This window comes from Phodopus roborovskii, unplaced genomic scaffold, assembly GCF_943737965.1.
Source record: "Phodopus roborovskii unplaced genomic scaffold, PHOROB, whole genome shotgun sequence".
Taxonomy (NCBI): Eukaryota; Metazoa; Chordata; class Mammalia; order Rodentia; family Cricetidae; genus Phodopus; species Phodopus roborovskii.
Window position 1 is genome coordinate 6,346,741 of NW_026126636.1, and position 62,351 is coordinate 6,409,091.

Genomic DNA, 62,351 nt, shown 5'->3' on the forward strand with positions numbered 1-62,351 from the left:
TCTATCCAGATACAATGCGCCACCCACGTCTTCCTTTCCTAGACTTCAGAGGAGCCCTAGCACACCCTCCCCCACATTTGATTTTGTTGTTTTTCTTTTTTGGAGACAGGGTTTCACTATGTAGTCCTGGCTGTTCCAGAACTCTCTATGTAAACCAGGCTGGCCTCAGACTCTTAGAGATCCACCTCCCTCTGCCTCCCAAGTGCTGAGATTAAATGCATGCACCATAATATCCAGCCTTGATTTAAATTTTTTTTAAAAAATTCTAAACATAGCTGGGCATTGGTGGCACATGCCTTCAATCTCAGCACTAGGGAAGCAGAGGAAGGAGGATCTCTGAGTTCAAGACCAGCCTGGTCTACAGAGCAAATTAGTTCCAGGACAGGCTAAAAGCAATACAGAGAAACCCTGTCTCGAAAAACCCAAAAAACAAAATAAAACAAAAATTCTAAACATATAGAAAAGTTGAAAGAATATTCTAGAGCCTGCCATATGCCCAATATCTGGATTCTCCTGTGAAAATCTTGCTCTTACTCATCTCACAGCTGAGCCATCCATTTATCTGTCAAACCTTGATTTTTTGTTTTTCAAGACAATTTCTCTGTGTAGCCCTGGATGTTCTAGAATTCATTCTGTAGCCCAGGCTGGCCTGGAACTCACAGAGATCCACCTGCCTCTGCCCCCAGAGTGCTGGGATTAAAGGTGTGAGCCACTATTACCTGGTCCAACCTTATTTTTTTTTTTTTCTTTTTGAGGCAGGGCCCCTTGTGGCCCAGGCTTGCCCCATATTTGCTGTGTATTGTATGTAGCAGAGGCTAGCCTCATGCTCCTGACCTTCCACTCCCCATGTTCTGGGATCATAAGCATGGGCCAACATGTCCACTATGCCCTGTCTTCTTCACCACGGGAGCCTTATCAGGGTTCTCAACTCAGGGTGAGCCCTTTTGGATATTCCCCCCAACAGCAGTCTCAGGAGCAGGGAATGTGGGTCTGGGGAGAGACCATTCATCCATCTGTCTTTCCATCATTTATCCATCCCCACCACGCCCTCATCTGTTCACATGAATTATTCAGCATAGGCCCAGCATTAGGTGACTGGCCTGGGAGGAGGGCGGATAAGCGGGGCCAGCCCTTTCCAGAAGGTTTCCAAAAGGTTAGGGTGTTGTGTGCAAGCCAGATAACTAATGGCAATATAAATCAATTAGCTGCTCACTGGCTCTTCAGGTTCAGGGGGTCAGGGGGCAGACACATGTCCAGGAGAAGCAGGGAAGAGGGGTGGAGAGGGGAACTTCCCCTCCAGGACCCTTGGGAGACCCAGGCATGGGTGGGGCTGGGGCAGGGTTGGATGGAGGCTGCTGTGGGTGCAGAAGCCAGATGCTGGGTCCCTGGGGGCCCTACCTGTTCCGAGGGGAGCCTGAGCAGGAAGCGAAAGTGTTTCTAGAGAGGAAGCCAGCACGCAGGGGCAGGGGAAGAGGCGGAGCTGGGGGGCATCTGATATCACCTTCCTCTCCCTTTCCGGGGATCAGCTGAAGGGCTCCCCTTTTGGAGGCGTGGACCTCTGGCAGGCCAAGAGCCCATGTGAAAAGTCACCAGATAACCCTCCCCCCCACCCCCCCATCACTCTTGAGATCCTGGAGCCAAAGATGGAGTCTTTATACCCCTCCCCAGATGCTGCAGACACCACTAAAAGAAGCGGAGACCACACAGCTCATGGTTAGTTGCGTTGTTTTGGTTTTTAATCTGTTTCCAATAAACAAGGTCTCCTGCTCATCCCCACTGGCTGGCAAGTGGGTCCCTAGGAAAGGGAGGCCAGCACCCACTTTGTCTGTTGGAGGCAGAGAGTTGGGAGCCTTCAGGCTGGGGACCCCCTGGGTGAAGTTCTATTTCACCATGGAAGTTCAGCCCCCACGTGGGCCAGGTTAATTGGTTTCGCCACAGACCCCCTGAGAACGATGGAGAAATGCCTTGTTCTGGCAGTTAGGAGCAGTTAGAAGTTAGGGGAGGCTGCATCTTGCCTTGGGTGGTTAGAGGCTATGGCTGTTAACAGATGGGCTGTGAAGGCCTCAGCCCTCAGTATATTAGAACTTTCTGAGACTGAGTTGGGGGACCCTGGTTTCAAGAAAGCAGTTAAGAGAATGAAGGATCTACTGCGTCCCGGTGCTGGCTGGGGCTCCGCTGCCCCGCTGCCCCGCTGCCCCGCTGCCCTGCTCGGGAGGTGGCGGTCACTGTCACTGCTGCCCCTCTCGCTCTTTGGTCCTGGCCGCCTCCTTGGCGGGAGGTGGGGACTTCTTCGGGGAAGTGGTAGTGCTGGGGTTGGGGGCCTGTGACCCTGACTGGGCATCTATGCTGGCATGCTCCCTCCGGACAAGGCCTTCCAGCTCCTTCTGCAGGGGGCAAAGGTCACAGAAGTCAGAGGTTACCATAGATCCTCATGGGGCTGGGCTCAGCATGGGCTGGGGTGGCCCAGCTCCTCACCTTCCATCCGAGGAGCTCAGCCAGGGCCAGGCAGCCTTGGTCACAGTCACCTAGCCAGGCCACATCCCTGCAGAGTGAGCAGCAGTTAGAGAATGGGCTGAGGCCTGGTTGGTCTTCTGTCTTCTCTCCCGCCTCAGCCTGCCCTTCCCAAGCTTTCCACCCCCCCCCCCCCAGGCCCAGAACTTACCTGTAAGCCTTCTTGGAGTCAAAATCCATACCGCCGCCCAAGCCCATCATCATGCCTAGAAAGGGGTCTGTCTGTGGGGAGAGGACAGCTAAGAGCAAGGTCCCTGCAGCCACCAGACCTGGCTTACGTTCTATTGAGACCGGGTTCTCTGTGTAGCCCTGATTGTCCTGGAACTCGCTCTGCAGACCTGGCTGGCTTCGAACTCACAGAGACCCGCCTGCCTCTGCCTCCTGAGTGCTGAGAGTAAAGGTGTGCGCCACCGCCGCCCTGGCTTAGTTTTATTTCTTAAGTGCATGTAGTATGCGTGTGTCTCTGTTTGTGTGTGGGTGGTCAAAGAGGACAGAAGAGGGCATTAGGAGCCGTAGCTACAGGCCGTTGTGACCTCCTGACCTGGGTGCTGGGAACTACACCTGGGTCTCTGGGAGAACAGAAAGTGTTCCTAACCACTGAGCCATCTCTCCAGTCCAAAAACATTATTATCTTTTTTTTTTTTTTTTTTTTTTTTTTTTTTTTTTCTGGCAGTGCAGAGACTTGAACCCAGGCAGGGCTCTGTGTATGACAGGCAAACAGTCTGCCACTGAACTATATCCCCAGCCCAAACATACTCTTTTTGAGACAAGATTTCTCCATAGGCCTGGAACTTGCAATTTGTAAGACTGGCTGTCTAGTGAGCCCCAGGGATCCACCGATCTGCCTCTCCACTATGGGACTGCAAACACACGCCAACATGCCTTCTTGTGTGATTTCATGTGTTCTTATGTCCCCTGTGTTTCCTGTCATAGACATTTAGTCAGAATCTTTGTTGGAGGGTGCTGTCCATCCACCAGACACATCCCCTCTGGTCACCCATCTTTTTGTATTGTCAGCAGTCGCTGGTTGAGATAGGTCATGGTGATATTTAAATTTCTAAACATTTGCCGGGCGTTGGTGGCACACACCTTTAATCCCAGCACTCAAGTGGCAGAGGCAGGGGGATCTCTGTGTTTGAGGCCAGCCTGTTGTACAGAGGGAGTTCCCAACACACAGAAACCCTGTCTTGAAAGAAAAAAAAACAAAGCCATGTGGTGGTGGCCCACACCTTTAATCTCAGAACTCAGGTGAGCACTCAGCACTCAGCCTGAGGTGGGAGGTAGAGGCAGATGGATCTCTGTGAGTTCGAGGCCAGCCTGGTCTACAGAGTGAGTTCCAGAATAGCCAGGGGTACACAGAGAAACCCATCTTGAAAAAAAAAAAAAAACAAAAACAAAAACAAAAATAACAAAAAGCTCCCCGGAAATAAATAACATAGCCAGGTGCTAGCCCCTGGAAGGCAGAGGGGTTGTCCACGGCCATCTGTAATTACATGGTGAGTTTGAGAGGACAGGCTGCAGGAGAGCCCGTCTCAACAACTAGCTCTACAGCTCACAACTGTATCATGCCACAAGTCAGGTAGACATCGCTTAGCATATCCAGGAGGATGTGTGGGCTCCATACAAACGTTTGGCCACTGTGTTGGAGGGAGAGCCCTGAGAGCCCCCAGATTTTGATACGTGAGATGGTACTAGAATGCTAATGCCTGGCACACTGTGGCACATGCAGTGACTGCTGTGTCCCCTGGCACCTGTCCACAGGCGGGCAACATCCCTCCCTGCTGCGTACTCTCTAGCCCAGCGTGACACAGAGGCCTGTAGGGTCAGGTTGGCCCCGACCCCGCACCCGAGTCCCGGACTCCCATATTCTCCAGCCTGAATGGCAAGTCTAAAGCACTGATGCTCTCTAGTCAGGACACGCTGAGACCTGTCTCGTCCTCCTGAGGAAGGGGAAGGGGGTGAAACAGCCCCCAGTGAGCAGAGGGAGAGGGAGCGGGAGCGGGAGGCAGACTCACCTGGCCCGTCTTCTCCTTGTTGATGAGCAGGCGTGGGGTAGAGAGTGGTGCCCTGGGAATGGGGAGCTGGGATTCAGGGTCTGCCCTGGTGCCCTGTCCCCAGCTGACCCGCAGCCCTACCCCCTCAACCTACTTGCTAATGAGGGAGGCGAAGGGCTGCACCTGCAGGGAGGTGCCCATGATGATGAGGAGGTCCACCTTGGAGAAGTCCTGCAGGGAGCAGCCAGTAAGGACATGGCCCCCACTGCTCTGACTTGGGGCCCTGCCTCCCCTCCAGCCCCACAGCCCACGTCAACCAAGCAAGCCCAGGGTGGACACTTACTGACTGCATGCAAGAGAAGAATCTCGGAGGAAGATTCTCACCAAAAAACACGATGTCTAAGGTGGAAACAAAGGGGCACAGGGACAGGGGAGGAGGCACAGCAGAAAGGGCTAGAACAGGCAGGGTCGGGGCCACCTGAGGCCTGAGGGAGGGGTAGGGGGGATGGGGGTGGACAGATACCCGCCCTCTGCAGGACAGCAGGGGATGGGGGTGGACAGATACCCGCCCTCTGCAGGACAGCAGGGGATGGGGGTGGACAGATACCGCCCTCTGCAGGACAGCAGGGGATGGGGGTGGACAGATACCGCCCTCTGCAGGACAGCAGGGGATGGGCCAGGACAGATACCGCCCTCTGCAGGACAGCAGGGGATGGGGGTGGACAGATACCGCCCTCTGCAGGACAGCAGGGGATGGGGGTGGACAGATACCGCCCTCTGCAGGACAGCAGGGGACGGGGTGGACAGATACCGCCCTCTGCAGGACAGCAGGGGATGGGCCAGGACAGATACCGCCCTCTGCAGGACAGCAGGGGATGGGCCAGGACAGATACCGCCCTCTGCAGGACAGCAGGGGATGGGGGTGGACAGATACCGCCCTCTGCAGGACAGCAGGGGATGGGCCAGGACAGATACCGCCCTCTGCAGGACAGCAGGGGATGGGGGTGGACAGATACCGCCCTCTGCAGGACAGCAGGGGACGGGCCAGGCAGCAGAGGTGGAGTGAGGGCAACAGTAGGGAGGAGGGGCCCCAGTTCCTGTCCCCCCCTCCCCACCCCACCCCCCGCCCGCCCTGAGGCTTACCAGGTTTTACCACGCTCTGGCATTTCTCACACTTGGGGGTTGCTTCTGAGAAGATCTTCTCTGGGTGGGAAAGGGGGGGAACGAGAGGTGTGAGGCCTCCCCAGGCCGGAGTAGTCCTCCTCTGTCCTCCCCTACTGCCGACATGAACGCATCCCAGGCGGGTGACAGTGGCACATGCCCCTAAACCTGCTTTTGGGAGGGTTCAGGAGGGGGACTGAATTCATGGCCAGCCTTGGCTACGCAGCAAGACCATGTCTGAAAAACCCGGAGCTGGGAGAGGGAAGCGGCTCTGTGTAAAGTTATTTGCTGCCGAAAGCCTGATGACCCAAGTTCCATCCCAGGAACCCACATACTAAAAGCAGAGAAACAACTTCTGCAGATTGTCCTCTGACAGCCACAGGCAAGCCGCGGCATGTGTATATCCATACACACATATACATGCAAGCACATAAAGAAATAAATGTGAAAAATACTTAAAAACAAAAAACAAGTGCTAAGGTTGTAGCTCAATGGTAGAACATTATGGGACTTGGGACATGATTCATCAGTACAGCCCCTGCCTAGAATCCCCCAGGGAGGAGCTGAGGGTGTGGCTCATGGTGGAGCCCAGCAGCACAAAACAAGCAGCACTCTCTACCACTAAGGGACCTCCTGGAGTGTCTGTCCTTCGGGCTTATTAGAAGAGCTCCCTTCTTAGAGAGCCTTCCTCTTCACCTCCAGGCACGCAGGATTGGCTCCAAGCACCACTGCCTACAGCTAGTGAACCAGAGAGATGATACGCACAGGAATAAACCCACCTCCCCCTGAAGGCACCCCTGAACTCCACAGGACCCCCATCCTGGGAACGGGCCTTGGGGACAGTCCCATTTGTCCCGGGTCAGGAAAGGACATACAGATAATCTTGGGATGGAGCCAGCCTCAAGTCCATGTGCCTCCCTGACTTGGACTCCGTGACAGGCTCCTCCAACACTACCCTGTTGACAGTCACACTCCTTATGCTTGTGGGGGCAGGGAGCGTGAAAACACATCTGTCACTTGCAGCCCACAGAGCTGGAACCCAGTCCCTCAGCTACTCCTCTCTCCGTTCACAGTGTGGCTTTAGCCACCGCCGCTCGGGGCATTTCTACACAAACAACACGCTGTTCTGTGGGTGGGGGACACCACTGCACAGGGCCAGAAAGGGGGTGATGTCCATTGTCCATCACCCCCAGCTGTGCACACTTGGGCTACTCAGGAACCCTCAGGCTCGGAGCAGCTGGCTGGCACTGTGTCAGAAAGGCCACCTTCCACGGTCCTGCCACAAAGGCCACAGCTATCCTGACCTCAAGGGGACACCAGGGGCCTTGTGAAGTCAGCATAAAAAATACAGCCTGCCAGAGTGATAGACTCAGCACAATGGCTGCCAGAAACTGGCTGGGGCTGGCACTGAGGGCGTGGGGACTGGCTGTTTCCCTCAGATGCTCCGTCCGTACATGAATGGGGACAGTGACAGTAGGAACCATAGTGAGCCCTGTCATGTGTGCTCCTAGAATCTCTCACCAGTGCGGCACCTGGATCGCCTCTCTACAAATTCCTCTGCACTGTCTAAAGTGAAGTCCGAGCCTTACAAGATTTAGTGTTAGCTTTTATTTTTATGTTTTGTTATGTAACCTCGCATGGCCAAGGCTAGCCCTGAAATCCCGATCCTCCTGCTTCTATCTCCCAAGTAACAGATAAAAGGCACATATCGTGGCTTCTAATGTGACTTCTCCAGTTTAAATCAACAAAAATTGGATAAAATTAGAGAGCCTGTCCTAAAGAAAACTGAAAATGTTCTGAACCAGCAAGGTGGTTCGGAAGGTAAGCGTGCCATCTTCAGCCTGACAGCTTGAGTTCAGTTGCTGGGACCCGTATGGTGGAGTCGAGAATTGATTCTTTGGTTTACTAGGCTGGTTTCTAGTGCTCAGTTTGAGTGTATGTGGCTGGCCTTGCTCTGTAGTTCTAATGTATGACAGCCTGGCAGGGCGTGGCAAGGGACAAGACTTGATGCCACCTTGACCCCTTGGGGCTTCTACGCTACTATAAAGAGAGCCGAGTGTGATGGCGTGCGCCTGCTGTCTCAGCACTCGGGAGACTGAGGCACAAGTGCAAACTCAAGGCTAGCCTGGGCTACATGGGGAAACCTGGTAAGAGCTAAAGAACTAAACAGGTGCCAAACCACTTGGAGGCCTGCATGGCACGGGCAAGGAGTGGGAGGCGTGGCCTCATCAGTGGTACCCAGCCTCACCTTTCATCCAGCTCAGCGTGTACTCTTGTCGGCAGCTGGAGCTGACACAGTGTGACGTGTAGAAGGTGCCGTGGGCCTCCACCAGGTCCTGGGGCTCCAGCCCGGCCACTCGCTCCAGGGTGTCTATGTTCTGCATGGGGAGACAGACGCAAGGTCAGGAAGACAACCAGCCCTCACGGGCTCTGAGAATTGGGACTGCAGGGGACAAGGGAGGGACGGTGAGTAAGGAGTATGTGGCAAGTGTCCACTCTCCCAGTGGGGCCACTGAGGGGTTAACAGTCAGGGCTGCTTAAAGGCAGCCCAGGCTCAAATGTCTCTAAGACCAGGCCCACTGCCACCATCAGCTCATGTGACATTCTTCTGAGCGCTTGGGTCATCGCTTCTGTTGTTCAGAGAAGTCCTTTTGTTAGAGAGCCACACTTGCCCGCTATTTGACACAAACTTATTACAGTAACTATACTTGTGTGTGTGTGTATGGGGGGGGCGGACGACAACCTGCACAGCTTGTATGGGACAGCTCTGGCCAAGCATTAATATAATAAATGAATCAAGCCAGGAGTGAAGGTGGCTGCTTGTAACCCCTGCACTTGGAGACTGAGGCAGGAGGACTACTGTAAGTGTAAAGTCAGCTTAGGCTACACAGCTGGTGTCAGGCCAGCCAGGGCTACCCTGTCTCAAAAACTGAAAAAATGGCCAGGTGTGATGGCACACATCGTTCAGGAGTTCGAGACCAGCCTGGTCTACAGAGTGAGTTCCAGGGCAGCCAGGGTTGCTGCACAGAGAAACCCTTGTCTTGAAAAAGACAAACCAAAACCTGAAATAAATAAAGCCAGGCATGGTGGATCATGCCTATAATCTAGATTACTACAAGTTTGAGGCTAACCCACGTGACACAGTAAGTTCCAGGCCAGCGTGGGGGACAAGAGTCTTGAAAAACAATGATAGAAGGCTGACTAGATAGGTCATCAGGTAATGGCACTAGCCAACAACCTGATTTTGATCCCTGGAAACCACATGGAAGAAGAAAACTTTGCCCCCAAATTGTCCTCTGAACTCTACATACCCACTAAATAAATGTCATAAATTTTTAAATGAATAAAACAGAAGGGCTTGTTTCTCTCTTTGGGGGGAGCTTTGTTGGTTGGAGACTTGAGAACCTCCCTTTAGAGTTTGGGGGTTGCAAGGATGCATTGCCTCACCCTGGACTCACAGATCCTGTATCAGTTTTGTAACTAACGCAGTCTGCCAAGCCCTCACTGAAAAGTGGCAGTACACATGCAAATGACTAAATACAGGCCCACAGAACTACCACAGGCCCACGTATCCACGGGAAACATGGTTCAGGATCACAGGAGATGCCTGGGATGGAATCTCAGACTGGGTTGGATCCTATCCATACAGATGGCTATGTCCCCGTTGTGGGTTGCAAAGGCCTCTGATGCATCTACCCTAGTATACATCACAGCCGAGGCCCCGGGTAAGTGTGCACGGTTACATCACAGCCGAGGCCCCGGGTAAGTGTGCACGGTTACATCACAGCCGAGGCCCCGGGTAAGTGTGCACGGTTACATCACAGCCGAGGCCCCGGGTAATTGTGCACAATTTCCCCTCCTGATGATGTGGTAGGCTGCTGCCTCTGCCCCACACCAGCAGAGCAAAGCTGGGCCTGTGCAAGTCTGATCTCAGGGAGGGGCTGGGGGTGTGGCTCAGTGGTAGAGCACTTCCCCAGCATGCAGGAAGCCTGGTGGCTATCTATCACAGCACACCCTGCCCCCACGGGGGAAAAGAAAAAAGAAGGATGATTTTCAGTTTTTAAAAACCACAGTGCTGCTGTGTAGTGGGTATGGAAGGGTCCCCAGACAAGGGGCTGAGTGGGAAAAGAAGCCTATAGAGAACCTTCTGTGGGTTTGTGAATTCCATATATACAGTTTGAAAGATCTGCAGCCATTCTTCTGTGGGGACTACAGTGGCTTGAGTGATCATGGCAACTGTGTGAATGGGTTCCTGTGTCCTGAGCGCAACACAGCTAAAGATGCTGTGTCAGCACAAATCAGAAGCCAAGTCGTGTGTTCCAGAAAGCAGGTCAGTGACTCAAACAGTGCCTGAGGAGAAGAGGGCAAAGTGCCTGTGTGTGTGTGTGTGTGTGGGGAATTGGTCACAAAGTAGGCAAGCGGAACATTTTTTTCCACCTTTAGATATCTTAGGTAAGTCTCTCAGAAACGAATGTGTGGGGGCTGGGGTAGAGTGCCTGGCTATTCTCACAGAAGACCCAGGGTTAGGTCCTAGCTCTCCTGGCCCCTGTGGACACTGCATGCACATGGTACACAGACAAACATGCAGGTAAAACAAACCCCTCTTAAAAGTGTGGGGCCAGTGAGATGGCTAAGCAGATAAAGCTGCTTGCCACCAAGCCTGACCTCCGAGTTCCATCCCTGGAACCCATGTAACAAACAGAAGGAAGAGACTTGACTCCTGCAAGTTGCCCTGGGACCTCCAAACTTTTGATGTGGCATGCCTGCACGTATGTATGCATACTTGCAAACATACACACACACCAACTAAAATAAAGCTTAAAAATACTGCAGACAGCTGTCCTGCCAGATATCTGCATACGCCACACTGAACATCGCCAGCAGTCGTGAGGGCTGTTGGCAGCTCTCCCTCGCAGCTGGCTTTGCTTGAGGCCTCAGATTTCCACTGCCTGCTTCTCCGGCCATCGCCTTTCTGCTGAGCCCAGGTTCCATGTCCAGCTGGCCCCACCCTCTATGTAGCTATGTCCCAAGGTCTCAAGGCAGAATGCCATCTCTCCGACACCTTCCCTTCCAACAGTCCCAGAAAGCGTAGCAGGTACCTAGCTAAGGGACAGCCCACCATCCAGGCTTCATCTTCCAAGGACACGTCTGACCTGGTGTTCTTCCTCAGTGGCCCTTAGTGAAGGTCCTGTCCTCCATCCACTTTGGCTGGACAGACAGAGCAGCTTCCCACCTGCTCTCTGTGGCTCCTAGGCCCCTGCCCCGCCCCCCACAACCACAGTGAGCCTCTGCCTGAAGGTTCTTTCCCTCCCCTGTGCACTCCAGCATCCACTCACACAGACCTGACTTGCTCCTGTGTGTCTGTTCAGAGGCTTGGTGCCATCTGACAGACTAGGCCTGCGATTCAATCCCTCTTGTCCTTGTCACACATATGAGACTATCAGCACCAGTGTGCTTTGCTTACTCTGGCAGTGCCCAGCACTGGGTGGACATCTGTTGGCATAGAAGCTAGCAACCAAGGTGCCGGAGGCACACACAGTGGTATGCAGGAAGTGTGGGGCACCAAGGGGGCTGTGAGCATCAGGCCTGAGCCTAGTTCTGTGGACGAGGTTGACTCTCTGAGTTGGGAGTGTCCTGAACTTGAGCAGCGCCTAAAGGACTGAGATGTCCCTTCCCCAATCAGGGCCTCCAGCCAGCTGGCTCCAAAAGGATTCATCCTCCCCCTGGTGGCCGTTTCTGACACTGCACATGCCACATCGAGTTGCCAGAAGAAAGTAATACCTATTTGTATTCAAGCGTTATCTCTTCCCTAGGATTTGGAGTTCTGATTTTCCTTTTTAATTTTTTTTTTTTGGGGGGGGTGGAACATGGTGTAGCTATGAAGCCAGTCTGGGCTTGGATTCGCTATGTGGCCCAGGTTGGATTTGAACTCATGATGCTAGGACTATAGGTTTGTGTGCTAACATGCTCGGCCAGTTTGTGTTCTGAGGTGTAATTTATAGCACACATGTACACTGCTGTAGAGCAATCTGAACTTCTGGCTGCTAATCCAGAAGCCAGCACCTTAAACACCCTCCGAAGACTCCGGAGTGGCCACAGTGCCCTGTTAGCCACTGTATCTAGGCCAGGCGCAGAACTGTACAAGTCTAAGAAGCACTCCTTTATGATACAGCGTCACCTGATATAAAACTGTCCCCTTCCCATATTTGGGATGGCTGTGGTATGGATGGCGTCCCCTCAGATAGAGTCCTTTTGCAGTATGCGTGGGATGACCTTATGGGAGCACATTGTCACCCCACAACCGACTTGAGAGGGTCCTGAAGCTGCTTTGGCTCTTTTTATTTAAGAATTCTAAATGCATTAGTTTATAGTGTAATAAATTAATTGACTAATCAATCAATTTAGAGACAAGGTCTCACATCCTGAAGGCTGGTCTCAAACTCCCTTCGTAGCCAAGGACGATCTTGAATTGCTACTCCTCCCGGTCTCTGCTCCCTTAGGGTTACCCAGTTTCTGCCCCTATTTCTATAAAGGGGAACCTGAGGTTGAGAGGAAACGGCTCACTGCAAGTTACCCACTACAGTTAGCTGAGCCCTGGTCACTGCCCAGTGCCTGCCTGTGTCACCTCCAGCTCTGACCGCCCACCAGCTCCGCCCCGCCCCCGTTCCGCCCCGCCCCGCCCCCGTTCCGCCCCGCCCCGCCCCGCCCCGCCCCCGTTCCGCCCCGCCCCGCCCCGCCCCGCCCCGCCCCGCCCCGCCCCGCCCCGCCTACCTGTGTGTAGCACCTCAACAGCAACCCTTTCTCCTTCAGCAGGCGGATGAAGTAGTGGCAGATGGTTGGCTATGAGGAAAATAACAACGCTGATGGAAATGCCCACAGGCCATCCCTGTGGGCTGGGATGACGCCAGTCACGTGCTCATTCTGTCCCATGGCCCCGTCACAGCTGCCCAGTGACAGTGAGCATGGCATTCTCCCATACCACAGATGAGGAGACCCAGGCAAGGGCGTGATGGTGGCTTGTTGGCTTCACCAATCGGTTCATTGCAGAGTTAGGTTCACAGCCAGGCTCCTACCTCAGCCCTTTCTGAGACCTGAGCAGCTCTGTCTTACAGTTGGGAACACTGAGGCTGGGAGCGTAAGGCCAGGAGGGAGGCCAGGCCGCCAGACCTGCAACCACAACCCATTCCTCTTCCTGTTTCACTTTCTTAAAACTTTATTTGGATTTTGGCTTTTGTTGTTTGGTCTTTCCAGACAGTTTTTTTGCCTAGTTTTTAAAATTTATTTACTGTATAGGCTTGGCTGTCCTGGAACAAGCTCAGTAGACTATGTTGGCCTCAAACTCACGGAGACCCTGACTCTGCCTCCTGAGTGCTGGGATTAAAGGCATGCGCCACCACTGACTGGCTGTGGGGATTTTTTAAATGACTTATTTCCCTTATGTGCACTGATTGGTGTTTTGCTTACATTCGTATCTGTTTGAAGGTGTTGGATTTTCTGGGACCAGAGTTACAGACAGCTGTAAGTTGGTATGTGGGTGCTGGGAACTGACCCGGGGTCCTCAGGAACAGCAGCCAGAGCTCTTATCTGATGAGCTACTGCTCCAGCCCACCAAGTGCTTGGAATAAGGGTGCGCGTCACCACGCCGGGCCTTCCGTTCTTTTAAAAAATGTTCTATTATTTTTCATTACGTGTATGTGTGTGGCTCTGTGTGTGTACATGCATGTGACACCATAGTAACCAGTGCCCACCAAGGCCAGAGGGATCAGACCCCTGGGGCCGAAGTTACAGGTGTCTGTGAGCACCTGAAAGGGTGCTGGGAACTGAACTTTGTTCTCTACAAGAGCTCTGCATGCTCTTAAACACTCCTCTCCGCCTCGTCCACCTTCTGAGCTTTTAATCTTTTTTCTTTTGAGACACGGTCTATGTGGTACCTATTGACCTTGCATATGAAAATCTCCTGTCTCTGCCCCTCAAATGCTATAATTATTGGCATGCACTATCACATCTGGCCAGAACTTATGCTTTTTTTCTCCCTTAAAACAGTATTTATTTACATATCCATGGGGGGGGGGTTCACTTGCTACACTGCGTATGTGGCAGGCAGAGAATAGTGTGTGGGAGCCAGTTCTCTCCTTCAGTCATGTGGCTTCCAGGGATTGAACTCAGGCCATCAGGTTTGGTGGCAAGCCCCTTCACCCACTGAACCATCTTGCTGGTCCCAGAGCCTTGATTCTGAGTAATTATGTACGGATTGTCTGAAGGGCCTGTAAGGAGCCTACTCCCATGTCTGTCCCTCCCAATCTCCCCTGCAGAAAAAGGCCTCACCTTGAACTGCCCAGGATAGAGCTCCTTGGCAAGAGCAAAGAAGGGCTCTGGATGTTTCTGTAGGAGGGAGACACAGAAGGCACGGGCCAGTTAAGCTAGGGCCTGGAGCTGGGCACTTCCTTTCCCTTCTGCCCTCATCTCAGAAGCTTGTACCTTGAAGTAACTAATCTCGAAGATGGCTTCCGGGTAAGGGAGGCGGTACTTCTCCAGGTTTGCATAGAGGCCAGTGGATGGTGAGCGGAAGTCAGGGATACCGGCAGCTAGGAAGGAGTACTCGTCAGAGGTTTTAGCCTCGGATATGCATGAACCCTCCCAGGGCCCCCACACCCGCAAGAGTGACTTGAAGGAGGGGACACTTACATGTGGAGATTCCGGCTCCCACTAAACAGATGACCCTGCGACCTGAAGGAGAGAGTTCATATTATGTGATAGAGTTTAGCACAGTTCTGGCAAGCCCACATCACAGGTGGGCGAGGTCTTCTTGGGGACAAAGCTGCAGGGCCAGCTCAGTAGTGCAGAGCTAGCTAGTTTGAGGGCTTGAGTTTCAGCCCTGGAACCTTGAAAGTCAACCCAAACCAAGTTCTGCTAACAGCTTATCTTCTGGATACAATGTTGTATGACTTTAAAGAATTATTTTAAATTCATTTTCTTTTTTGAGACAAAGTCTCACTATGTAGCCCTGACTGGCCTGGCACTGGCTAGGTAGACCAGGGTGGCTTTGAATTTACAGAGATTTGTCTGCCTCTGCCTCGCAAATGCTGACATTAAAACTGTGTGCAGTTATAGCTAGCTTTAAATCTCTGTCTCTGTCTCTCTCCTGAGATAAGGAGCCAGCATGTGGGTGCACACTTGCAATCCCAGCACTGGAGAGGCAGGGGCAGGCAGATCACCACGAGGGAGCCTGGTTTTCACAGTGAGTTCCAGCAAGCCAATGTAAGGAAGTGAGACCCTGTCTCAAAAAACCAAGACAACAGAAAGATGAGGGTTGGGTAGAAGGCTCAGGGTTAGGAGCCCTTGCTGCTTTTCCAGGGGACCTGTGCGCAGCACCCACATCAGGCGGGTCACAGCCATGACAGTGTGCAGCCACCTGTTACCGCCAGCTCCATGGGATCCCATGCCTCTGGCCTTTGAGGGTACCCGTGTGCTCGTGGGTGTTGGGTTAGGGTGTGCACCAGGCAGCATGCCTGCTGTTATTGTCTTTGGTTTTGAGACACTGTCTCCCTGTGTAGTGTAGGATGGCAGAGAACCCTGAGCCTCCTGCTTCAGTCTCTCAGTGCTGGGACAAAAGATAGGCTTCACCTTCAGATGCCCTATTTCTAGCACGTTACACACACCCCTTCGCCATACTGCTTTGTTCCCAGGAAACCCACCGGTGAGTCTGCTCCATTGAGTCAACTGCATTAAACCTCCCCCCCCCCCCACACACACTTTGACAGGGTCTCAGGCGAGCTTTAAATTCACTGTGCAGTCAACGATGACCTTGAACTTCCGATTCTCCTGCTGCCGTCTCCAAATGCTGGGATTACAGGCACGTACTACCATGCCTGGCTTTCCTTTTCTTTCATAGAGACAGGGTCCCACTATGAACCTGCCTGTCCTTGAATGCAGTGACCTATGTGCCTCTGTGTCCTCAACATCGGGATGAAAGATGTATGCCACCATGTCAGCCATGCCCAGTGTTTGTATTCCATGCAGAGGACCGAACCCAGGGGTCTGTGCATGCTAAGCAAGCTCTCTACCAACTGAGCTACAGCTGCAGACCCTCAATTGTATTAAACTTCAGACCCATGGTTTGTATTCTTTTCTTTCGTTTTTCAAGACAGATTTTCACTGTGTAGTCCTGGCTGTCCTGGAACTCATTCTGTAGACCAGGCTGGCCTCAAACTCACAGAGATCTGCCTGCCTCTGCCTCCTAAGTGCTGGATTAAAGGTGTGCGCCACCATCACCCAGCTCAGTGGTTTGTATTCTTATGAGGGTTTTGCTCCCAGTTTTTTTTTTTTTAACAGTTCTTAGAAAAGAAGATGGGTGCCAGGCAGTGGTGGCGCACGCCTTTAATCCCGGCACCTAGGAGATACAGGCAGGCAGATCTCTGTGAGTTCAAGGTTAGCATCGCCTACAGAGTGAGTTCCAAGACACAGTCAGAGCTACACAGAAAAACAAAAACAAAAAACAAACAAACAAAAAAAAAAAAAAAAAAAAAGAAAGAGAGAAAGAAAGATGGGGTGATTAGAGAGAGAGGGTGGGGTGATTAGAGAGAGAGGGTGGGGTGATTAGAGAAAGGATGGGGTGATACAGTCGAATCCATTCACAAGCACATAGCAGGGCAGAAATAGCCTCACTGCTGCCCCAGCTGCTGGCTGGCAGACAGCCCAGCCAAACAGAGCCCTGGCATCTGTCTGTCAGCTGATGGACAGACACAAGTGTGGTGTCCAATGAATTGGGCACCCCTGGGGTGTTCTGCTTAGGGGACACCAAGTATGAACAAAGGTCAAAGCCTGCCCCAGAGGCTGGTGAGTTTGACTCTAGACACTGTGTGGAGGAAGGAGAAAGATGGCACTTGAAAACTGTCCTCTGCCAAGCACACAGCAGCATACATGCGCATGCACTAATATACACATCACACACATATAATGTCTAAACCGGGCATGATAGTGCATGCCTTCAATCCCAGCACTTAGGATCTCAGTGAGTCTGAGGCCAGCCTGGTCTACAGAGCGAGTTCCAGGACAGCGAGGGCTACACAGAGAAACCCTGCCTCAAAAAAGAATAAAACAAAAAAAATGTTAAAAAAATAAAAAAGCCACAGCCTAGGTACTCAGCTTCTTTAGGCTGTTACTGGCCCTAGTCTATAATCAAGTCTATAATACCAAAATTTAGGAGACCGAGGCAAGATGATCCTGTGTTCAAAGCTAGCCACAGCTACAGAGCAAGACCTTGCTTCAAGGGCCCTGGTATCAAATCCTGATCGTGCCACTTGCCAGATGTTCACACCGAGTCAGAACCTTTCTGGACCTCAGTTTCCTCTTCTGTTTAGCTAACTTCTAGAAAGACTTTACAACTCTTCTGTGAAAATTAGGTACAAGGATGTTTGGGAAGTCCTTGGTCCAGAGCCTGGCACACAGAAGGGCCTGATTAATCGCTGTTTATCCTAAGTCCCTCACCCTATGGGCTAGTGACTCTAAGACCTGAGCGTTAGAAGATGAAGGACGAATGGCTTCCAGCCACTGCCCGAGGTTCTCTCTGTGGCGGCTGCCAAAGAGCGAGATGAGCAGCTGGGCGAGGGGAACTGGAGAAGATGGCCTCAACAGAGGGCTCTTCAGGACCCTCAAAGCTCCATTGCCCCCTTGAGGACCTCGAGGGCCTGCTTTCTCAGACTTTGGTGACTCGACCTCAAAAGAAATACAAATTTCACAGTGACCCAGCTAGTTGGGCTCTAAACAGCACTTCTGAGACAGGGTTCATAATAATACCACAGCAAATACATCCATAGCTCTCAAGGGGTTGGGCCCTGCTCTAATCATTTATCCCTTTTGAGTGAGTGAGTGAGAGAAAGAGAGAGAGAGAGAGAGAGAATGTGTGTGTGTGTGTGTGTGTGTGTGGGATATTTCTCAGGAGCAACTCACTTGTTTTGGATTTTTTTTTTTTAACACCTTTATTTGTGTGTGTAATCCCCAGCAAAGGTAGAAATCAGAGGATAACCTCTGAGAGTCATTTCTCTTCTACCATGGGGGTCCCAGGGGTCCAGCTCAGGTCGTCAGCTTTGGCGGTAAGCACCTTTGCTTGCTAAGCGTCTTGCAGATCCCCATGATGGTTTTTCGGCAGGGTCTCTCACTGGGACCTGGGGCTTGGCTGGCACCCTCTTGCTTCTGTCTCCTCAGCCCCAGGCTTACAAGCACTGAGCATCTTATTGGGTGCGGAGGGGGGTGGGGTTAAACCAGGCCCTCATGCTGGCAGCACGCTGTAGACTGAGGTAGTTCCTCAGTTTCTAGCTCCTTCTTTTTACGGAGCCCGGGCTGACTTTGAATTAGACCCTCCGGCCTCAGCTTCCAGAGTAGCTGGGATTGCAGGTGTTGCCAGCACGCTGGGCACACTCACACCACTGTTGATTTCCTTAGCCTCCCGAGTCACCCCAGAGGCTTTATCACTAATCGTCTACGGCCTGGTGGTGCTGGTCCATATTCCCCGCTATTTGGGAAGCTGGGGAGGGTCAACCAACCTTCAGGGACTGTACAGAAAATTCACACCTGTTCAATAGCTAAAAGAGGGCTGTGGCTGGGGCTCCGTGGTAGAGTGCCTGCCCAGCATGTGGGGGTCCTGGGTTCCATCCAAAGCACCTACTTGTTCCACCCCTTAAAAAATAAACAGTGACTCAGGTCTGGTCAATCAGAAGAGGCAGAATTCAGGGCAGTCACATGACTCAGTCTGGGTCAGTGTGCCTGGTTCTCTGTGCAAAGGTGCCCTCTGGAGTGGGAGCCTGGCTAGACTCCTGTGTGGAGCTGCCCTCTCTCTCTCTCTCTCTCTCACACACACACACACACACACACACACCACATATACACACACAAACCACACACACACACACACACACACACACACACACACCACACACACACACACACACACACACACACACACACCACACACACACACACAACACATGCTTAGAGTCTGTGTGCTCCATTTTGTGGCTAGATTTCTTGTCTGTCTTTCTTCCTTTTTTTTGAGTCAACAATCTTATTATGTAGCCCAGGCTGCCCTCAAATTCATGATCCTCTTGCCTAAATTTCCTGAAGAGCTGAGTTTCTTTTTGAGCATACAGGTACTTTGCCTCATGAATGTTTGTGTACCAGGTACATAATGATACCCACAGTAGCCATAAGTAGAATCCCCTGGAACTGGAGTTACAGATGGTTTCCAGCCACCATGTGGGTTCTGAGAATCCAACCCAGGCCCTTTGGAAAAGCAGCCAGTGCTCTTAACTAGTAAGCCATCTCTACATCTCAAGAGTTGGGTTTCCTCTAATTTTTTTTTTTTTTTTAATTTTAGAAAAGTTCTCATGTAGCTCAGGTTAGCCTTAAACACACCATATAGTTGTGGCTAACCTTGAAAGGCCCGTTTTCACATCTGCTCAGAGTTGGGATTACCACCATACTCAGCAGCGTTCCTCGATACCCATACCCAACAAATGTGGTTACTTTGGGCGGAGCAGCGGGGGACTCACAGCGCTCGCTCTGCATGTAACGGGTCACTCCTTCAAGGCTCAGCTCATCCAGCAGACGCTCCTTCTGGGAGCCCAGGCCCAGGGTCTGGGAGAATAGATTCCGCAGGAAGTCCACTGACCAACAACAAGAGAGACAGTGCCAGCTGGGCATTGAGCCAGGGCCCAAGACCTCGCCCCAACCGTACAATCTACTATTCTCCCACCACCCAAGTCCCGTGTCTCCCACAGCCAGCAGCCTCCAGTGCCAAGTCCGTTATTTACACTTTGGGTATCACTCCCGGCAGCTGGAGGGAGTGAACCCACCGCCCTACCCTACCATCCCAGAGAGATGCCTCCCAGCCCTCCTCCAGGAAGACACTTACTCTCTGCCTCTCCGCCAGTCGCTCCTCCCTCAGTGTCCGAGTCTGAATCCTGGAAGGGGCAGGTGGGATGGCCAAGCCCAACAAGTGGGGTTAGGGAAGAAGGAGGGGAAGGGTTGGGGGTGACACCTGCTTCAAAGAGAGTAGGGCTCTGACTGGAGGTGGCCTGAAGAAGTAGCGGGCCAGAATGAGGGCTCTGGGACAGGCTGCCTGTGGGGAGGGGACCCGGGTCTCCTCATGCGACTGACTTTTTAGGCCTTATCTTCTTTTGAGATGGGATCTCCCTGGCTGGCCTAGGACTGGCTATGTAGATTGGGCTGACCCAGAACTGCCAGAGATCAACCTGCCTCCACCTCCTTGGCTTAAAGACATGTACCACTCTATGCCTGCCCCCATTTTTTTTCTTTTGACAGGGTCTCTATATATCCCTAGTCGGCCTAGAACTCACTATGATACCCTGGAACTCAGAGATGCGCATGCTTCTGCCTCTTTCTGACTGCTGGAATTAAAGGCATGTACCACCATGCCTACCTACCTCTTTTTTGAGATAGGGTTTTCTGTAGCCCAGGCTGGCCTCACACTTGCTATGAGGGTTACAAGATGTTGGAGATCATGTCCAACATTCTAACCAGGTGTCCATCACAGCCTGACGAGGTGCTAGGGACGGTGAAGCCAGGCTCCACACCACCAGACCTAGACCTCGGGGACCTCAACTTGTCCATGCAGTTCATAGGTTGCCGTGAGTGAGGCTGAGCAGTGAATCCCTTGGTCTCTCTGCTGGTCCTCTCCACTTTCCTGAGCTACCTGCCACAGCGAGGCTACAGCCTATTCACTGGTGATGTTGCTTCTCTGTCCCCAGTCGGGAGTTACTCAAGCTAGCCTCAGCATCTCCCCAAAACCAGCTCCTGCTCCCATGGGGACGCCAAGTGGCCTCACTGTCCCTTAGTTGGCTTCGCTACTCCACCCTGTCCTTAACGCCAATTTCTAGTGTACCTACTTAGCCTCTGATATCCCTCTATACCCCCTCTCCCTACCCCAGAGCTCCACCTGGTTCAGCCTGTTCTCTCTCCGGAGGTCCTACTCTGGCTTCGTTGACTCAGTTTCTATTTGTGATCCTCCTATTCCCCATATACGGTACACTGTTTAGGGCAGTCCACCCGCTCTTCTTTAAAACCCCCTGAATCACTAACATCTACCAAGTGCCATAATATCAGCCACACAGGGCAGAACTTTATCTATGTTCACCACTTAATGCCCAGTCTAGATAACAGGACTTCCAAAACCATCTGTGTGGTTGGGTGGTAGGCCAGGGCTGGCCTTGCAGTAATGTCAGAAATAGTTTGACCAATGCAATCAACTAACTGCTCAAAAGTACCCAGACTACCCCTTCCCGACTCTGCTTCCAAACCTCCTTTCCAAATTATTTTTTTTAAAAAAGATTCTTTTGTTATTAGCGCTGTTTTGAGACAGGGTTCCCACGTAGACCAGGTTGGTAGCAATTTGCTATGTATCTGAGGGTGATGCCGGATTCCTGATCCACCTACTTTTATTTCTGAGGTGGTGGAACTACAGGGGCGTGTCACCGCCACACCTGACTCTAAAATGATTCTTTCCCGATTTTTAAAATTACACAAGCCGCCCAGAGGGCTCACCAGGGAAAGGCGCTCGCCACTAACCCTGACAATGAGTTTGGTCCCAGGTTCCCTGGGGTGGAAGGAGAGAACAGATGTCCTCAGGTCATCAAACACACACTGTGGCGTGTGCATCCTACCCACAAAACAAACAAGCAAAGTTCAGAAATTAAAAAGGGGGTTATACAATTTTTTTTTAATTTGAGAAGGGCCTCGCTCTTTCACCCAAGCTGGCTTCTAACCCACGATCCTCCTTTCCAGCCTCCTAAACCTTTGCATAGTGAACACATGCCAAAGCAAAGTCAAGCAGACTTAAGCAGGAAGAAACTCCAACATAATTTTAATTATGTGTGTGTACATGTCTGTGTATGTGAGTCAGATCCCCTGGAACTGGAGTTACAGTCACTTCTGAGTTGCCTGATACGGGTTCTTGGAATGGAACTCTGGTCCTCTGGAATAGCAGTATACATTCTTAGCCACGGAGCCATCTTTCCAGCCCCCCACCTCATTCTTTATTGTGGCTCGATAGTAACACATTGTATGATGAACCATAGTTCATTGACTCCCTCTCCTGACAGCCACTGGGCCTATTTCTAGTGTTTCCCTGCCTGGATAATGATGCAATTGACACCCCCACTTTTTAGCCACTGAGAATCCCTTCTGACTGTGAAACGCTTTGGCATCAAGTCTAATTTAGACAAGGAAGACACTAGGGACCCCCAGCAGGCTGTCACAGCTCTGCTGTGCACTTGTGGGGTGTTGCTGACCACAGCTTCTGTATCTGCCTCCCTTTTTGAAGAGTGATCTCATAGCAATGGGCATGCGGGCACTCAGTGCATTGTCTACTGCAATGCTTCTCAACTGTGGGGTGAGATCCCTTGGGGTTTGAGCAACCCTTTCACAGGGGTCGCATATCAGATATTTACATTACAATTCTTAACAGTAGCAAAATGAAGCAGCAACAGAAGTAGCCTTACAGTTGGAGTCACCCCAGCATGAGGGACCCTGTTAAAGGGTCACGTTAGGAAGGCTGAGAACCATTGCTCTAGTACCCCAGAACAACCTGGCATCTGGAGGCTCTGCAGGCCCTGGCAAGTGTCTTCAAACACCTTTGAGATGGTCCATCTACCTCCCCACTGCACTCAGTGCCTTTAGGGCCCATTTCCCCATAGGTTTCAAGTCCTTCCCTCTCCCTCTACCCGTGATCCTGCATCAAGTTCCTCGTCTGTAAAGTGTCCATGAAAGGCTTTATGTCACCGGGATGCCACTAAAACACAGGCAGAACATCAATAAAGGACCACCCCAGCAACAATTACTGCTCCTCCTTACCCCTCAGGTGCTCACCCTCTGTATGGAACACCACACCTGATCTTATCTAAGAAAAGTCTAAATCACTTAAGACACTGTGACTATACCTTGGACTTGTTCCTAGATCAGCTTGTGAATTTCTTCAAGGAAGAGTTTGGCTAGAACCTTCTATAATCTTCTTCAAGCCACAAACCTTGCTGTACACCCCTGGAGTGCCCCTCTCCCGTTGAGACAGGGTCTCACTATATGGCCCAAGCTGCCTCAAATTTCTCCAGTTTCCTGCCTCAGCCTCCCAGGCCCTGGGATTATGGGTACATGACGTCACACCCAGCCTCTGGGCAACTTTTAGAATCAATCAATCCCCACTCCATGAGATCTGTGAGTTTGGGGATCAAACTAGAAAGCTGTCTCTTCCAGGCTCAGCACAAACGAGGTTCAGAAAGGGTTGAGGAAGGGGTGGTCGACAGTAAGAAAAGAGGACAATATGGGAGGGCAGTCGGTGGTCGAGGATGGACATTTTTCCTTGACTGTCCCCAGAAGCCACCATTCCCCAGGAGGCTGTACTAATCCCCAGACGGAATTAGGGATCAGCCAAGGGCCCTTGGGTAAAAGCCTCCCCTTGCCACCTCCCCCCAGTGTGGAATGTGGAACCAAGTCCATCTGTCTCCTTCCCTCCAACCCTTTCCCCCATCTCACCTGAGCCTCCTGCACCTTCCCTGCCTGGGTCTCCAGAGGGTCAGAGGCTGGGGAGGAGGGGGAGCAGACGTGGTTACAGTGGGGGGAATAGTTAAAGGGATGAAGGATTCTCAGTGGCGGAGGCAACAAGAGGACCCACGCTAGATATCCTGGAGTCAGGGATGGTAGTAAGAGATGGGGAAGGCGGAGGAGGGGAAGGTTGAGCAGGAGAAAGCAGGCGAAACAGGACTGAAGGAAGACTTCAAAGTTAGGCAGGAGGACATGGTGGCGTGTGTGCCAGCTGGGAGAATGAGGGAGGGCGCAGTTTTTCAAGAGATGTTAAGTAGGGATACCTCGGCTGAGAGTTGAGTGAGGGAAAGGAGATGCGGTGGAGATGAGAGGTTTAGGAGAGGCACAGGAACAGAAGGAACGAGACAGAAAGGGGTAGCAGGGGTCCCCGAACATCTTAGTTGCCCCTAACACCAGACAACCTTAGCAACCGGGATCGTGGCAACTTTGGTCCTTAGCAACGAGGGTCCTTAGCAACCAAAGTGCTAGAAACGCGATCATTGACAAACGGACCCTTAAAAATCTCACAACCCAGAATCTCACCAACCTAGCAAGACGGGTCACTTAGCAACGGCCCTCCAAATCCCACTCCCTTCATGCAGCCCCTTTCTCCCACCCCACCGAGCCTGCCCGCGGGCCCCGGGGCCTGCAGCCCAAAGCCAGGCCCCGGCGCGGCCCGACCCTCCCACCTGGGCCCCCGACTCACGGTCCGGCTCGGCCATGGGAGCGGAGTGGGGGCCCTCGGAGCTGTCACCGACTGCTCTGTCCCGTGACGGCACCGGAAACAAGAAGGGGCCGAGATAGGCGAGAGGACTACAACTCCCGGCAGCCAACGCAGCCCAGCAACCGCTTTCGTACAATGCGCCTCTCGCGGCTTAGAACTACAAATCCCAAAAGGCCGGCTGCCTGCAGCCATATTGATAAAGGGCGTCTGGAAAAAGTGGGGAAACTCAGCGAGCCAGCGTCCAGCTCCTTATTCTGATTGGCCCTGGTTACGTACAGGGGCGGAGTGTAGCTATTTAACACATTTTTATTGGGTAGATGAGGGGGCGTGTTGGGGAATTCCCGGCAGGGCGGAAGCACTGGAGCTCACGGCGGAGCCTAGCGTCTGGCGGGCGACCACAGGGGGCCACCCGAGGTGGCGGGGCCATGGCCGGGGTCGCGTGTTTGGGGAAAACTGCGGAAGCCGATGAATGGTGTGACAGCGGCCTTGGCTCTCTGGGTCCCGACGCGGCGGCTCCCGGAGGACCCGGGCTGGGCGCAGAGCTGGGCCCGGAGTTGTCGTGGGCGCCCCTGGTCTTTGGCTACGTCACTGAGGATGGGGACACGTGAGTAAACCTTAAATCACCAAACGGAGCCCTAGGATCCTACCCGAGTCTCCACTGGCTTATGATTCCGTGACTTATCTTCTCGTTCCTAACTCTGACTTCCGAAGCTAGACTTCCTGACCCAATACTAACTGCCCAATACTAAGTGGTGAGGAGGCTAGTCTGTTTTTACCCACGGTCAAGCGTCTCACCTTTCTTGGAACTGTGAATTTGTGCTCCTGGAATCCACATCCTACCCTCGGATCCCCATACCGGAACTGAACCTTTGCTAGCACTCTAGTCCCCACACCTCTGACCTCTTGCTACTCTTGTATAAGACAGATTTTGATTCCCAAAATTAGTCCTTGGCCCTGAGTCTACGACTCTGACACTTCCAGTACTAATCTGCAGTTAAGAAATTGAGGTGTTGCGGGGCGGTGGTGGCGCCTTTAATCCCAGCACTGGAGAGGCAGAGGCAGGTGGGTCTCTGAGTTTGAGGCCACCTGATTTACAAAGTGAGTTCCCGGCCAGCCGGAGCTACATAAAATTCAGAATCTCATTTCCATCAGAATAGATTTATCAGTCAACCAAATGTTTCACACGACCACCTGTTTTCAATTGAACCGAGTGTGATGGCACACATTTGTAATCCCAGCATGCAAGGGTCTGAGGTAAGAGTATCTCTAGTCTGAGGACAGCCGGGGAGGATAAGGTATCAAAATTGAGTAAAGAGCCAGGCGGTAATGGTGCACGCCTTTAATCCCAGCACTCTGGAGCCAGAGGCAGGCTGGTCTCTGAGTTCAAGGCCAGCCTGGTCTACAGAGTAAGTCCCATGGTTGTTACTCAGAGAAACCTTGTCTGGAAAAACCAACCAAACAAACAATAAAAGAGAGAAGAAGAAAAGAAGGAGAGGGAAATTGAGAAGTGATTTTAAAAGGCAGGAAATTTTGATGGATAGCTAAACTGGGGAGAAGGGACAGCTGTGGTAAAGGTCTATGTAAGGGATTATACCTGGGATTTTTGGTTCTTTGTGCTTATTGCGTATGCCCAGTGACTCAGTGCCTGGCCCATGAGGAGAACATGATAATTTTAAAGAACCAGGTGTAGTTTCCTTAATTTTCTTGCTTTTCACTTTCTATTTTATTGGTCCCTGTTCCTTTATTATTTTATTTCATTCTGATTAGTCTGAATTTAAGTTTTGTAATGTTCTTTCTCCTTTTTTTTTTTTTTTTTTTTTTTTTTAACAGTCTTATGTAGCCCATGATGGCCTTGAGCTTGCTATTTAGCTGAGGATAACCTGCTTCCACTTCCCAAGTGTGCGTCATTATACCCAGCCTGTGCGCGTGCGTGCGTGCGTGCGTGCGTGCGTGCGTGCGTGTGTGCGTGTGGACTAGAGGATGACTAACCTTGCGTTGCCATTTTGTTTTGAGACAGTCTTTCACTGGCCCAGCACTCAACACATAGGCTAGATTAGCTGGCCGAGGGCCTCAGGGATCATCTCCTACCCCTTCTTCTCCTTCTTCAAGACCCAGTCTCACTGTGTAGCCCTGGAATTCACTGTGTAAACCAGGCTGGCCTGAAACTCAGAGATCTGCCTGCTTCTGCTTCCTGAATTATTTTACTTTAATGGATATAAATGATTTTACTTGCATACATGTAAGTGTGAACTATGTATGTGCTTGTTGGATCCCCTGGAACTGGAGTTATGGATGGTTGTGAGTCACCACCTAGGTGCTGGAAATCAAACCTGGGTCTTTTGCAAGAGCAACAAGTCCTCCATCGCCCCCAACCCCCCCAGGTTTTTCGAGGCAGGGTTTCTCTGCAGACGTAGCTGTCCTGGAACTCATTCTATAGACCAGGCTGGCCTCAGACTCACAGAGATCCACCTGCCTCTGCCTGCTGAGTTCTGGGATTAAAGGCATGGCATACCACCGCCCAGCTGCAACAAGTGTTCATAATTGCCGATCCATTGTTCTAGCCCCAGCCTTAAACTGTGGATCTTGCTGCCTGGGCCCCCAGGTGTGGTGATTTGTACCTGGCGTCTACATTGCTTCGGACTGATTATGCACACTAAGCAAATGCTGCACTCCCCAGCTCACCTTTCCTCTATTCTCGTGTGCTTTGAGTGCTGTAAATATTCCCTCCAGAGAACTTCTGATATATTGTGTTTTGCTTTCACTTAATTGAGTATCTTTTCTAATTTCTCTTTTGATTTCTCCTTTGGCCAGTAGATTATGAAGAAACATCTTCATTTTCCACCGTTGGAGGATTTTCCAGGTGTCTTTCTGTTACTGACTTTGAATATCATTTTACTGTGGGCAGAGAATATTCTTTACTTGATTTGCAGTTGCTAGTTTTTCTCTTTCAGTGCCGGGCATCAAACCCAGGCTCCTGTATCGCGGTTAAATAAGGATCAAGATAAACAAATAGGCCGAATAGATGTTTATTCAGGGAGAAATAACTTACAACCTAGACAGATGAACACCAGGAAATTCAACCCGATCCTCTCCTGTCCGAGTCACACCAGAAAGAGAGCGCCTTTCCTGGCCCCCTCCGACCTCCTTCCACAGGTCACTCCGCCCATGGCTCCACCCCCAATGGGCGTGGTCAGTGCCATAGAACTATCTCCTGAGTGCTAGACAAGTGCTCCATAGGGAATTGTGTCCCCTTGGGAATTCATTTTGATTTACTGAGATTCTTTTTTTTTTTTTTTTTTTTTTTGATCCAGAGTTATGTGTGCACTTATAAAGAATATATAAAATGGGATTGGAGAGATAGCTCACTGGTTAAGAGCACTAGCTGCTCTCTGGAGGACCCACCCAGGTCCAGTTCCCAGCACCCACAATGCAGCTAACAACTATCTACAAGTCCAGTTCCCATGTGTCTAGCGCCCTCTGCAGGCCTCTGTTAACTCCTGCATGCACATCCATTCACTCAGGCACACATGCTCTAAATAATTAAATAACCTGTGATTTAGAGGTAGCATTGGTTAGCAGTGTTGTTCAAAGTGGGGTGTATAATTACAGCTACAAAGAATACTGAGGCAGGAGGATTCTCAAGTTCAGGACCTGCCTAGGACCAGAGTGAATTCAAGTTCAGCCTAGGGAACATAATGGCAAGGCCCTGTCTCAATAAAGGGAACAAATAAGCGGAGGATGTGGCTCAGTGGTAGCACACTCCCTTGCATGCACAGTGCCTTAGGTCCAGCCCATTACTGCAAAAACCAGGCAGCAGCCACCACAACTTGCTGTTCCCGACTACTGTGTCTTTGCTGGTATTTTCCTATTTCTTCAAACAGTTAGTGACAGAGACTTATTGAAATCTCCAAGCCTATGGATCTGTCCATTCCTTCACATTCTGTTAGCTTTGGCTTATGTAATTTTTATTTTAATTTTCATTTCATAACAGGGTTTCTCTGTTTAGCTTTAGAGGTTGTCCTAGAACTAGCTCTGTAGACTAGGCTGGCCTCGAACTCACAGAGATCCACCAGCCTCTGCCTCTTTCCCCTTTCTCACATGCCACCATGCACAGCCTTTTTTTTTTTTTTTTTTTAACGACAGAATCTCACTATTTAGCATTTGACCCTGTTGGTCTAGAGTTCACTGTGTAACAATCCTCCTGCCTTAGCTTCCCCAGGTGCTGTTATCTGCCTAAATTCCTTTATAAATGCTGGTAAAACAAAGTTGGTAGCCAGGCCTACTTTCACAGGCCTGTCAGCCCAGCTACTCGGGAGGCTGAATCAGGAGGAACTTAAACTCAAGGTCAGCCTGGGTAATTTATGAAGACCCGTGGCTTATCTCGGAGCGCCAGCCAAGCAGACGAAGGAGGTTGCTGGATTCACTCCCGTCCTTGGCTCTCCCGGACACTAACGTGTTTTCCAGTTGTGGCCACAGTTTGCAGCGCACGGCTGAGCTCCGTGTTTATCGACCTCTGCCTCTGTCCCCAGGGCCCTGCACTTGGCCGTGATACATCAGCATGAGCCCTTCCTGGATTTCCTCTTGGGCTTCTCTGCCGGCACTGAGTACCTGGACCTGCAGAACGACCTAGGCCAAGTGAGCCACTGCGGACAGGCCCTGTAGGGAGCCGGGCCCAGGATTGTCAGTGTGGCCCTAACCCCTGCCCTCTCTCCCTGTAGACAGCCCTGCACCTAGCAGCCATCCTGGGGGAGGCATCCACGCTAGAGAAGTTGTATGCAGCTGGCGCCGGAGTGTTGGTGGCTGAGAGAGGGGGCCACACCGCACTGCACTTGGCTTGTCGGGTGAGGGCACACACGTGCGCATGCGTGCTGCTCCAGCCCCGCCCCAGACGCCCAAGAGATGCCTCAGATACCTACCTCACTCAGAACCGGGACAATACTCCAGACACCAGTCACACCCCTGTTGCTGTGAACCCCCAATCCAACCCAGAGAGCGGAGAGGAGCCAAGTGACGACGACTGGAAGCTGCAGCTAGAAGCTGAAAACTATGAGGGTGAGGGCCCTGGGCCCTGGGAAGGACGAGAACCCCGGGCCAGAGGCAGGGAAACAAACTACCCGCTCTTCTGACCCAACTTGAAACCCAGCCGCTGGCTGCAGACATAGCTCAATCAATGGATGCTTTTCTGACATATAGAACTCCGGGTTCAGTCCCCAGCATAAACTGGGCATGGTGGTGCACGCCCATAATACCAGCCCTTGGGAGGTGGAAGCAAGAGGATCAGGCGATCAAGGCTATCTGCGGTGCTTTCTAGCTAGTTTGAAGCCAGTCTAAGTTCAGGAGAGCATGTCTCAAACAAACACTAATCTCAGGGCATGGCTGTGTGCAGCTATAATTCCAGCAGCTGCGTGACAAAAGCCAGAAGCAGAGACATCATGAGATTAGGTTCAGCCTGTGCTACATAATGAGTGAGCCCGTTTAAAAAAAAAACACAAACAAACAAAAAAACCCCAAAGCAAAAATCATCCCTAGGCTCCAGGAGTCACAGCACTGGGGCTTAAGGACCTCTACTCAGCCTCTAGAGTATTAAGAATTGGACATACAGGGCTCCTTTTCCCCAGATTTGGTCATCAAACCACTTGCAGTCCAGACCTGCCACCCTCAGATCCAGAAATGCCAGGATACAGTGGTTGAGCCTAGGCTACCCATCTGCAAGGTGTCCTCCCCCCAGAACTGTTCCCAAGTATAAGCCACTAGCCCAGCCTGTCCAGGACAGGAGGGTCCACCCCATACCCCCCAGCCATAGGCAGAAGGTGCAGAGTTTACCCTCCTCAGTCAGGCCTCATGGGAAAACAACTAAGGTCATCTGGCAGCCAGTGTCCCAGGTCCTTTGTGCGACTTCTATTGTTATTGCCCTTGTTTGTTTGTTTTGAGCTGTACATGCTCGCCGAGCCCCTGTTCTTTTTGAAGACCAAAAGCTTGGTTCTGTTGGGCGGCAGATTAAGGGCTGTCATTCAGAGTCCCTAGGCTCATCCCCTGTAGATCCCAGATACTGTACCATGAAGGCTTACACCCGCCACCATGCTGACCAGAGACTTAGGCATCTGGAACTCAGGAGCCAGACCCCAAACCTGGTATCCGTAGCTCACGTGGCCTTTCCCTAGGGTTGTGACAGAGCTGTGGCTCCTTAGCTTATCTGACACTGGTTGCTCTGTCCCCAGGTCACACCCCACTCCATGTAGCTGTCATCCACAAAGATGCAGAGATGGTGCGGCTGCTCAGGGATGCTGGAGCTGACCTCAATAAACCGGTGAGCCACTGGCGGGCCAGTGTGGGCGAAGGCACTGTCCCTCTTTGGAGTCACTGACTGCTCTGGCACATCCCACAGGAGCCCACATGTGGCCGGACCCCTCTGCACCTGGCAGTAGAAGCCCAGGCAGCCAACGTACTGGAGCTTCTTCTGAAGGCTGGTGCTGACCCCACTGCCCGCATGTATGGGGGCCGCACCCCACTCGGCAGTGCCCTGCTCCGGCCCAACCCTGCCCTTGCCCGCCTCCTCCGTGCACATGGAGCCCCTGAACCTGAGGATGAGGATGATAAGCTTGGCCCTTGCAGCAGCAGCAGTGACAGTGACGACAGCAGAGATGAGGGCGTGAGTCAGGAGCGGGTGTCCCAAGTGGAGGGGTCAGGGTGAACCTTGGTGGATGCTGCCGGGACTTAGACAGGGGACACATGAGACACGGGGAAGCTGCCCTAGACTCGGGCAAGGGTGGCTGAAGAGCTCAGGCAACCTGTCCTGGTGACACACACCATTAGCCTCGAATCTCAGTATTCAGGAGGCAGAGGCAGAGGCAGGTGGTTGTCTGTGAGTTTGGGGCCAAAGGACAAATCCAGGCTAAGTTAGACACCCTAGGTGGCCATGAACACAGGTAGGGAGGGTCTGAGCATGGCAGGCGACTTTGGGAGCAGGAGGTGCAGAACTTGGGCTGTAGGTAGTGACCTTGGTCAGAGTGGCCAGAACACTGATGGTAGAGAAAGACCTCAGGTGGCGATGAAGGGGACATTACTGAAGAACCAGGCAACAGCATGAAGAGGGCTGAAGGTGGGTGAGGGCACAGGGAAGTGGGGAGGGAGCCGCGTGAGGCTGGGACCACGGGGGTGATGCTGGTACCGAGAGCCAGGCCCTCCAGCATGGTGCATTGAGAGGAGAATAGTAAAGGAGGGGCAGGGGACACAGGCGACACAGGGGTCATTAAGTGCTGCGCCCTGGGCAGTGGGCAAGGTGGCAGCTACCTGACACACGCGTTTTCCTTCTCTGTCCCAGGATGAGTATGACGACATTGTGGTCCACAGTGGCAGGAGCCAAAACCGGCTACCTCCCTCCCCCGCACCCAGACCTCTTCCTGATGACTCCAACCCTGCCTGACTTAAGTTCTAATATTAATATAATTTCCAATTTAATAAAATTTCAGACCTGGAGCCAGAGCCCAGACTAATAATGCCTTCCTGCTTATTTCAGGTCCCATCCCTCAAAGCTATGTGAGCCGCAGGGTTTGCTTTGTGCTTTATTCACTCGGAGGGGTGGAGGGGTGGAGGGATGCAGGGGAGGAGGGGTGGGGTTCTGAGTCAGTCTGCACTCAGCCCCTGACCCATTCACACTTCTCTCCGGCCTGGTACTCAGGAACACCCTTGCTTCCCACTCCCTTCCAGATGGAATGGGGGCTCTGAGCCCTAGGGAGTATGGGAAAGGAAGAGAGTGGAGTGGGGTCAGCCTTCCCTCCCAAGCGCCTCCCCCAGCATGGCAGTGGCCTTCTTTAGCTGCTCCTTCATGCGCTCTAGCCGGTCCACATCGCCTTCCTGGGGGAGATCAGAAACATGGTCACCAGCTTTGTGGCCACTGTGAATCCGACCTGCCACTTCATACGCTGGTGGCCTGGAGTCCTTTCCTAACTGTCTGTCATGGTCAGTGATGGCTACTGTCTTCCTTCCCACAAACCTAAAAGTTCCGTTTGCCCACCAACCAGCATGGAAGTCCACATTTCCTGCCACACTGATTTCTGAGTGCTGGGACTACAGATGTGTGTCGTCACAGCTGGCTCACGCAGTGCTTAGAATTGACCCCAGGGCCTGTGCACGCTATACATACATCCTACCATGGACCTACATTCTAGCCCTGGGTGACCCACCTGTGATGTGCTGCTCCCGACTGAGGCTGCATTTCATCCATTTAAAAGAAAACTGTGTGTGAGTGTTTGCCTGCATACATGCCTGTATATCACATATCTGCCTGGTAACCTGGAGACTAGGAGACGGCACAGGAAACCTTTGGAAATGGAGTTACAGTCACTACATGAACCCTGGGAATTGAACCTGGGTCCTCTGGATGGATAGCCAATGCTTTGAACTATTAAATTATCTCTCCAGCCCATAATTTTAATTATTATTTATTTTTTTGGTTTTTTGAGACAGGCTTTCTCTGTAGCTTTGGAGGCTGTCCTAGAACTCGCTCAGTAGACCAGGCTGGCCTCAAACTCACAGAGATCTGCCTGCCTCTGCCTCCTGAGTGCTGGGATTAAAGAAGTGCGCCATCATGGCTCAGCTAGCCCATAATTTAAAAAAAGGTTTATACATTTATTTATTGTGGGTGTGTATGTGCACATGTGTACCACAGCTTACGTGGAGAGGTCAGAGGACAGTCTGGGAGTCAGTCCTCTCCATACGCCACACGGGGTCTAGGGATTGAACTTAGGTTGCCAGGCTTCTTGCCGGCCAGTGGGACATATTCAACTTTGCATGATTTAGCCAGTGGTATCTGTCACTAGTGAACTAGGAGTGTAGCTGCTGGCTTCAGTGGGAGCTGACTTCCTTAGTACAGACTGTCAATGGTGCCTAACGCTGATGCTTCTGGGTAATTAGTGTGTCTTCCTGGTCACTGTCCTTGTTTGGGCATTGCTACCTAGCCCTGGTGCATGCTTGGTCACTCTGACCCATTTCATGGTGGATTTCCTTGTGGCCCAGCGCAAGGAGAGAGCCCTTGGGTGGCCTTGGAGCAGCCCCTCCACTCACCTCCTGTTCTGAAGCTGTCTCCTCCTCTGCCTCTTCCTCCTGCTTGGCCTTGGTGTCCAGCTGCTCCAGATGGTGACGATGGCTCGAGGACTCATGCCTTCCTCCCCCAACCATCTCAGCCCCCTGCCACAGATTGTGATCTCCGCCCATCAGCTGCACACCCTTCTCCTCTGCCTGAAACTGGGCCGTCTCCTCATCGCTGGCCTTCTCAGCCACCCGCTTCTGGGGGTCCCTGGCACCCTCTGGATGCTGCTCCCACATATGCTCAAAGGTCTTCCCTGGATGGCTCTCCTCCTCCTGGCGGAGCTGGCTGTGGAGCTGTGTGTGGACGGCCTGTTCCCGCACCTCAGACTTGTGGGTCCTGTCTGCTTCCTCCTCTTCCTTGTCCCTTATCTCCTGGCTGGACCTCATCTTTCCAGCATCCTGCTTGGTGAAGTCCCCACCCAGCAATCTCTTCTCCTCAAGGGACACACAGCCATGGGGCTCTCTCTCAAATATCTCTGGCAGGGAAAGATAGGGTGCTCGGTGTGCATCCATCTGAGAAATGGAGGCCCCCGAAGAGTTCTGGGTCCTTCCCTTCATGAAGGGAACTGCTTGGCACTGGGAGGGGGTGGGGGCTACAGATGTCCTCTGCTCCAGTCCCTATGCTGCAAGAAGCTTCGAGAAAGCCAGGTTCATTCAGGGGTGTGTGTGTGTGTGGGGGGGTAAGTAGTACCACACTAACCCAGGCCAGGGAACTCTTCCACCGTGCACTGTGGGCCAGTAGGAGGGTAGAAAAGGATGCTGGGAGTCTGGGGCATCCCTACCTTTGTGGAGCAGAGTTGTGCAGGGGCTTCTCTGGGCCTGGCCCAGTGTGAGCACCTCCATGACCACTTCTGCTAGACAGCGGGTTAGCTGGGGGCAAGGGGGAAAGGTCAGAGGGAGGGCAAGGGCAAGGGCGGTGGAAAAACAGAGTGGCTACAGGATTAAAAAAAAATAGGTGTGGAGCCTGGGAAAAGTTGGGCAGAGGGGACCCAGCAGGATGGAGATGGCAAAGAAGGGGGCTCCACTCTTACCTCCTCCTTGGAGGGTCTGGGCGCCAGGGGAGCAGGGGAGGCTGTGGAAGGAAGAAGCGGGCACTGTCCGTGGTGCTGATCCCAGCCCCAGCCCACCAGCCCGGCACCTGCCAGGTGTGCTGTCCCCGTCGGTAAGCTCAGCTGCCTGTCAATCAATACCCCAACCCCTGGTGTACGCCTACCACCTATTGATCCCCCTGTGGGCTCTGGACTCACCAGCCACCAGCAACAGGGCCAGCAGCAGGGACAGCGGCAGCAGAGCTGCGGAGATGAGTGCTCGGTGGGGCATGGTGGTGAGTCCGGACCCGGGACCTCTCCACTGAGCAGACAGCCAGTGCCACAGCCTTATAACCCAGGTGCAAGGCAGGGGAGGAAACGACGTCACCACCCCCCCTCCCCAGATCAGGGAGTGGGGACAGCTGCGGGGCGCTGCAGGGCCCTCAATTATTCATGGGAACCAATACTCAAGCATGCACCCCTCCGGGCTTCTGGCCCAGAAGCACAGGGTGGGGCTGGGGGAAGGCTCTCCTCGCCTGGAAAGTGGACCCTCCTAAATCTCTCTCTTCAGAGGTACAAGCTCCTTCTGGCCTAGTCCGAGCTCCACCATCCACTAGCTGGCAGTGCTGGGAGTATTGCTTAAGCTTTCTTAAATGTAGGAAAGTTTTGGTGACAGCCCACTCCAGAGCTTTTGGGCAAAAGTGAACTATGAGGAGTGCTCGGGCAGTGCCCTGGACTGGGAACTGCACAGTACCGTGTGTGTGTGTGTGTGTGTGTGTGTGTGTGTGTGTGTGCGCGCATGTGGTGTTGTGGGGTGTACACACATGGAGGCCGCTTTTTCTCTATTGCTCTTCACTTTATTTTTTGAGGCAGGTTCTCTCATTGAACCTGAAGCTAGACTTTTTGGATAACCCAGTTGGCCAGGAAGCCCCTGGGAGCCAACTGTCTGTCCACTGAGTGCTTGGGTTACAAGAGCACTCAGCTTTTACATAGGTTTCAAGGATCAGAGCTCAGGTTGTCACACTAGCATTGGACCTTTCACATGAAGCCTTAACCAACTCCCAAGTAACTTTCCCCTTGCCTGCCTTTCTCTCTTTCTCTCTTTTTGGAAGACAGGGCCTTGCTATGCAGCCCAGGCTGGCCTCAAATTTATGGCAATCCTCCTGCCTTGGCTTCCAAAATGCTGGGGTTACAAGTGGGAAACTACTGATAGTATCCAGTAAACTAGTTTTGTTTTTTTTGAGACAGGGTCTTGCTAGAGATACATTGTACTAGTTGGAAACTCCTTAATTTTATATTCTGTGTATTTGTGGCTGTGGGTATGTACGCATGTGAGTGCAGGTGGCCTTGGAATCCGGAAGAGGACATGAAAGCAGCTGGAGCTGGAGCTACAGACCGTTGTGAGCTACCAGATGTGACAATTGGGAACTGAACTTGAGTCCTTTGAAAAAGCAGCAGGTGAGCACTCTTAACTGCTGAGACACAGCTTCAGCCCCCCCCCCCCAAGACAGAATCTCTCTGTGTAACAGGCCTGGTTGTCCTGGAACTCACTCTGTAGACCAGGCTGGCCTCCAACTCAGAGATCCGCCTGCCTCTGCCTGCCCAGTGCTACTGAGATTAAAGGTGTGCGCCACCACCTGGCTCAGCTCACTTTAAGTCAGGGTCTCACTATGTAGCCCTGGTTGGTCTAGAACTTGCTATATAGACCAGATTAGCCTCAAATTCCACCTGTGTCTGCCTCCCAGGTGCTGACACTAAAGGCAAACCTTTACTTCATTTTCCTGCCTCAGCTTCCCACATGCTGGGACCACAGATGTGGGCCACCATACCAGACTCCAGTAATTTTCATTTTGAGACAGGACCTGATGTATTCCAGGCTGGCTTGGATTTATGTGTAGCAGGAGAGAGAGAGAGAGAGAGAGAGAGAGAGAGAGATCCACCTGCCTCTGCCTCCCAGGTGCTGGGATTATAGACACATACTAAAAATGCCCAGTTAATTGTGGCTAGGGAATCGAACCCAGGGCTCTGTGCATGCTAGGTAAGCACTCTACCAACGGAGCCACACCAGATTCCCCCAGTAACTTCCACTGGGCACTTAATGTAGGCCAACTCTTCTCCACAGACCTGGATTTACAGCAGTGAGTAAACTGGCCAGCGTCTCAGCTCTGTTGGAACTGACATTTGAGAAACCGGGCAGTCCACAATTACAGATACATCTTTTATGACTAGCCTGGTGGAAGACAAAAGTGGCCAGTTGAGGAGTGGGGCTGAGGGAGGAGGAAGGAGAGGGTAACTGGCAGACCCTGGAACATTTGAAAGTGAAGCCTCAGGTTTGCTGACTGGAGGGATGGAAAAATGCCAAGGGTAGCTCGGCAAGTGGCTGCAGCTTCGCAAGGTGATGAGCAAGATCCCCCAGGGGAGGAGCTAGTGTAGGCAAAGGGCTTGGGGAGCCTGTGAAAGGGCGAGGAGACCGCAAAGGAGTCTGGGGATCAGCTTCCGTGAGTGTGGCACTCAGGACAATACAGGAGCTGGGGACCACGGGTCAAAGGATTTGAGAGCCATCAGAGGATGATGGCCTTCTTGCCCCAGAGGAACAGAGGCCTTGGCATCCTTTCACTTCCCCTGGGAGTCCTCAGGCCACCTCAAGCCCTGTGGGCAGCCACAGGAGCTTGAATGATGTCACCTAGCACGTCTCTCACTCACAGATCCAGGGGATTTTGGTCTTGCGACCATTTATTGTGGGCCTTCTGCTCAGCACCAAAGCAGGAAGGAGGCCGATGGGGTAGAGCTCTATGGCTCTCCCCACATCTTTCTGTCATAGGCTGAGACATGCCTCTGGCTCACAGCCCCAGTGACAGCAGAGGGCCAGCTCCAGGAAGAGGTTCTAAATGTCTGGGGCCTCTAGAGTGCCAACCTCTAGAGCAGACAGTTGTCAGCTGGCTGCAGGCCGGCCGGGGAGACTGGGCTTCTGGGGCTGGTTGGGGCCGATGTACTGGAGAGGCACATGGGTGGGCGCTGTGATCCGGTCAGTGCCTGTGTAGGGCTGGAGGACAGCGGGTACAAGGACGGAACCATCCTGGGGACAGAGCAGTTATCAGGGTACTACCCTTCCTCCAACTCTCTCCTCCGCTGCTGGTGGAAATCCCAGCCTCTTGGGCTTTTCAGTACCGCCAGTTGAACCCAGGATCTCCCCCAAGCCAGGTAAACTCTTAACCACTGAGCCACACCCCAGCCCCTCACTGGGGGATTCTAGGCAGGGGCTCTACCACTGAGCCACACCCCAGCCCCTCACTGGGGGATTCTAGGCAGGGGCTCTACCATTGAGCCACGCTCCAGCCCCTCACTGGGGGATTCTAGGCAGGGGCTCTCTCACTGAGCCACGCCCCAGCCCCTTACTGGGGGATTCTAGGCAGGGCTCTACCACTGATCCACGCCCCAGAACCCCCTCCCCCTTTTAAACTTGAGATAGTAAAGATTCCCAGGCAGCCCTTGAACCTGTAGTCCTCCCGTCAAACCTGAGATTCCAGGCTTGGGGAATCTCTCACCTTTTGCTGATTGCTCTCCAGAAGGGCAATGAGGACTCGGGGGACAGCGCAAGCTGTGGCGTTGACCTGGGAGAGGGGTGTGTCAGGACCAGGCTGACTTTGTCCTGGCCCTGGGAGGGGGATGAGGTACTGCAGAGGACAGGAAGGTGGAGATGCAGTGAGGGCCTCACCGTGTGTGTGAACTGCAGCTCCCCGGTCTCCGTCTCAGACATGATATACAGACGGCGGCTCTGGAAGTCCGTGCAGTTGGAGGCGCTGGTGACCTGGAGCAGGGGTGACAGGGAGGCTGTTTTGGGGGACAGGCCATCATCCAGTGTCTCACCACATGTCCCCACTAGGCCAGGGCTTTCACCTCTCCGTATCGGCCTCGGCCAGGCATCCAGGCCTCAATGTCGAACTTTCGGTAAGCGGGAAGGCCCAGTTCCTGGGTGGGCATGTCCAGCACCCTGAGGCCAAGGTAAAAAACAGGGTGAGAGTTCCTGGGCAAGGGGGAAGGATGGTCCCGGGAAAGAGGAGGAGGCCGTGAAGGAGGCCGGAGAGAAGGGAAAGGAAGGGAGGAAGGGATAAGGACACAGGATGGGGGAACCAGGCGCTGGAGAGGTGGTACCCAGAGGAGACCGAAGGACAGTCACACAGCAGTCTATGGGTTGGCTACTCACCCAACCATTCTTACAGTCTAGAACAGCATCTCCAGTTTGGGAATTCTAACTGGCCTTTCCTCTTTGTATGGTTTTTTTGGTTTTGTTTTGTGTTTTTTGTTGTTGTTGTTGTTCTTTTTTTTTTTTTGGTGGCAGGATCTCATGTTGCCCAGGCTGGCCTAGAACTCACTCTGTAGCTGAGAATGGCCTTGGACAGGATCCTGATCACAAGTGCTGGGATTGCAGATGTGCTTCTCTAGGCTTCATTTTTGGGTGTGCTCACTGACTGCACTAGACAGGCCAGGCATCGAGCTCTAGGGATCTGCCTGCTTCTGACTCTCCAGCACTGGGGTTACAGATGCTCGCCATCACCCCCCAGTGATATAGGGGTGCTGGGGATCAGAACTGCGGCTCTCACGTTTGCACAGGCGGTACTTTTCTGGGCTTTGTTCCGTTTCCTTTGAAATAGGCTCTCGTTCAGTCTCAGTTTTTTGTTTGTTTGTTTGTTTATTTGTTTTGCAATGAGTCACCTGAGGAAGAGGTGGCCTTCTTCAGGCCTCTGGAAAGCTGTGTGTCCTAAAGGATGAGTGGGCCTTGTGGTACCCGGTGCCTCCTTTTCCCACCCCTGCTCCACCCTGGAGGACAATGAGGTCTCTGGGACCTCACTCTAGGGATGGGGACCCACCCTCAAAGCAAGATGCTTTTCACACTCCCATAAAGCAAGATAATGCAGACAGAGGCCTCACCCAGGGGAAAGGAGGCAAAGGGTCAGGTGGCAGGGCAGCCCAGTCAACCCTCCCTCAACCCCCATCAGCCCCACCCATCTCCGCACCGGAAGTGCAAGCCCAGCTCAGTCAAGATCTCCACTTGCAGGGACAGGAACTCATCCAGCAGCTGCGAGCTCTGCTCCAGCCCAGGGGCTGTCACGCCAAACATCTCCACCTGGGACAGGGCAGGGGTACCGGGTCAGGAGGTCCCGGGTGGTGGTGGTGGGGACCCGTGCATGGCCAGCTAGGTCTGTGCCACTCACTTTAGAGAAGTGATGAACTCGGTATAGCCCCCTAGGCTCCTTCCCAGTGTCTGTCTCGGCTCGGTAGCAGGTGCTGGCACAGACCATCCTACAAGGAGCATGTGAGGTTGGGTCAGGGAGGGTAGGAGACATTACCACAAGATCTAGGATTAAGGAAACTGGGCGTCACCTGACTGGCAGGTCCCTGAAAGCCACAGAGTGGTCCATGAAGTATCCTGGGAGGAGAAAGAGGAAGGGTGGGATTAGCCAGGGTTGCCATCTCCCACAGGAAGTGCCAGTGACACTTACAGTAGAACCCTACCTCAGGTACATGAGCAGTCCCTGTTCTTTTGAGCAGTCAGCAACCTACACAACTGTGTGTGTTAGCTTCAGGGCTCTGACCTGTCCCTTGCAGGGGGCCGTCCCCCCCCCAGACAGACGCTCACCTGCCAGCCCCACCTCTGCTGTCCCAGCCAGGTTTAGATCTTCGAAGCGGGAGGGGTCAATATTGTAAATTTGGGATGGGTTGGCGTTTGGTGTCATCCCACAGCCTTCCTAGGGGAAGGTTGCAGGGGTCAGGTCACCTTGACCTTCCCCATTCTGGAGTCATGACCCCAGCCATTCCTCTAGAAGCATCTGGAATTGCTCCTTCTCCCCCCCCCCCATTATGGCTGACTTCATGACTCAGCCCCAGGGTAGTCTCCTCAGGGACAGAGAGGGCCTGTCACTCAGGCCTCACTCACAAACACAGCTCCTCGCAGAAGGTCTGGAACCGTCATGGGGGTGAAGCCCTAGGGAGAGGAGAAGGGGTAAGAGGCATGTAAACCTAAGACCTGAGGAGGAGATGGTGGCTGCACCCACATTCCACAGTCCACCCCACACAGCACACCAGTGAGACCTGAGCCCTGGGACCCTGGTAGTGGGACTCTCCTACTGCAATCACCCAGCTTTCCTTGCGGTTCATCCAGAGGGCAGCTGGCGATGCTACTGAAGAGTACGAATCTAACACGTCCCTTCCCTGCTGGAAGCCCCCCATGGCTCCCTGATGCCCTCAGAAGACCTTATTTAATCCCAACAGGTAGGAGGAGGCAGGGATGGGCAGATCTCTGAGTTTGAGGTTAGCCTGATCTACAGGTGGAGCTCCAGGCCACCAGCTAAGGTTAAATAGTGAGACCCTGTCTCAAAACAAGAAAGACAGACAGACAGAAAGAAAAAACCTGAAAGCCTGTGACGCCCCCAAGTGGCCAGCAACTCATGCTGTCAGCCTGTGGACTCCTCGCCACAGTGGACGCTGTGCTGCCCACATGCCCCCAATGATGCAGCAGGAAGTGGGGGGGGCGGTGACGACAAGCGCAGGCTCCAGGCTAAGGTCCGATACCTTACACTTGCCACGGCTCCTCAAGCCTCAATTTTCCCATCTCAAAAGGGGACAAAACAATAGCATCCACCGAGCACTGATGACTTAGAAATTAATGCGCTGAGAATATACACGGATGTGGACTGCGACACACTGTCCTCTTGGTGTCTTTTTGAGACAGAGTTTCACTATGTTGCCCAGATCAGTCTTGATCCTGCCTAGCTTCCGCAGTGCTGGATAAAGTGTGCTACTCTCTCTCTCTGTGTGTGTCTATGTCCCAGGGAACGGAACCCAGGCCCTTCCAGTTAGCTGAGGTCCATTCCTATCCCCCTTGACCACCCTTAACCCCTCTAAGCTGGGTACCGATGCCACCCACTCCAGGCAGTCCTCAGGTAGGCCATACCCTGCTGATAAGCTTGCTGAGGGTAAAGTTGATCAGGCCATGCTGTAAGAGGGCCCCAGCCCCGCGCAGGTAATAGGACCGGTGGCCAGACACGTGAGACAGGCGCCTAGAGACGGACAGGCAGACAAACCAGCAGGGCCTATGGGCCAGGGTGGGTGGGGAGAGGGCGAGTACCCAGGGGGCAGGGGCCCAGATGCTAAGCGGGCCTGGCATCAAATATTCATCTTGGGCAGGCCCAGCCCTGGCATTCCACTTTGTACCCTAAGGCTGCAGGACAGAGCTGGCTGCCAGCTGTTAGTGTGGGGTGATGGGGTAAGAGGGGGGTGAGGCGGGGCGGGGCGGGGGGAGGGGTGCTCACTTCTGCCGGATAATGTCGAGTTTCTCGCCAATTTCCAGGTGGCCTCGGGGTCGGAAGGAGAAAACTGGTTGTATATAAAAAGCAATGGGGTAAGAAAGGAAGAAAGATGAATTGGAGAGAGGGGGGTTAGGGAGCAAGGAGAGATGGGTGTGGGGGAAGGGAAGGAGGGTAAGGAGAGGAGAAAGGAGAGAAGATGAGAGAGAGGGGAGGGGAGGGGAGGGAAGAGAACCAGAAGGGAATGGATGGGTGAGGTAAGGAGAGATCACACAGAATGAAGACACACACAGGAGCTGGGAAGGAAAGCCCCAGAGAGTGGGGACCAGAGCAAAGCAAGTTAGGGAAGACAGACAGACAGACATGCTGTACCCACACTAGGGTGGGCTACCCAGCGAAGGAAGGATGAAGAGACTCAGCCTCAGCTCAAGTCAGGTGGGCTGCTCCAGCTGCACCCCACCCCCACCCCTTCAAGACTACCCATGCCCCACCCCCAGCCTGAGATCCATGGGACAGTGGATTTGGGCGTGACTCACCTGGCTTGTCTCCCACTACACGGAGCACTCTAGCCTGGCTCTCATCCCCAACAGGCTGCAGGAAGAGGAGCGTGTCAGAGGGGAAAGCGAGAGCTCGGATGCCCTGGGTCCCTTGCGGTTTGAATGGCCTTTACCGTGTCTGGGTGTGTCTGGTTGGGCAGCCTCAGTGCCTTCAGGTAGAATTGCTCTTCCAGCTCGGTCTCTCTGGGGTACAGCGGCGTGAGCTGTTTCCGGATTTCCCGGCCGCGGGCCCGCAGACCCTGATATTGGGGGTCCTGGACACAGTAGAGAGAGTTAGCCTTGGGGAGGGTCAAGGATCCCTGCAACAGCCTGACTCATCCATGCTGGCAGGACAGCATGCATGTAGATACTCGACACCTCTTTCCATATAGCAATCTGAGCTTCCGCTCAATTGATAAATTCATGCAAACAAGGCTCGGGCCTGGCCAACTGTTGCTTTCGCTGTGAGGACACAGGAGCCAAGCTGAGCTACCCATAATCAGCCTGAGGACCCTAGAGGGAACTATCAGGATGGTGACTTACTTCCTCTGACAGAAAGAAGAAAGCCGGGCTCAGAATAAACCAAGTAACAGAGCCAGGAGCTCCAGCTGTGCCTGATGCCAGTTTATTTTTACAAAGAAAGTAACAGGCTGCTTTTATTTTTAATGTCTATTTTTTTTTTTTTTTAATTGTGTGCATGAGCCAGAGAGCAAATCTGGGTCCTCTGGGCTATTTCTCTCGACGTAAGCTTGTTTTGTTTGTTTGTCTGTTTTCTCGAGACAGGATTTCCCTGTGTAGCTGTGGAGCCTGTCCTGGAACTTGCTCTTGTAGACCAAGCTGGACTCGAACTCACAGAGAACTGTGTTCCTCTGCCTCCCAAGTGCTGGGACTAAAGGTGTCTACCATCACCGCCCACCTTCTGTTTGTTTTATGAGTGCTCTGCAGGCCAGAAGAGGGCATCAGATCCAATTATAGATGGTTGTGAGCCACCATGTGGGTGCTGGGAATTGAACTCAGGACCTCTGGAAGAGCAGCCAGTGATCTTAACCACCGAGCCACCTCTCCAGCCCCAGTGGGAGCTGTTCTTTTTATCTTACCTCCTAACCCTGCCTGAATTATACAGTCATGACAGAGAAGAACTGTGACCAACACGGAACCCTCCCCGCCCTCCCCGCGGGGGCACGTACATCAGGGCGTACCTTCTGCACTTGGCCACTGTCTTGATCTACCTGGTGGAGAAGAGCAAAGGGGATGGTGATTCAGAGCACAGGCAGAAGAGGTCAAAGTTCAAACAGGGCCACCATGGCATCTGTCACTCTGTCAGTGACCTGCTGGGTCCGTCCACCACTCTGCCTCGGGCTTCTCTACCAGTAAAGCCACGAGGTAGCAACCTAGCACAGCAGTAATGGCACCCGCTACTGTGAGGTAAGTGCTTCCTCCTCCTGGGCTCTGGGGGGGGGGGGAGACGAGGCTCTGACACGAGCTAACCTCTTCATTTCATATAGTTATTTCTTCGTGCATCTGGGCTTAAACCTAGGGCTTTGTCCATGGTTGGCAACACTCTGCTACTCAGCCATAATCCTGGCCCTACTGGTTTTCATTCCTTGAATCTTTATTTATGAGTCTCTGTGTGTGTCTGGGGGTCTTTTACATGTGTGGATGCCCCTGGAACCCAGAAGAAGGCGCCAGAACTTCTGGTGCAGGAGTCATAGGTGGTTGTGAGCCATCTGACATGGGTGCTAAGAACCAAACTCAGATCCTCTGCAAGAAAGCTGGGCCATACATCTGTCTCAGGTATTTGTTTTTGTTTACATGACTTTTTGAGGAATCACATAGGGCAGTCTGGCCTGGAACTATTGCTAGTTTGGGGCTGCAGAGATGACTTGAGAGGGTGGGTGTCTCAGCCTTGGCTGAGTCTACTTAGTGGGAGTCTACTTAGGAAAAGGCCTCTTTGCTCCTGGAAAAGATCTTGAGGCAGAAAAGCTTGCTTTTTGTCTCTGTCAAAGTGGTAGCCATCTTGGAACTGCCATGGGGTCTAATCTATGCATTGAAGTTGGGGACACAAAGGGAAAGAATCTGGTTGGGGGTGCTGAGGAGGGCCAATTCATCACCTTTGGAGCGTCAGGCCTAGGTGGCTTGTTTTAATACATAATGGTTCCCTGCATGATTCAAGCGCCTTTAATTAGATTTCCTGTTACTCCCAGCCAGAGACACCCTTGCCACCTCCAGTCCACACAGCCCACACACACACACACACACACAGCACACACGCACGCACGCGCTTACACACAGCACACACACACAGCACACACGCACGCACGCGCTTACACACAGCACACACACACAGCACACACGCACGCACGCGCTTACACACAGCACACACACACACACACAGCACACACGCACGCACACAGCACACACACACACACACACAGCACACACACACACACACACACAGCACACACGCACGCACACGCTTACACACAGCACACACACACACACACAGCACACACGCACGCACACAGCACACATACACAGCACACACACACACACACACACAGCACACACACACAGCACACACGCACGCACACAGCACACACACACACACACAGCACACACACACAGCCCACACACACACACAGCACACACTGCACGCACGCGCTTACACAGCACACATACACACACACACACACACGCACGCACACAGACACTCACACGCGCGCACACACACACGCACGCACGCACACACGGCACACATACACACACGCACACAGACACTCACACGTGCGCGCGCACACACACACACACACGCACGCACACACAGACACGCACACACACACACACACCCCATCTCACCAGCAGGGCTCGCACTGCCTCTGTCACAGCCTCCTTCTCTGCCTCCAGGCTCCGGATCTGCTCCCGCAGCTGCCTCAACTCCTGCCACGTGGAGATCTGTGGGAGGAAGGGAATGGGCCACCGCTCTGAGCCTCATCTCCTGGCCACTTGAACGGCAGCCGGTGAGGCTCGGGGTGTCCTCCCGTCAGAGCTACAACACCCAGGAGCCCAGCTGCCCTGAACCCAGCTCACTTTGCAGTCACTTCAGTTGGTGTGACCAAGAGAACCAAGGGACAAGCGTGGCTGTGTGACTCTTGTTCTTTTTGGTTTTGTGAGACAGCCCAGGGTGGCCTTGAACTTGTAATCATCCCGTCCTTCTCTGAGTGCTGGGACCTTAGAGGCACCAGCACGCCTGGCTATGTCACGTCTTTATAGGTAACTAAACTTTCTTTTCTCTTTCTTATTTATTTTGTGTGTGGCCATGGCATGGAAGTCAGAAGACAACTTACTTGTAGGAGTTGGTTCTCTCCTTCCACTACGTGGATGCCAGGGACTGAACTCAGGCCATCAGCTTGGCAGTTAGGTGCCTTTCCCTGCCAAGCCACTTCCCCTGATTCTTCTTTAAATATAAGGTCTCCTTCAGTGGTCCTGGCTAGCCTGGAACTTGCTACGTAGACCAGGCTGGTCTCAAACTCAGAGAGATCTGCCTGTCTCTGCCTCCTCCAGAGTACTGGGATTAAAAGTGAGAGCCACCATGCACAGACAGATCCTTCTATTATCGTCACTATTGTTTGTGCCTGTATGGAGGTCGGAAGACAATACTCTCAGGAGTTGGGTTTTTCCTATCACCTGGGAATCTAACTCAGGCTGTCATGCCTGGCAGCAAGTGCGCCACGTGGCCCACAGAGACTTAAATGAGGCTAAAGTGTACTGTACACACGTTACAGTGTCTGGTGTGAGAGGGTGAGGATTGAGTGAAAAATGTCCCCCACAGTCACATAGGCTCAGAGGTCAGCGTCTGGTGGTGCTTGGGGAGGTTGAGGGGGCGTGGTCTTGCTGGAGGTAGGCTTTCACAGCTTAAAACCTTGCCCTACATCTAGTTTGCTCTCTGTCTCACGCTGGTGGTTAAAGGAACGAGCTCTCAGTTTTCTGCCCTGCCACCCGCTGCCATTCTGCCCCTGCCAACCCCAAATACAAATTTCCCCTGAGTTGGTTTGGTCATGGTGTTTTAGCGCAGCAACAGAAAAATAATACAGCATGGAGTTGGGAAGACGTGAGTGATCCATTCTGCCCAGAACTCACTACTGACATGGTGATCCCCAATTCTAGTTCCCTGTAAGGTGGTATTATGTAAACACTAAAGATTTTATTATCCGCACCTAGTCTCAACATCTGGATCATAAGTGTTGCTTAAATACCTGTCCATCGGGTATTTATTCATTCAAGCCTGTTTGCTATGAGAGCAGGATACAGAAATGTCTCCAAGAGTCCCTCCCCCATCTGATATGAACTTCATTCCTCATTTTTCCTTTGTGGCCTAAGGGCGAGCCTGGCATGAAGTCTGAGCACAGAAGACAATGGTATTTAAGTTCTGGGAGTAGATAGATGCCAAGCGTCCAATTACTACATACATGCAAAAGGGCGCGCGGGCCACGGAAGGCATCCTCGACATTCAGTGGTGCCTCGGTTCTCAGTGGGCCAGTGGCACATAAGTGGGCGTCATGCACAAGACATTGCCTAACTCGGGAAGGGACCCAAATTCCTGTAAGCTGTTCCTCCCACTCCTGGAACGCAGCGGACAAACCCTGTTCTTTCTGCAAAGCTAGCAGCCAGCGCAGGCGCACTCACAATCGCAGGCAGGTCGGCCGGCCGCAGCTCCCCCTTGCGGAGCTCCAGGGCGCGCGCGGTCGCTTCTGGGCATGCGCACACCGACTCCATGTCCAAGTTAGGGAGCTCGCTGTAGCCCTCACGTGCATGTTCATACAGGAGGTTCCGAACTCGTTTCTCTGTAGCGAAACTTCTCCTGGGGTTCTGGGTGCACACGCAGCGTCCTCGGGACCGGAGGCCCTGGTGAGCCAGAAGAGGCCACAAGATCCGTGCCATGGACGCAGCCATCCTGGACTGGAAACCGGGAGTCACTCACCAGGGACCAGCCAATCAGGGGCGGAAAGAGATTCCCGCCCAGGCTTCAGAAACCCATCCAATAAGGAAAGCTGACCCGAGATAGACTCCGTCGTCGTCCAATGGTCACCTTTGTCCCGCCCCTTTCGCGAAGTGGCCAATCACTAAAGAGAACCCCCGGAAGGGGCTGGAGACAGACTCTAGCGTGTCTACGACCCCGCTAGGTTGGCGAGGTGAGTGCAGTTAGTTACCTGTCCTCCAAGCCCTCTCTCTCTCTCTCTCTCTCTCTCTCTCTCTCTCTCTCTCTCTCTCTCTCTCTCTCTCTCTCCCCCCCCCACTTTCCCCTTCCAGTGTCGGGGTGAGGGCGACTGGGTCCCTGGGGGCCTACTCAGAGTGGGGCTGAATTTGCGAGGGAACTTTCTATTCACAACATAAAGGGTTGATCTTCACCGTGTAGAGGAGAGCCCTGAAGGCTCTGAGCCTTTCTGAGCATCTTATGTCCTAACACAGGGACGCACCCGGAGCCGAGATGTCCTGGCCCGGCCTTCTCCGTTGTCTCTCCACGTCCCTCAGTCGTGGTAAGTGAAGGTGGGCCGCAGGGACGAGGCTGGATGAGGGCTACTCGCTGGGACTCGTCAGATCTCGGACGGTATCAGCTTTAAACACGGTAGACAGGATGGCCTTTACCTCCTGATCACCCGCTTCAACTGAGTGTTACAGGCGCTCTCCAACCCCAGCCTCCCCCCCCACCCCCCCACCCCGCTCAAGGTGCCAGAGGTGGGAAGCTCCTGTGTCCAGCTGAGTTAAAGGCAATCGTAGGCCTAGATAGTGGTGCATCCCTAAGATTGTATTGCCTACTGATATTCTGTCTTAGTTTGTGTAAGTACGCTCTGATGTTCATGCAACAATCATACCAACAAATGTTCATTTCTCAGCATGTCTCCCCGGTTAGGTGTGTCACCATGGATTTATTCCTTCAGCAATCCAAGCCAGGAATTTTAGCCATTCATTCAAGTGCTATTTTTCTAAGTCTACGATGTGCCTCTCAGTGGAGAGGAACTTTCATGTTTTTAGACATTTCCCAGAAATCAGGGTTGTGTACAGTGTCCTGTAGGAGGTACTGGGGATTTCATTTACCCAGATATTTACTATCCAAACTGGTCTACATAGAGAGGTCCAGGATAGGCAGACCTATGTAGTGAGACGCTGTTTTGTTTAAGTGTTCGATATTGTGTATAAGTTTTGCCTGCATATATCATGGTTGTGAAGGGCATCAGAGCCCCTGGAAGTGGTGTTACAGATGATTGTGAGCTGTCATGTGGGTACCGGGAATTGAACCTGGGCCTCTGTAAGAGTAGTCAGTGCTCTTAACCACAGAACCACCTTCTAGCTCCACAAATACATCGTATTGGTCTGCCTTGAAGACATCCCCTCTAACATTTCCATCTGCCTTTCCTTATATTACACTGCAGCTTCTGTGGTCTGTTTGGGGTTTTTAAGGTACCTAGGCAGGAGCAGTTTGAACAAGAAACCAGTGAAAAGTAAGAAGTAGGGACAGGTTGGGTGGGGTCATTGAGAAGGCTTGGCTTTGCCAGCGTGCTCAGCTCATGTAAAATGTTTAAAGTATCCAAGGAAAGGACTGTATAATTATGGGTAGCTGTTGATAGCATTAGTCCCAAATTCTTCTACATATTTATGCATATGAGTGTCTTACCTGCATGAATATAAGTACCACATGTGTGCAGTGCCCGGGGAGGCCAGAGGAGGCCATCGGATCCCTAGAACTGTCGTTAAAGATGGTTGCTAGCCACCATGTGGTGCTGAGACTTGAACCTGAGTCCTCTGTGAGAGCAACCAGTGCTCTTAACCACTGAGGCATCTCTCAGCCCCTGTATGAATATTTTGCCTGTGTGTATGTAAGTGTATCACATTCATGTGTCAGATCCCCTGGAACTACAGTTAACAAATGGTTGTGAGCAAGAGCAACCATGCTCGTAACTCCTGAGCCATCTGTTGTCCACACACAGTACCTCTAGGCATCAGCAGGGATGACCTTGTAGAGGGCTTGGATCCCTCCCTAAAACATGGAAACCAAGTAGACCCTGTTGTCTCTCTCCAGGCCTGGCCCTAGGCCCCCAGCTCTGGGCCACACGCTCCATGGCCACCCTGAACCAGATGCATCGCTTAGGCCGCCCGAAGGAACCTCCTAAGCGTTTGGGCCCCACAGAAGGCCGGCCACAGCTGAAGGGCGTGGTGTTACGCACGTTCATCAGAAAGCCAAAGAAGCCCAACTCGGCCAACCGCAAGTGCTGCCGAGTGCGCCTCAGTACAGGCAAAGAGGCTGTCTGCTTCATCCCCGGGGAGGGCCACACCCTGCAGGAGCACCATGTGGTCCTTGTGGAGGGTGGCCGCACCCAAGACCTGCCTGGGGTTAAGCTCAAAGTCGTGAGGGGCAAGTATGACTGTGGCCACGTGCAGAAGAAGAAGTGACCATAATTCATAGTGGCCAGGCACTGGGACCTCGGAAACCAGTCCTTCCTGCCCCAGGGGCAACTAGGCTTGGGTTCACATCTCACTCCAACTCATCAAGACTGCATTAATCTGCAAGAGATCTGGAGGTTAATTGGGAGCAAACACCCCTCTGCCCATCCCCTTGGCTTCCATGTTCGATGGTCCATGGGGGGGAGGTGGGGGGGCATCATACTGCTGGGATGGGAGTTGTAATAAACACATCTGCAGGTTGTGGTGTCGCCCATCGTGCAGTGTCTGCACCCAGCTGTGATTGCGAATGCCGATCCCTGCACCCCAGTTCCCTCTTCCAGAAGACCATTCACTGACAGAGAATCTGTTCTGGGTGCTGAAGATTATTAACCAGATGCTCTACTTGATTAGCACTTGTGTGTGTGCGCGTGTGTTGCTGGTGATGGTGTGGGTTCTTACAGCACCAAGAGGAGTAAAGGCCCATCCCAAATGTGGCCATCTGCCAAATAATGGTAAGGTTGATACTGGAAGGCTGATGAAATGGTTAAATGGGTAGTGAGTGGTGGTGCATGTCTGTGAGACCCTTTCTCAAAAGGGAGGGCAGATGGGTTATATGACTCAGTTTGCTGGAGCTTATATTTTGATCAGTCTGTATATTTGTGGCTGCTCGTGGGGGCCCTTCTAGAGCTGGAGTTACTAGAGATTGTGAGCCACTGATGTGAGTACAGGGATCAAGCTCTCATCCTCTGGAGGTTGGAGCAAAGGTTCTTAACAACCGAGCCATGTCTCCAGCCCCTGGGAGCCTCTGCCTCTGGCCTTTAGTTTCTTGCCTTGAGTAGTGGCATCAATTGTAATGTGGCCTTTTATGATCATGGGTGTGGACATGATGATTTTAAGCTTTAAGAGATATGCTCACATTATTGGGCTCTAGGGTTCAACTGATCCCAGCCGTGTGTGTGTGTGTGTGTGTGTGTGTGTGTGCTGTTGAATAATCCTGTACACTATGTGAATAGATGTCACTATGATTGTTTAATAAACAAGCTGACTGGCCAATAGCTGAACATGATAAAGTTCTGCAGAAAAGCCAAACAGAGAAGGAAACCCTGTCTTAGATAGGCCATTGGAAGAAGGACCCTTAAGAACTAGCCTTCAGCCAAGTGTGGTGGCTTACACCTTAATTCCAATGTGGTGATATATTTTATGATTCAGAAAGCAAAGCCAGCCACAAGCCATAGAAGTCAGGAGTGGTGATACACACTTTTAATTCTAGTAGTCACACTAGCTAGCCAGGCAGTGGTGGCTCACACCTTTAGTCCCAGGCCTCAGGAGACAAAGGCAGATGGATCTCTCTGAGTTCAAGGCCACCCAAGGCTATGTGAGATTGAATCAGCCTAGAAGAGTAAAGAGCTCATGCCATTAATCCCAGGACTCATGAGAGGTATTTAGGACAAGAACAGGGTCTCAGAGCTGGCATTCATTCTCCAGCCACATTGAGGACAGGAAGGCACTGATCCTTCAGTCGCCCTGAGGAGAGACAGCAGTCTGAGGCCTGGTAAGAGCTTGTGGACACCGGGCAGCCCTTTTAGCCTGAGGTAGAGGTGAGAGCTAGTGGCTGGCTGCTTCGCTTTTCTAATCTTCAGCTTGAAGCTTGGACCCCAGTATTAGTCTCTGGGCTTTTATTTTTCATGTCACACTATAGAGGCTGAGGCAGGAGGATTGCTTTGACTTTGAGACAGTCTGGAATGCGGAGTGAGTCAAGAAGAAGGAACAAAACAAAAGCTAAGCTGGTTTGGATCCTGGAAACTAAGCCGGCCAGGGTCCTGGAAGCTTGTCTCCAGTGCTCTGCACCAACACAGCCTCTCGGTGGTCTGACTGTACACGCATGGCCACGTGTGCTTCTGTATCAGGACTGGAGGCAGACAGGAGCACAGCTTGCAGACAGAAACTTTCTACAGTCTCATATTTTTCTTGATTGAGGCCGAGTCTCATATCCCAGGCCAGCTTGGAACTCTGTGTGTAGCCAAGAATGGCCTTGAACCATCCTCCATCCTGTACCTCCCGAGTTCTGGGGTTACAGGCAGCAATCATCATGCCCAGCTTTATGTGATGCTGGGGATGGGCACATGGGGCCTTTCGCATGCTGGGCAAGTGTTTTACCACTGAGCTCGGACCTCTGCTTCAGCACCAGGTTTTGTTTTTTGTTTTTAAGATTAAAAATTTTTCTGTGAGTTCGAGGCCAGCCTGGTCTACAAGAGCTAGTCCTAGGACAGGCAGGACTATACAAAGAAACCCTGTCTCAAAAATAAATAAATAAATAAAAATTTAAAAACATTTAGGTATTGTGTGTGTGTGTGTGTGTGTGTGTGTGAGTGCAGCTGCCTCTGGAGTCCAGATGTATCAAATCCTCCAGGAGCTGGAGTTACACGTGGTTGTGAGCTGCCTGGTGTGGTGCTGGAAAGCAAACTTGAGTCTTCTGTAAGATCAGTTTATGCCCCTAACCATTGAGCCATCTGCCAACCTCTCTAACACACCCTGCCAGGGACTACCCCAGCGGGTATGGGAGTCCCTTGGGATGAGGGTCCTCAAAGACTGGGTAAAAATTCAGCAGTGACAAACAGAAACAAACACAGAGGCAGTTTGAATCTGAGTGTATTTTGCAGTTCTCAAGCAAGGCTTTTATATAGAGATGCTTTCTCCGTGGATGTTTTTGTTAAGCAAACCCAAACACATGACATTAATGTTACTTGGCACAGTAGTGCAGAAACCCAAAACATAAAGTCATCCAGGGTTAATCAAGACACAAAATCGTCCTTGGTTAATCAAAGCATAGAATTGTCCTTGGTTAACATAGAATCATCCAAGGCTAACTGCATATTTCTTAAATCAAATTAATATATTTTTATGGTCAGTTATTGTTTAACATCTGTTACCTAGTTCTTGTGAGTTTTTTAAATACTGAGCTATTTTAACTATTCTAACTCTTTCTTATTAAAAGCTTCCTTTACCAGACACTTAAGCCCACTCTCAACACATGTACAACCATATGAAATTTTATTGTTGGGATATTTTATTATCTGTACTTATGTGAATGACGTGAATGATTTGGAAAATGATTTGGAGGTGAGGTTATGGCTAGTGACCCCATCTCAGGGAATGGTTTCTTATCCATATCTTTCACTTGAAATGTAGGTTTTCACTTGAAGTGTAGGTTTTCAGGAATATTTTGCTAATATGAAAAAGGAATAGAAGAACAAATAGAAATTGCCATGAGAATCACAGCCCAGTATTTTTCTCTGGCTGAGAGTTTCACAACTAGTTTCAGGAGACCTTTTTTTGAAGTTATCACCTTAGTCTGTGGAACTTGTCACACAGAATCTACTGGATCTGGTGTGACAACACACACAGAGCGGCATACACAACTTATATTTTATGTGCATTGGTGTTTTGCCTGCATGTATGTCTGTATGAAGGTGTTCAATTCAATTCCCTGGATTTACAGACAGTTGTGAGCCACCATGTGGGTGCCAGGAATTGAACTTGGGTCCTCTGGAAGAGCAGCAGCGCTCCTAACCACTGAGCCATCTCCCCAGCCCCTTAACGCCAGCTTTATTGGGCAGTTGGGGGGATTTAGAGCAGGTGTTAGGGGAGCCTCCCCCATAGCCTGTCTGGTGCCAGGCAATTCTACAGGAAGGGAGCTGCAGGAGAGGAGGGTGTTGCCAGGCAGGAGGCAAGGGGTCTCTGAGGAACTGATGAGAAATGTTGCCAGCCTGGCAAAGTGAGGTGCCACAGAGCAGTAGAGATGGACATTGTTCCCGGGTGAATAGGTACAGAGACCCACAGCTGGATCTGAGGCTTCTCCAATTGTCAGTTTCCTGGTAGGTACGTGTTGATTTCCAGGACTGTTCCCTGCTAACAACTAACCCATCCCCAAAATGTGCAGATGAGACAATGCCCAGGGCTGGAGAGACGGCTCAGTGAGTGAAGGTAGCTGCCAGCAACCCTGGTCTGAACGTGATGCCCTGGATACGCATGGTTAAGGGAGAACCTACTCCTGCAAATTGTCCTCTGACCTCCCCACATGTACAGGGACGTGTTTGTCTACACAAGAGGTTCTCAACCTGTGAGTCGTGACCCCTTTGAGGTTGAATGACCCTTTCATGGGGGTCTTCTAAGTCCATTGGAAAACACAGGTATTTACAGTATGATTCATAACGGCAAAATTAAAGTTCTAAAGTAACAAAGAATTTTATGGTTGGGGGTCACCACAACATGAACTATATTAAAGGGTCGCAGTATCAAGGAAGGTTGAGAACTACTGGTTTACACAAACCAAAGAAAGCATTGTGAATGGCCCTTTCAGAACACTCAGGTTCCGTTCCCAGCACCCATGCTGTGTGGCTCACGACCATCTTTAACACCAGTTCCCTCTCTGGATCCCTGCGCCCACGCGCATATCCCCACATACTGGCACACAGTTAACATAAATCTTGTTTTCAAAAAGTAACTGTCTCCTTGTAAGTAGCTTTCTCCTTTTGTTATAATTCTGAGCATGGCCTATGGGATGTTTTGTTTTTGTGACAGGGTCTCAACGAAGCTCAGGCTGGCCTGGAACTCAGTATACAGCTGAGGGTGACTTTGATCCCCCTGCCTCTACGTAGAGTGCTGGGATTGGAAGTGTGTGCTATCAGGTCTGGCTTGGCCCGGCTTTGTGCGTTTGTGCTCTCGTTTTGACATAGTTTACCACTGACATCCGTACATGAAGCAGTTCCCAGACTGGTAACCTAGAGATGTCTGTGTCACTGTGGTCCCTGCTCGAGGAGAGAAGGACACTATAAAGAAGCTGGTTAGTCCCTGGTTTGTCACAGCAGGAGGGCCATGATGCCGAAATAGCAAGTACGTAGGGGAGTCACATAGGATCCTGCCTTTGCTGGGAGCTGCGGAGCCACCTTTGACTTTAACGCCATCTAGGAGAAGGCAGTGTGTCCTGGAAGTCCGGAAGGGCTGATCAGCTAGGACAGACGGATCCTGACCCGCACGCTGGAGTGGGTCACAAGGGCACCACAGTGTCCCACCCAGGAACGTGTGTCTCTTCCTCACTGCTCAAAGACACATATCGGATACCCCTGCCAAAGTCAGTGAAGACATGAGAGACCTGTGAGAAAAGACAGCGACAGAGGAGGCTCATGGACCCTCTCCCTCCATCTTAGCAGCCTCGCCGAGCACACAGATGGCACCTGGCCATACTCTAGGTTCTGGGGTACAGCAGTGAAAGAAGGGGCTGGAAGCTGAAGGCCCGTGCCAGGGAGAGTGAAGGATGAAAATACAGCCTAACTCTCTAATGACCACTAAAGGTTAGACGTTTAAAAAAGTCCGTCAGCTACAGGCAGAGCTCAGGAAAAAGAAAACACATGAAATAGCTTGGTTACGATGACCGGGTTCTGGAAATTATTATTATTATTCGTAATCACCTAGTTTCTGAGGAATGTTGTTATCCACAACAACAGTCTGGGAATTGTTATGGGTCATCCTGTCCACAAAGAAAATTAATAAAAGAGACGGGACTTGTGGCAAGAAGGGAAAACTAGAAAGAACAAGTGCTTCTGCCAATAGATGTAGATAACTCCCTGACTGGAGAGCACATTCTCCCTGCCCCCCATTATCTTAAGGACAAGGCCACTGAGCCCGCTGGTCCTAGAGAAAGAAAACCCAACCTTGCAGGTGAGCTAAACAATCCCGCTTTGTAAAAACTGTGTACTCTATGATATCTCTGTAACCATCCAAGTTTTGAACTGTCCCACGACCTTGCTTTTAGGCCTAATGAAAATAACAGGCTAGCTTTGAAACTGGCCTTGTTAGCTTTGATGTAAATCCTATAAAAGCTGTCTCAATTCTGCCCTCTACCCCTGCGTGGCGTATGACTGTGGACCCCAGTGCACTTGGAATAAAAACTCCTCATGCTATTTGCATCGAGACCGCTTCTCGTGAGTGACTTGGGGTGTCGCCTGTCCTGAGTGGGAGCGTGAAGGTCCACGCTCTGCAGGTCTTTCTCCAGGAGGGGGACAGGTGAGTGTGGAAAAATGAACAGAAAAGGTCCTCCTGGAGGTGATAAGTGGGGAGAGAAGGACCGGCAGCCATGCAGGGTTCTGGAGAAAGAGTTGCAGGTGAACTGTGCAGAGCCTGAGGTGGCAGAGCCTGCAGCAAACTGAGGGGGAAGTAGGAGCTGGCTGGGCTCTGGCAGGTAGTGAGGACCATGCGGGGCTTGGTGGGACACAATGAGCCCCATACTTTGCCTTCCCCAATCTTATTTTCACTCGCTTGCTACTGACTGATTGAGAGGGGTTCTGTGTAGCTCGGGTGAGGTCCACCCACCTCTGCCTCTCAAGGGCTGGGACTGAAGGTGTGCGCCACTACTTAGTTATTCTGAGTCAGGGTTTCAGGTAGCCCAGGTTGACCTTGAACTCTCTCAACCTGAAGAAGACTCTGAACTCCTGATCCTCCTGCCTCAGCCTCCCAAATACTGCACTATCAGCATTTGGGAGTGTGCACGTCAGGCCTGGCTCCTGCATGCTTTTGTGAGACTGAAGGCCTGTCACCGTCTGTGTCTCAATTTCTCAACCCTAGGATAGTAACAGGGCAAGGACTTTGGTTCATGCATGATAGTACCTTTAACAGTATCTTGAACACAGTAGGTGCTCAATAAATGCTCTTAATAAAATGATTAATCAGTAAGCCAACTAGAGCAGGGTCTAGATGTATAATTGGCAGCTCTGGGTCAGGTCTCCTCCCGTACAGTCAGAGCACTCAACAGCTCCATGTTTTCCAGCTAAATCCCTGGGGGCCACAAGGTCCCTTGCTATCTGCCCATTGTTTTCTGTTCTCATCTTCCTGCCTCCTTCTGCCTGAGCTACACAGGCCCCCACACCTCAGGGACTTTGATCTGGCTGTCCCCTTTACTGAGAGCATGATGCTTACATTTTTATGTGATTCAGGTCTTTGCTCAAATGTCACCATGTATCTCTGCCTTCTTTATAAATTGGGGCCTCGTCTCCAAACCTAACCCCCTTCCCTTTTCCTTAAACTTTTCTCTTTAAAAAAAATGTATTTTTCTTGCCAAGTGTGGTGGCCCACACCTTTAATCCCAGTGCTCCTGAGGAAGAGGCAGACAGATCTCTGTGAGTTCGAGGCCAGCCTGGTCTGCATAGTGAGTTTCAGGTCAGCCAGGGATGTTACACAGAGACATCTGGTCTCAAGAAGAGAAAGAGGAGAAGAGGAAAGACAGACACACATAGGACTGGACCAATGGACAGGTACTTGCTGCTCTTGTAGAGGACTGGTTGAATTCCCTAACACCTACGTGGCAGTTCACAACTGCTGGAAGTCCAGTTTCAGGAGATCTGATGCCCTCCCCTAGCTCCTGAGGGCACCAGGCATGCACGTAGCACACAAGCATGCACACAGGCAAAGCACCCCACAATACAATAAAAGCAGTGACGGTGCACACCTTTAATCCAGCACTGGGGAGGCAGACGCAGGTGGATCTTTGTGAGTTCAAGGCCAGGCTGGTCTACTGAGTGAGTTCTAGGACAGCTAGGGTTACACAGAGAAACCCTGTCTAAAAACAACCCCCTCCAAATACAAGTAGATTAAAAAAATGAAAATGAAGGTTGAGGTCACCTCTTGGGCTGGGGACCTGAGTGAGTTGATTCTCGCTGATAAAGCTTTTCCCTTGTTTGCATGATGCCCTGGGCTGGAGCCTCAGGAAAGGGAGGAGAAGGAAAATGGAGAAGGAAAGGAAGTGGAGAAAAAAGAAAAGGCAAGGTTAAGCCAAGCAAAGCTTGAAACCTGCCTGCCACATGTAGGAACTCCAAACCTCTCTTTGGGACTGTACATGGGACCTCACTTGCACAATCTAGAGGCTAAGTGTCAGTCACAGGCTGAGACCAGTTTGGGTAGGGGAAATCAGATACTGCCTGCCTGCTGCGTGGCCACTGAGGAGTGAGGCTGAGTCGTGTGCTTATGGGGAGGTTATCATTTGTTGGCATGGTAACCGGGATGCTGCTAACATTCCATCTTCAAGGACCTATGACTGTACATTCCAAAAAGCACTATGATGGTATTCCTATTTAACACTAACACGTGACTCCACAATTCTGCTAGTCGGAAGGCCTCTGGTACCAGAGAAGTGACATTTCCGAGGGATTTTCCAGGTGGCATTCTAAAATTGTCTCTGCCTGACTCCCTCTGAGGTTGAGTTCCTTCTCCAGAGTCCTAGAGTGTTGCTAAGTGGTTAACAATTGACCGGAGGGGTGGGCACACTGAGGCTTACAGCTGCCTGGGATGGGAATCACACACATCTCCGCTGCTCAGGTGAGGTCCCAAGCCATGAGGTTGGGAAGAGCTGGTGCAATCCCTTCTACCACATCCCTGCCTGTGTCAGCTGCTGACATGGCAGATGTTTTGAGGACAGTGGGCTGGAGAGACCACAGGGAGGTGTGGTCTAGACAGGCCAGCTCTTCCAGCCCAGCTGTCTCAGGGTTCCCATTATAGGCACCGGAGAAGACAAATGGCGGTGTCCCGGTCTCTTCCCTCTGATAGCAAGTACATGAGACCCCTGAGTGTAGGCCAGTTTGCTGAGCCCGGCTAGTTCCCTGAGCACTGAAGGTAAACACAGTAATTGTTTATGCAACCATCTGTCCTCGCTCTTCTGAGACCAGGCAACCACATTCTCCCACTCAACCGAAGGGTTCTCTCTCTCTCTCTCTCTCTCTCTCTCTCTCTCTCTCTCTCTCTCTCTCTCTCTCTCTCTCTCAGGTGCGAGTGTCTCATTGTGTAACCGTGGCTGACCTCATACTTGCTAAATAAACCAGGCTTTGCTTGAACTCAGAGATCTGCCTTGGGAGTGCTGGAGTCAAAGGTGTCCACAATCATACTTGGCTTTTAAAAATGTTTTTTGTTTCTTTGTTTTTAAATTTTATTCTATTTTATTATTTTTCTGAGACAGGGTTTCTCTGTGTAGCTTTGGAGGCTGTCCTGGCACTCATTTGTAGACCAGGCTGGCCTCGATCTCACAGGGTACCAGCCTCCGCCTCCCAAGTTCTGGGATTAAAGGTGTATGCCAACACAGCTCAACAAAAAAATGTCTGTGGTGTGTGTGTGTGTGTGTGTGTGTGTGTGTGTGTGTGTGTATGCGTGCACGCACACACACACTCCACTGCTGTGTATGAAGGTCAGAAGACAACTTTGTGGTCAGTTCTCTGCTTCCAGCATATGAATCTCGGGAGATCTCAGATGGTCCTGCATGTTGCCACCTATCTTTTACCCACTGAGTTTCTCACCAGCTCTCAAGTTTTCTAGAATTTTGGTGATGGTTTTTGTTTTTGTTGATGTTCTTATACAGGGGCTCACTCTAGTGCAAGCTGGCTTAAAATATGCAGTGATCCTCCTGCCTCAGTCTTGCTGCGACTATGGCAGTAAAACTATGGTAGTACCTGTCAATTACCTATTCACTGAATTGAAGTTGGGCCCTTTAATAATCCTTTTCCTTTGCCGGCTGCTCCGATGCTACCAGCTTCCAGTAGGGGGCGCTGAAGGAGCGTGACAGGCGGCAGGGTTGGCTTCCCAGCTTTCAGACTTTTCCGTAGAATGTGCTTGCAGGCCACAGTGTCTCTGGCATTGCCAGAGTTCTCCAGCACCATCTCACCCCAGACACTTCCCTGGTATACAGTTTGTCTGGCATCCTACAGGACGTGTGCACGTCTGGCAAATTCCATCCCCGCCTGGGGCTGCTGTCTTTTTATTGAGTTCAAGGCTTTTGGTCTACAAAACGAGTTCCAGGATAGGCTCCAAAGCTACAGAGAAACTTGTCTCAAAAAGCAGTTTTGTTTTTTTTTTTTTAATTTTTTAACTTTTTAAATTTTTTTTTTAAATTTTTAGTGTGTGTGTGTTGTGTGCGTGTGTATGAACGTGTGCCACAGTTCACGTGTGACCACCACTGCCTGGCCCGTTATACTTAATATCTGAGTCACGAACATTTATGTTCCCAGTGACTACGTGGTTCCAGGTTCCCGCTTGGCCTCTGATGGACACATCTGTCACACATTCCCTGACCTGACCGCCTCCTCTTGAACAGCTCCTATGTGACTCACTCAAGTTGCTGGATGCATCATCAGTGCCTTGTTCCTTTCTTATTGCTGAGTAATATTCCAGGGACCAAATACACTGAAATCTGTTTATCCACTCACCATGATGGATACTCAAGCTGTTTTCCACTTGGAGCTATTTTGAATAAAGCTGTTATGACTGTTCATGTATGAAGGTCTGTGTGGACATAGGTTGCATTTCTCTTGAGTAAATACTCAGGAATGGAATTATTGGGTCATAGGGTAAATACACATTTCTCTGTATAATACAGTGCACAGAGCACTGGCTGCTCTTCCAGAGAACCTGGGTTCAATTCCCAGCACTTCATATGGTGGCTCACAACTGTCTGTAACTCCAGTTCCAGGGGATCTGATACCCTTTCCTGGCCTTTACAAGGACTATACATGAAGCTAAACACCCATACACTTAAAATTAAATAGGCATTAATGAAAACTTAAAAATCTGAGCCAGGTACGGTAGCACACATCTTTAATTTCAGCACTCAGGAGGCAGAGGTAGGCAGATCTCTGTGAGGTCGAGGCCAGCCTGGTCTACAGAGTGATTTCCAGGATAGCTAGATCTACAGAGAAACCCTGTCTCAAAAAAACCAAACCAAACAAACAAATAAACCTGTGTGTGTGTGTGTGTGTGTGTGTGTGTGTGTGTGTGTGTGTGTGCCTACCAGTGAGGGGCTAGGGGTGTGGTACAGTGCTAGCCCAGCATACCCACAGCCATGGATTCATTAACAGCACCAGAAGGAAATAAATAAAAGGAGAGATTAAAGTGTAAGACCCTCAGAATGAGGAGTCTCCCCTTCCCGTCGGTTCCCCCAAGAACCCAATGTCTAGTCCAGTTGATGCAACACGCTAGAGGCTTTAATGAACAGGAAACGTTTGCGCAAACGGGCCCCCTCAGCACGCAGGCTAGAGAGAAGCCTCATTCTCCAGGCACAGGTGTTTTTAAAGGCATACCCACAAGCTTAGGGAGGGGGTGTGATCCTCTGTCCATTGAGTACATGACCCTTTGAGGCCAGATGGTCTCGCTATTAGGGTCAACAGACCTTAGGGCCTCAGGGTGTGCTAATTAATTTTGTCTGGGCAAACCGGAGTTGCAACTATCTCTTTGTTTCCTAAGGACCCTATTTACCACCTGCTGACTCACTGAAAGGAGGGGCAGTGTGAATTCTTGGTATCCTGCTATCTCAGGGCTGGTGGTTAGCAAATTCTGCCCAGCATTCCAATTATTTGGGCTTCATTTCATTTCTTTGCTGGTTTAAGTCTTTCAAAAGCTATTAGTGATAAAAGGAAGACTAAGAGGGCTGTAAATTTATTTACAAGGGCCACGAAGTGGGGAGGAGAGGTAAGGACATTTTACCAGTTAACAGCTGCAAGCCAAGCAAGCCTACAGGAAAGTGTTCTGCATTGGAAACTATTTGCTTATTATGAGTGTGTATGCTGCTGTGCAGGTGTGGGGTTGTAGGACAGCTTGTGGGGGTCAGTACTCTCCTAACAGCACGTGGATCCTGGGACCTAACTCAAGTCTTGTGGGTGCCCATAAAGATGGCTGCACTCCATCGTGGCACAAGGGCAGAGTTCAAAGCTGTCAGCAAGTCACAAGACCTAAAGGTCAAAGGTGTGCCTACAGTAGGATGTCTTAGTCTAAAATAACAACAGACCTGAATCTGAGGTGTGGCTACTCCTGACCTCAAGGCTAGGGAACAAGAAGTTGGAGCTAAGATGTGGTTACTGAACCCTCAGACTGAGGAAAAAAGTCTGTTTGTTCCATATACATGAAACTGTGTTCCCATTTTTGGTTAAAGTTTATAAGAGTGGTGAAAAATAAACTCAAAGTGGCATTTCAGTATTGACGGATCTGCCCTCCTGATTTTATTCTGTGTCTCTGTCTTTATCATCTATAGCTAACCTCTCCCTCATCCACACTCCCCCACTCAGGTACAGACTTGGGGCCGCTCGGCTGGCTCTGATTGCAGCCCCACAAGGTCCGCTCCCTACAAAGCCTTTCCCTGCTGACCTATTTCTCTAACTCTATTCTGCATTCGTTTTTTGGGGGGAGTGGGTTTGACACTGGGTTTCCCTCTGTAACGCTGGCTGTTCTGAAACTCTGTGGACCAGGCTGGCCTCCACCTCAGGGATCCTCCTGCCTCTGCCTCCTGAGTGCTGGTAATAAAGGCGTGTCAGGAAAAACTTTAAGATATATTTTTATGTTATGTGTATGGATTGTCCCTGCATGCGTCTGTGCACCGCGTGCATGCAGTGCCCTTGGAGACCAAAAGAGGGCAGTGTATCCCCAGACTGGAATTGTAGCCAGTTGTGAGCCGCCACGGAGCTGCTGGAAGTTGAACCTAGGCTCTCTGGAAGAGCAGCCTGTGCTTTAAACGGCTATTTCTCCAGTCTGGAGGGCGTGACTCACTGTGGGTGGGCTTTGAGGCTTTATAGCATTTTCTCACTTCCTGTTCTCTCTGCTTCCTGTGTGTGGATGAAATGTGACTCCTCACGGCACATCTCTCCCTCTGGCACTCTCAACTAAAATATGCCCTTTCTTCCTTCAGTTGCTCTTAGGCATGGTGTTTATGGGAGCAACACAAAAGTAGGGGATGGCCCCCGCTAAATAATAAATAAAGTGTAAAAAAGGAAAGTTTTTAGCAGGATCAATTTAGACCGGTATCTCACTGTGTGTTGCAGACTCTGGGTGTCTAATAGCTGCCGACTCTAACAGCTGTGTGCTCAGGGCCCTGGACAAACGGCTCGCTGCAGCTGTGACCGCCTCACTATGATTATGACCAGTGCCGGAATGTGGGTTCCGTATGGCAGCCCCGATGC

General features: G+C 51.7%; 5 protein-coding genes across 7 annotated transcripts; 2 read left to right on the plus strand and 3 right to left on the minus strand.

Moving 5' to 3' along the window:
- Positions 1-1,714: 1,714 nt before the first annotated feature.
- Sirt2 (sirtuin 2) lies at positions 1,715-24,209 on the minus strand. Of its 3 annotated transcripts, none has more exons than XM_051207575.1 (16): positions 23,962-24,108; positions 23,208-23,254; positions 19,576-19,624; positions 19,214-19,327; positions 14,352-14,393; positions 14,145-14,251; positions 13,992-14,048; positions 12,438-12,506; positions 7,915-8,044; positions 5,649-5,708; positions 4,849-4,904; positions 4,660-4,736; positions 4,527-4,578; positions 2,663-2,733; positions 2,476-2,542; positions 1,715-2,384 (listed from the first exon to the last, which is right to left on the minus strand). In XM_051207575.1, exons 1-16 carry the CDS (start codon positions 23,975-23,977, stop codon positions 2,229-2,231), a joined length of 1,170 nt encoding a protein of 389 aa, XP_051063532.1. In that variant the 5' UTR covers positions 23,978-24,108; the 3' UTR covers positions 1,715-2,228. The 3 variants fall into 3 exon arrangements, with proteins under 3 accessions (XP_051063532.1, XP_051063531.1, XP_051063530.1); XM_051207574.1 differs by lacking the exon at positions 23,962-24,108 and adding an exon at positions 23,540-23,666; XM_051207573.1 differs by lacking the exon at positions 23,208-23,254 and having other exon boundaries at positions 23,962-24,209.
- A 59-nt stretch (positions 24,210-24,268) lies between these two features.
- Positions 24,269-31,461, plus strand: Nfkbib (NFKB inhibitor beta). Its single transcript, XM_051207576.1, has 6 exons — positions 24,269-24,583; positions 28,509-28,614; positions 28,698-29,031; positions 30,198-30,286; positions 30,365-30,628; positions 31,301-31,461. Exons 1-6 carry the CDS (start codon positions 24,297-24,299, stop codon positions 31,400-31,402), a joined length of 1,182 nt encoding a protein of 393 aa, XP_051063533.1. The 5' UTR covers positions 24,269-24,296; the 3' UTR covers positions 31,403-31,461.
- A 244-nt stretch (positions 31,462-31,705) lies between these two features.
- On the minus strand, positions 31,706-33,936 carry Ccer2 (coiled-coil glutamate rich protein 2). The gene is made up of 3 exons (XM_051207586.1): positions 33,849-33,936; positions 33,043-33,542; positions 31,706-31,833 (listed from the first exon to the last, which is right to left on the minus strand). The coding sequence occupies exons 1-3, from the start codon at positions 33,907-33,909 to the stop codon at positions 31,744-31,746; spliced, it is 651 nt and encodes a 216-aa protein (XP_051063543.1). The 5' UTR covers positions 33,910-33,936; the 3' UTR covers positions 31,706-31,743.
- Positions 33,937-36,973: 3,037 nt separating this feature from the next.
- On the minus strand, positions 36,974-46,891 carry Sars2 (seryl-tRNA synthetase 2, mitochondrial). Its single transcript, XM_051207572.1, has 16 exons — positions 46,618-46,891; positions 44,791-44,886; positions 43,134-43,163; positions 42,069-42,209; positions 41,935-41,989; positions 41,405-41,468; positions 41,047-41,152; positions 40,030-40,077; positions 39,733-39,841; positions 39,477-39,522; positions 39,308-39,395; positions 39,110-39,219; positions 37,992-38,085; positions 37,810-37,902; positions 37,640-37,705; positions 36,974-37,170 (listed from the first exon to the last, which is right to left on the minus strand). Exons 1-16 carry the CDS (start codon positions 46,882-46,884, stop codon positions 37,027-37,029), a joined length of 1,557 nt encoding a protein of 518 aa, XP_051063529.1. The 5' UTR covers positions 46,885-46,891; the 3' UTR covers positions 36,974-37,026.
- A 460-nt stretch (positions 46,892-47,351) lies between these two features.
- On the plus strand, positions 47,352-49,553 carry Mrps12 (mitochondrial ribosomal protein S12). The gene is made up of 2 exons (XM_051207581.1): positions 47,352-47,468; positions 49,010-49,553. Exons 1-2 carry the CDS (start codon positions 47,420-47,422, stop codon positions 49,378-49,380), a joined length of 420 nt encoding a protein of 139 aa, XP_051063538.1. The 5' UTR covers positions 47,352-47,419; the 3' UTR covers positions 49,381-49,553.
- Positions 49,554-62,351: the final 12,798 nt, after the last annotated feature.

Bases quoted from the DNA above. Each gene is read 5' to 3' on its own strand.
- Sars2 (XM_051207572.1), bottom strand. From the start codon at position 46,884: ATGGCTGCGTCCATGGCACGGATCTTGTGGCCTCTTCTGGCTCACCAG. The intron at 41,153-41,404 runs GTGAGCACCCCT...GTCCGTCTCTAG, and splicing joins CTCGACATTATCCGGCAGAA to GCGCCTGTCTCACGTGTCTG. The intron at 39,842-40,029 runs GTGAGTGAGGCC...ACCTTCCCCTAG, and splicing joins TTCTGCGAGGAGCTGTGTTT to GAAGGCTGTGGGATGACACC.
- Ccer2 (XM_051207586.1), bottom strand. From the start codon at position 33,909: ATGGAGGTGCTCACACTGGGCCAGGCCCAGAGAAGCCCCTGCACAACT. The intron at 33,543-33,848 runs GTAGGGATGCCC...TTTCCCTGCCAG, and splicing joins CACAACTCTGCTCCACAAAG to AGATATTTGAGAGAGAGCCC. The intron at 31,834-33,042 runs GTGAGTGGAGGG...GATCTCCCCCAG, and splicing joins AGACAGCTTCAGAACAGGAG to GAAGGCGATGTGGACCGGCT.
- Mrps12 (XM_051207581.1), top strand. From the start codon at position 47,420: ATGTCCTGGCCCGGCCTTCTCCGTTGTCTCTCCACGTCCCTCAGTCGT. The intron at 47,469-49,009 runs GTAAGTGAAGGT...GTCTCTCTCCAG, and splicing joins CTCCACGTCCCTCAGTCGTG to GCCTGGCCCTAGGCCCCCAG.
- Nfkbib (XM_051207576.1), top strand. From the start codon at position 24,297: ATGAGGGGGCGTGTTGGGGAATTCCCGGCAGGGCGGAAGCACTGGAGC. The intron at 24,584-28,508 runs GTGAGTAAACCT...CTCTGTCCCCAG, and splicing joins GTCACTGAGGATGGGGACAC to GGCCCTGCACTTGGCCGTGA. The intron at 30,629-31,300 runs GTGAGTCAGGAG...TCTCTGTCCCAG, and splicing joins ACGACAGCAGAGATGAGGGC to GATGAGTATGACGACATTGT.
- Sirt2 (XM_051207573.1), bottom strand. From the start codon at position 24,171: ATGGCTGCAGGCAGCCGGCCTTTTGGGATTTGTAGTTCTAAGCCGCGA. The intron at 14,049-14,144 runs GTACAAGCTTCT...TCCCTCCTACAG, and splicing joins TCGAGATTAGTTACTTCAAG to AAACATCCAGAGCCCTTCTT. The intron at 4,737-4,848 runs GTAAGTGTCCAC...TGCTCCCTGCAG, and splicing joins TCTTCTCTTGCATGCAGTCA to GACTTCTCCAAGGTGGACCT.